Source organism: Epinephelus fuscoguttatus, linkage group LG7 (genome assembly GCF_011397635.1).
Source record: "Epinephelus fuscoguttatus linkage group LG7, E.fuscoguttatus.final_Chr_v1".
NCBI lineage: Eukaryota > Metazoa > Chordata > Actinopteri > Perciformes > Serranidae > Epinephelus > Epinephelus fuscoguttatus.
This window is the reverse complement of record NC_064758.1, coordinates 4249079-4321167: the sequence shown is the minus strand read 5'-3', so window position 1 is coordinate 4321167 and position 72089 is coordinate 4249079. Positions and strand designations below refer to the sequence as shown.

The window sequence follows — 72089 nt, the reverse complement described above, 5'->3', positions numbered from 1 at the left end:
ATGACGTCCTGATGTTAGCTTTGTTGCTGCTGTTACCTGTCCCTGTCAGCTGCAGCCTATGATGCTTTCTAGACATCGTGATTTCTCATAACTGAATAAATACCACTCATAGCAACACAAAACTGCTTTGCTAGCTCAATCATGTTGTAACTGAAATATCCGCTGGAAAACATATTTTTTTCACGGACTGTTTAATGAGTTATTACCTTTTACAGACACTGCTAACGGCTAAGAAATAGTAATGTTTGTTCAATCATTGTGTTTATAGACTTTACAAACATCGGATTAGTCTAATCGGTGATACAGTGATGTGAAAAATGTGATATATATATGTATAGCTAAAAGCTCTGCTGGTTTTCTACCCGGAAGTATTAGGTAAACAACAAGGCGATTCCCTCTATAGTCCGGCCGGATGGATGAGTCATGGCCTTATAAAAGATTATGTTTGTTTCTTTTAGTTGGCAAGAATGTGTCGCCGGCTGTTTGTGCCATTGGCTGAGCCATTTTGTACCGCTACACGTGTTTCTAGTGGGACTATGTTTACAAGCACAAGAGTTCAGTGAGCCACTGAAGGACCGCCCTGCAGATTTACTATTGGTTCTGCAACATAGTGAGTTTTTTTAAACTCTGAAATTGTATCCGCCCATCTAAACACAAAATCAGGGAGAAAGTCATCAGTCTTTGGTTGAGCAAAGCGTCTAAAGACTGACTTGTGAGTCTATACTGAAAATGACTGGATATGGAGCCATCTTGAATTTTCAATATGGTGGCCATGGCAGCAGTTTTTCAAAATGTGCTGCCAGCAATAAACATTTTCTTATGTGTGATGGATATAATTTGATATTGAGGACGCAATTTGTTAAATTTATTTACCATACTACTATGTATTTCCTTTTGCATACAAAACTTTCTCAGAGTTGACAGCAATAAGACTGAGTTGTTTGCCTTCTTTTCAGATGGTCTGCTGAAATGGTTTGTAGAGAAGGATAAACAGTTTGTTGTGACAGACCTTAGCAAGCCATCACTCCTAGATGTGTCTTTGATTGCGCCTTGTACGCATGAGGAAGCCGATAGCCACATGCTATTACTTGTTGCCCATGCAGCAAGAAATGGCCATTAGAAAATCATGATTCAGCAGCTGATACTGATAGTGTGATGCTGGCTGTTGCAGTGGCTCAGACTTTAAAGCCAAAACATGAGCTTTGGTTGGCATTTGGAACTGGAAAGAACTTTCGATACTTTGCAACCCATGAACTTGCAGCAAGGCTAGGGCCTGAGAAAGCATGTGCACTACCGATGTTCCGTGCATTGAAGGGCTGTGACACTGCATCAAGCTTTCTTGGCCATGGGAAAAAGACTGCATGGGCTGTATGGGCTGTGTTTCCAGAGCTCACACATGCCCTGTTCATTATAATACTCTATGACCGAACCAAAGTGCTGGTGTCCACACCACGACTACCTTCGCCATGTAAATGGGACTGGTCAAAGACATCTGAGGGATGTTATGAACCCTTTTGGACATGCCTACCGCATGCAGGCCAGTCCACCTTTGAACTTACAAAAGGCAATTCACAACGATATAGTAAATAAATTTAACTAATCATGTCCTCAATATCAAATTATATTCATCCCACATAAGAAAACTGTTGATGCTGGTGGCCATTTTGAAAAATGGCTGCCATGGCTGCCATATTGAAAATTCAAGATGGCTCCATATCCAATTATTTTCAGAATGCCTTTGGCTATGAGTGTAACAGATTTCATGCTTTTATCACAAATTGCACAATTCCTCCCTAATCCACTATGATACCTCATAACTGTAACTTATCTGACGTTGTGGTAACAACTGTATGTCTATCCTCTGACTGAATGGAGTTGGAAACCATGAGGTTCATGTGTTCATGTGTTTTGAAGACATCCCCATTTTCACAGGTAACTTAGCTTGTCCCCCCACCGCAGGAAATAATGGATTAATCCTGGAAAGCTGTTGATGTAGCACTTTTCTCCTTATGAAAATAACACGGTGATTATTCGACTAATGAGAATTTGGTTGGACGAGAGTATAGCAACCAAATAAATGACTAGTCGACCAGGAGACTACAGTTCTAAATATCACAAATCACAATTTGCCTCACAGGGCTTCACAGCATACGACATCCCACTGCCCTTAGGACCCTCGCAGTGGATAAGGAAAAACTCCCCCCCAAAAAAACCCTTTAATAAGTTCTTTTCTTTCCTTTTTTAATTTTTTCAATACACGGTACCTATTAAGCACAATCCTTGCTTCCTGAGTCTTCCTTTTATTATTGTCCATTAGTGTAATTTCTCCTCCCTACAGTCTGACCTAGTTACTCCTGATCTCACTAGTCCACCATATTACTATTTCACTCCAACCATTACAACAATCTACAGTAGAGGGGTGCTACATAAATTTGCCTCTGCTCAGCTTCTTCCCTGAGGCTGTTAGACTGTTGAACTCTGGTGGGGCTCTTTAGCTCTGGACCTCTGTAGCTCTGCAGCTATGGAGTTACTACAACTACCTCCTGACTATTTTGCACTGGACTATTTGCAAGATTGCACATCATATAAGGCTACCTTAGCCATGCTGCTACTACTGGTTGATGTTGTTCGTTTGCACAACTCAAATTTTTTGCCTTCTTACTTATCTTTTTAAATTTCTTACTTATCTTTTTATATTCTCATCATATTTTTATACTTATTGTATATATTTATTTTATTGTTTACATGGGCTCTACCAGGACCTGAGAATCGAAATTTCGTTCTACTGCATGTAAATGTGATGTCAATGACAATAAAAGATCCTTGATTCCTTGAATATATATGATTTTTTCCCCTGCTCTAACATCATAACAATGTCAAAGGCATGTGATAATGCAGAAGTATATATTCTGAAGCTTTTAGTAAACATAATTTGAGTACTGTAAAATATTTCTAGGTACTGTATCTCAAACACAAAAATACATATAATTTCTGTGTCACATATCTTTGCTTCTCCAGCTGCTCCCTCAGAGTAGCCCTGTACAGGTTTGTGCTGATCACTACCACCTTTTGAGATGCCACAGACTGTGTGGCCACTGAGACAGTTTGTGGAGGGTCCGTGTGGCATCCTACATCCTGGAATCTGGCTGTAGCTTCACCAGCTTCACTCAACTGCCCGATATACCCGCTGCTTCTTCCCACATTAACCTGAATAACAAACCAGGGCTCGGTGCTCTGGTTGGATCCAAATGGAGAGCCACTAGCTGGGAGGCTAGCGGAGGCTAACTGGCTGTGTTAGCAGCTGAGTGAAGTGGAGCATGAGGAGGAAGCACCTGTTAGCCCCCGCTTTCACTGCAGGCAGATTCACTCGCTACAGGGGAGAGGAAATAAAACCTAAACAGCCAACTTAGTTTAGCAGTTAGCGATGTCTTTCACTCACTCTCGGTCTCTGCTGTGTTTAGCTATTTCCCTGCTTTCCTGTTAGCGTTAGCACTACTCGGCTGCCACGCTAACGCTCCAACTCCAACTGAGCCGGGAGCCGGGCTCACGGTCTCACAGAGAAGAGTTGAAATGTTAACATGGCAGCCCATTAGTGCTAACGTCCCCACGCTTCTCCGCCAGGCTCAGTGAGTCGGAGGTGAGAAGTGTGGGGACGTTAGCGTTAGCACTAGTCGGCTGCCATGTTAATGTTCCGGGAGCCTGCTTCTCGGCTCCGGCGAGCTCTAGCGTGAGGACGTTAGCGTTAGCACTAGTTGGCTGCCATGCCAACGTTCCTGGAGCCTGCTTAAGCGTGGGGACGTTAGCGATAGCACTAGTCAGCTGCCATGCTAATGTTCCAACTCTTCTCTGTGAGAAGAGAGGAATGTTAGCAGAGTTAGCACTAGAGCTACTACGGCTACTGGAGTAGCTTGCAGCTATGGAGTGCTTCTACCAGCTCTTCTAGTCACTGAGCCTCACCTCCATTTCAGCAAATATATTACATTTATTACAGGTACCATCATCATTGAAGTAGGCAGGGGAATAGCTAAACACAGCCGCCAGGCTGCCCGCCGGGCTACATTTTACAATGCTAATTGCAAATGTTAGCTGGGCTGCCGGGCTACTCACCTAACACAACCGAAACGCCTGACCCATTGCTGGGACCAAGCCGCTAATAACTCAAGCTCCGGACATTACAGTGACCAGACTTCCCCGATTTCCGGGGACAGCCCCCGATTTGGGTGACCTGTCCCTGGTAAAAGCTGTCCTCGTACCCATCCATAGTCAACATCTAAAACACTAAACAGTGTTGTCCCCTCCCTGTAAAATCAGCAGATGAAACATACGTATTCAAACACATGTAGAGACAGACACACACAAAGTCCTTTCATCACATAAATACCTCCCCAGCTGTATAACTCAGACTAATTACAATGTTTAGTAACGATATAGTGAACGGCCTCCATGTAACAGAGCTCCAGGTAAAAAACACGTACATTTTCCATAAAACGTATGATAAACGCAGATTCACAATCAAACTCTAAGTACAGCTACACATTTTGACAAATAAATGCAGGTCTGACTGCTGCCTGTCGGCTAATCGCTTGAGCTAGCAGCAGTTAGCTGCTCAGATCAAGCATAGACATGTTTAAACTTTTGTCACCATGGATATGCTGCACAATGTTAACTCTGTTAACGTTAGATTCTCCACAATTTAATCGTTAAATTCATCTTACAGAGAGTAGCAGTGTAACTTACTGTACGCTGCATAGCAAAAGTGTTTCAAAACAATAGCGTTAGCCATTTAGCTGAGACCTACAGCTATAACGCTGTGTAAAACACAAAGCGAAAGGGAGAAAGCATAAAAGGTCCTCCTCAAAAGCAGATTCACAATCCAACTCCGAGTACAGACACACATTTTGACAGATAAATAAGGAGCGTATCTATGTTTCCCACTTAACCCTACAAAAAAAGGCTGTAAACAATCTTTCAAAACAATAGCTTTGGTTAGCCAGTTAGACGAGGTCTTTAGCTAAGCACTGGGTGTACAGCCTAACGTTAGCCCCTACAGCCACCTTTTCCACACTGTAACACTCAGTAGCAGCTTCCTAGTTTGTTTCTACTCAACAAATTAACAACTCATAAAGTACACTAACAGGTTGTGATCCCGAATCTCCAGACTTGTCCAACAAAGGGAACTGCCCCATCTTTCAGCAGTAACTGCAGTGAAAATCCAGTAAATTGTTGGCAGTTTGTGAAGCAGTCCTCAGGAAAATACAGGGAACACAATTATATGTCTGGGTTGTATTGTGGAGGAATTGTATCAAAAATAAATTCCAACCACTTCTTTGTTCCTTCATCCTTTGGCAGTCCAAATTCTGCAGCCTCCGCATAATAGGTCTCCTGTAAGGGTAGTCTACATTCATTTAAATAAAAGGAAACTCACAATTCATGTACTCAGTTCAGTGTTTCTAAACGCCAGATGAAAGCATCTCAGACCCCTCTCATCCAGCAAACCAACTTGTCCAGACCCTCCCTTCTGGTAGGCATCTCAGGTCACTTACCACAAACTCCACCCGCTTTAGAAACAGCTTTTTTTTTTTTTTTTTTACCAGGGGCGGATATCCCCGGGGGTGGGGTGGGGGGGGGGGTGATGTTTCCTCCTTCAGTAAAGCTGTCCCCCCCAGAATAATTTGAGACACAAATAATACTTTTTGAACAATGCAGTAGTATTTATTAAAAGCACAACGTAAGAGGTGCTCATTATAATCACACAATAATGCGCTATTTAAATCTTAAAAGATTTATTCCCCCCCTCCCATTCCTAGTAGTAGTATATCCCACACTCTTTCCAACGGGCGGGGCTACTTGGCAGCAGTAGCAGCATGTGGCTGGACCCGCTGTCCACATCGCGCATCGCAGGGTAAGATGTACACTCACACAGACACAGTTTAACTTACACAAGTTACAACACATCCCATTTACTGTTACAACAAGCCCCAGGCCCAGGCTGATAATATAAACTGTCTGCAACATTTCTCCTCCATTGTTCAAAAGCCAGAGTTTAGTGATAGTCAGAGAGGACAGGAGAGAAAGAAGATGGAGAGGACAGGACAAGAGCAGTCAGTGGTGGAGCGGCTCGTAGCTAATGGGTACCTGTCTGTAGGCTCTCCACCTGTCAGTGAGACAAACATGAAAGACGTGCAGTCTAACTGACAAGGAGCGGTCAATACGCGTGACTCTTACGCACGGTTGTGACGGAGCATAGCTAATGGATACCTGTCTGTAGGCTCTCCACCTGTCAGTGAGACAAACATGAAAGACGTGCAGTCTAACTGACAAGGAGCGGTCATTACACGTGACTATTACGCACGGTTGTGACGGAGCATAGCTAATGGGTATCTGTCTGTAGGCTCTCCACCTGTCAGTGAGACAAACATGAAAGACGTGCAATTTAACGGACGAGGAGCGGTCATTACGCGCGACTATTACGCACGGTTGTGAGGTGCACAGCAGCAGATCTCACAGCACACTGTTTATAAACCAGTTTACCAGTTTAATTGCAGGAAATGTTTAGTTTTAGTTTTAGTTTAGTTAGTATAGACATTCACTCTGCCTGTTAGAGAGATAGAGAGAAGATTAAAGCATCAAATTACGGTAAAAGATGCTGTATAAAAGACAGGCTACAACTTTTTTTCCTTGTCCCCCCCCTGGAATTATTCTCTAAAATGTTACTGTTTATTGTCCCCCCCAACTATGAAATGGGATTTTCGCCCCTGACCACAGCAATACGAACACTCAACTCCCTCCGTTAGCATGCATATCCCCTTCGGACCCAACGTCCATTGGAATGGACATGACATATTTCTGTCTCTAAACCAATAAATACCCTGTAATTGAATGATGTCAGTAATGCTGGTTACTGATTGGATCCTGATTATCCAATCACAATCATGTCATGACTTTGAGCACGGTCTGAGGGAGTGACAGACATCGGACAAGACAAGCATGGTGGAGCAACTGCAGAGGGGGAGGAGTAAGTGCCCATTTTCAATCAAAAATATAAATTTATGTTCATGCTGGCCAAACAAATTTGCTGTCAGCATAATTGTAACTGTAACAAGTGATAATATTTGAAGTTATTTTGAACATATATCATATCATTAATTTACAGGATTTTTTCAAAGTTCGATGTCCATTGCAATGGACATCAGGAGTTGAGCGAGTTTAGCTAACACTCACATGTTTAGTGTCAGTATATAAAGAAACAAAATACCTGTAAGCTTTCCATAGGTAAAGTATGGTGTCACAGTTTATTTATTCATGATTATAAATTTTTAAATATATATTTTTTCGTACATAATGTTCTTGTAGAGTATCGAGTCGAAGACTTCCTTGAATATCTTGTAAATGGAGAGTTATCCGAACTTGACTCCTTGAATTCAGGAGATGAGGAGGATGGGACCAGGAGTGAGATAGGTGGTAAGTTTAGAAGTTGAGTGTTTTTAGTTCTTCATATGTGGTTTTCATCAATTTAATGTCTTATATGTAAGATCTAAATGGAATGCATAACAGTTAAAGAGTGAGAATACATAAAATTAGTTAAAATGTGATTGTTTTGTTATTAGATTCAGAGAGGGACAGTGGAGAGGTTACATGCATGCCAGAAGAACTTGATGTGGCAAATGAGATTGAGATAGAGGAGACAGACAGTGCAGGGACAGAGGAGGACAGGAGGAGATGACAGTAACCAGGAAGGAAGAAATCAAGTGGCGTCACAGGCCGTTCACTACAATCATTGACACTTCCTTTGAGAATCCTCCAATTCATGAGGATCATCCCATGAGACCCTATGAATACTTCAAACGGTATATACCAGATGAGATCTTCAATTTGATGGCCGACAACACAAATGTTTATGCCTTGCAAAGTGGTACACTAAGTTTCAAGCCAACAAGTTCAGGAGAGATCAGAACCCTAATCGGTCTCCACCTTGCTATGGGAGTGATGAAAATGCCAAGAGTCTCCATGTACTGGGAAGCTGGGATGGACATTGATATTTTTCAAAACACCATGCCCCGTGACAGATTCTTCCAGCTCCGGTCACATTTGCATTTGGTCAACAATTTGGAGAAGCCAGCTGAGAATAAGGATGTGTTTTTCAAGGTACATCCTCTCTATGATGCTATACGCAGTAGATGCTTGGAGCTTCCACTAGAGGAGAACCTTTGCGTTGATGAACAAATGGTGCCATTTCGCGGAACTCTGTCTGTCAAGCAATTCGTCAAAGGCAAGCCACACCCATGGGGGGTGAAAATATACTTCCTGTGTGGGAAAAGTGGCATGGCCTACGACCTCCTGCTGCACCAAGGCACTACAATGGAGCTATCACAACAGCACAGGAAGCAGCTGGGACTTGGAGCTGGAGTGGTGTACCATCTTAGCCAGCGAATCACTGAGGCCAACCACAAGTTGTATTTTGACAACTATTTCACAACATACAATCTTCTGGAGCTGCTGGCTGAGAGGAAAATTCATACCGCTGGGACAGCAAGGGTCTCTCGCTTTGTCAGGCCTCCTCTACAGTCTGACAAAGAGATGGCCAAAAAGCCTCGAGGAAGCTGTGATGAAGTTGTAAGCCGTGACACAGACCAGTTCTCATGGCCTCCAACTTCGTTGGTGTTGGCAGAATGGATGAAGTGCAGCGGTGGGACAAAAAGAAGGCCCAGTTTGTGATGGTGTCCCGTCCAGAGGTGGTTAAGCTGTACAATGAAGCAATGGGTGGCGTTGACCTGCTTGATCAACTTGTCAGTCTGTACTGTACAGAAATTAGGTCAAAAAAGTGGACCCTGAGAATGATAACACATGCTTTTGACATGGCTGTGGTCAACAGTTGGTTGGAGTACAGGCTGGACGCCAAGACGGCCAATATTCAGTCCAAAGACATCCAGGATCTCCTCCATTTCAAGATGAATGTGGCCCAGTGTCTGGTGAGAGTCCATAAAACAGTGGCAGCAAAACGTGGAAGACCCAGCATGTCTCCAGAACCACAGCATGTCCCCCAGAGACCAGTTCGCACACCATTTCAGGATGTAAGGCCTCTACCTGAAGTGCAGTACGACATGGTTGACCACATGCCAAATTATGATGAAAAGAAAGAGGCTACCAGATGCAAGATGCCAAACTGTACAGGAAAAACATGTCTTTTGTGACAAGTGCAACATCCACCTGTGCTTTGTGCCACAACAAAACTGCTTCAAGGCTGCTCATCGAAAATGAGACTACATGAAAACATCCACAAGCTGATGTCTTCTCAAGTTCAGGTTCCAGTTCCATTCCAAGTTAGCGTGTTATCAGTTCATTATCCTACTATAAAAAGTATGGTTATAAGTTCCATGATAGTTTACTGAAGGCAAAACTGATTTCAGGTAATCTTATCTACAATCATACATCTTGTGTTCATGTGCACGTTCAGATTGCGTTATTTCCTTCTCTTCTTGCAGGCTCCGGGTTTCCTGGTGATGACCTCACTGCTGTTCCCTACCCATGCTGTGATACACCTATCAAGTTCATGTGCATGTTCAGAACTGTACACAGACTCAAACACATGCAAACATCCAGTTCCAGATGTTTAGGTTATACCTGATTGATTACTATGTGGAAAAACTCAGCTTTATTTTTCTTAAGTTTTTATGACATTTTACACCCATCGTGTTGTGGCGTCCATTGGAATGGACATGAAAAAATTCTATTAAAAACATGAGTTAGCAAAAATGTTTTTTGCACTTTGTTTTTATGTTGGAGAGGAGTCAGAATCAGTTAAAAAAATTTTTTTTGCTCAGCAGAAAAAATTGGGAGGGGATATGGACTTATTGTAGTTGTTGACTGTGTTGTACTGTTATGTTTTTTTTGTTATGTGTTTTTTTTTTTTTGGTTTCAGGTGTGTCACGTTGTGGGGATTTTGGCTACAGGGCTATTGTTTTTCCGCAATATGCTCTGTGGATGTCTATATGCACTTTATTCATGTCTTTTTTTTTGTAAGATTATTTTTTGGGGCTTTTTGATTTTAATGGGCAGGACAGATTGAAGTGGGGTGAGAGAGAGAGAGGGGGTTGACTTGCAGCAAGGGGTTGCAAGCCGGAGTCGAGCCTGCGACCGCTGCAGTGAGGTGTCGCCTCTCTACATGGGGCACCGGCACTATCCACTATGCTACCGATGCCCTGCACTTTATTCATGTCTGTATGCACTTGTTGTTCTGACTATGAAGCAGTGTCCTGTATGTGTACTGAAAGCAAATACCACCGACTCTGGTTGCATGGCAATTAACGTTCAGTTCAATTCAGTTCAGTTCAGTTCAGTTCTGTTCTGTTCTGTTGTACTCTACTCTACTAGTAGCTCAGTCCATAGGGACTTGGGTTGGGAACCAGAGGGTCGCCAGTTCAAGTCCCGGTCTGGACCAAATATGGACCGTGGACTGGTAGCTGGAGACAGGCTACGTGACTAAAAACAACAACACCACGTGTTTGTGTTTTGTTTTAGGTATTCAAGAATATTTTATTGATCACCTGGCCTCCGATGACCAGAAAAACGGCAATTACAGGTCTCTGATTGAGGGTCAAAATTACCAGAGCTCCCGATGGGTCGGGCAAATTTTACACCACCTTTTAGATGACCATCACATCATATTGAAGGCGATCAATACTGATAGCTTGCTAACGTCAGCACACGTAACGTATGCTAATGTTATATTACACAGTGTTTAATGATACAGTCTATTATCTCCCTATTACTCTAATCTTTCCTGCTTATCGTTCAAACAAATGATTATTTTCTAAATTAATATCGGTACTCATTTAAGATACCTTCATCAGTTACCGGAGGCCACTGTCTAACATCATCAATCCAGCTATTCATGATGCTGTCACTGTAGAGAGTCAGTTCACAATGACAGCATAATGAATTGATGACTGACACATGTCACCGCAGCAATGGCGGCGCCGCAAGATGGCAGCACACACAAGTTGTTTTTTTTCTCTCAAAGTTTTATTTGCAAATATGAGTTTTAACAAACACATTGAACACTGAACAGACCAGGGGTACTAGAGTTCATTGCCAGTATTTTCAAAACTCAAATTAAATGTACAGACTTTATCAGGTTGAGAGTCTTTGCAGCTTTGTTGTTGTTAACACATTCAAGTGTAGTGCCGTACTGCTGGAGTTCAACAATGAAACGACGAAAGCAGGGTTTAGAGCCAGACCATTTTGATTTGTGTATATGACACTTTCCAAGAATAATTAGAAGTTGTATAATGTAGGCATTGTTGTTCTTCATCCTACTGAAAGTAAAATATAGCATCACATCAAACACAGTAAAAATTACAGTAGTATTCATTTTTCCATTTACAAAGTCTTGCATATCATTCCAAAACTTCTTTGAATGGTGACAATGATAAAACAGATGAAATAACGTTTCTTTGTCAACATTACAGAAAGTACAACAGTAGTCTATGTTTAACTTAAATCTCTCCAAGACCTCCTTAGTGGGATAAATTCGGTGTAACACTTTGTAGGATACTTCTTTCACTTTATTACTAATGCAATATTTATTTAAAACACTACAGGCTTTTATCCACTGTAAATTGCTCATAATAGACAACCAGAAGAATTTTGCTGCAGTGGCTGCAGTATAGTTCAATGCGTTTCTAATGTGTCTGTTACCGCAAGGTTTATCCTGAACATTGATATAGCCAATAAAAATCTGTCTAGAACTAAATGAGTAGGTTTCTGTTAAGTTACAGTTCTTTAAAAATAGAAGTGAACCAGCAGGAATTGCACTGAAGATAACAGCATATTCTTTAGGTGTGATTGTTATGCTGAATTTCTGAATAAATTCTGAAAATGACATTAACACCCCATTCTTATTTAATAATTGACATACAAGCAAAATTCCATTGTCATACCATGAGCGATAAAACAGGGATTTTCTTTTGTGTAGAATATCCTTGTTATTCCAAATATAGTACCGATGAGGACTGAAGTTGTGCTTATAAACTAATAACCACGCTAAGAGAGCTTGCTTGTGAAAATTAGCTAAACTAACTGGGATTTTATCAATGGAAAAATTGCATTTTAATAAAAAATCAATGCCACCAATTGAATTAAATAAATATGATGGGAAAGCATGCCATATACTGTTGGGATTCTTTAGGAATTCAATAAGCCATTTAACTTTAAATGTATTATTTAATAAACTAAAGTCCAAGATCTCAAGACCCCCTTGTTCCCTACTACCCTTGATTGTTTATTTTTTGAGATAATGGTTTTTTTTTTTCTCCAAATGTAGTCATACAGTATCTTATCCAGTTGTTTAATAACGTTTGTTGTGATAATGATACATAGACATATCTGGATATACCTTCTGTTTTTGATAATAAGACCCTTCCAAATAAAGATATATCTCTCATTAACCATGAGTTCAATTTTGATTTTTTTTCAATAATGGGATCAAAATTGGCTTTACCTCGCTGTTCTGCATCACTGCAGATAACAACCCCTAGGTAGGTTATCTTTTCTTTAACTGGAATCCCATGATAGCTTGACAAATTACAATTTTTAATTGGAAATAAGACAGATTTATCCAAGTTCAGCTTTAAACCAGAAACATCAGAAAATTCATTTATACAAGCCACAGCTTCTGAAATTTGATTCTGGTCTTTTAGAAAAATTGCAGTATCATTTGCCAGTTGGCATAATTTGAAGTTCTTGCCTACTGCATTTATGCCCATGAAGGGTGCTTTTTTATATGAGTGGCCATTGTTTGGGTTACTAATATAAACAAAAAAGGAGATACTGGACAACCCTGTCTAATACCACGATGAATGTCAAATCGACTTGATGTACCACATTTCAGTTTTACAGAGCTGGAAGAGTTCTCATATAGAGTTTGAATTGCAGTACAGAAATATTCTCCAAAGCCAAAAAAAGAGATGGTTTTAAAAATGAACTCGTGTTCAATTGTGTCAAAGGCTTTGTAGAAATCAATAAATAAGATAAAACTTTCATCTGGTATTAAATCACGATAATCTATCATATCCAGTATCAGTTGAATATTATTGCTAATATGTCTTTTTTGTATGAAACCAGATTGCTCTGTATCTATTATTTGATCTAATCCATGTTTTAACCTCCTAGCAAAAATTAAAGCAAATAATTTTGCATCATTGTTCAGCGGATTGATAGGCCTCCAATTTCCTATGTGTAATCTGTCTTTTTTGGTTTGGGAATTAACGTGATTACTCCTTGCCTTAAAGTAGGAGGGAGCTCACCTTTTTGAATGGATTCTTTAAACATGGCTAATAGGAAAGGAGCAAGTTTAAGATTGAAAGTCTCGTAAAATTCCCCTGTCAAACCGTCATTACCAGATTTGTTTTCTTTAAGGGATTTAATACATTCACTAATTTCAGCCAATGATATCTCCTCTTCACGAGACTCTAAGATCATCATTTATTTTTCTAGAATCTGCTGAAATATTGTCTAAAAATGGTTCAATATGAGAGGGTGTAAAGGTGGCGGCATACACAAGTGGCTCACCGAATTCGTCTATAACACCGGAAGTGAACTGTACCATGACCTGGAAGTTCTTTCATTTTAGCTGAAGAACGGAGATTGTCTGCTTATTTTTTCCATGATGTCTGTCTGAAGACTAAAACCATTAAACCAATTCTAATGGCTGGCCTGAAGTGAGCCGTACCGCACACCAAGAGACTGGAAATACATCTGTCGAGCATTTATCGTGTAGTTGATCCAAACACTCAAACGGAACCGTTTCCTGCTCTGAAAGAAGCTTCGCTGTGCTGTTAAACTCTGGGAAGCTAACTTCGCGTTAGCTGCCCACCGAACTGTGACAGTGTCGGACTTATCAAGAAAATCCAAAAACACGAGGTAATGTCAAATTATTAATATTCTATACTATTTTTATTATAACATTACCTTGTTTTGATTGTCGTCTTTACTTGGCTTTATGTAAGTTAGTTTGCTAACGTTGTTGCAAACGTACAGCAACGTCAAGGCTAGCGATGAGCAGTCACAACAAACCAAGAAGCATATCAGGGGGTTTGCATCGTTATTATGTGCACATTTATGGGACCGCAACAAAGTCTGAGCAATTTAGTGGCAAAAAGCAAAACACGGAACAGCGGACAGTTCCTTGCCTTGTTGTGTAACCTCAGCGACAACACTTAAACATATTGCATGTGATGTAAATTTCCAGATAAGAATCGATAGCCTGTTAGCTCACTTCCGTCAGGCATCGAACATTAGCCAGTGGAAGAGTGTGTTTGTATGTTGTTTGTTTGGTTTATAGTATAAACGAACTTCTTTCAGTGATATGTATGTGTGGTTGTGTGTATGTGTATATATATGTGTGTATATATATATATATATATATATATATATATATATATATATAGATATATATATGTGTGTGTGTGTGTGTGTGTATCTATGTATGTATGTGTGTATATATATATATATATATATATATATATATATATATATACACATAGGTGTGTATGTATACGTATGTATGTACAGCATATAGCTTAAATGTATTTCTTGTTAATATTCTATCTCTTCTATATTTTAATGGCTGAAATGGCAGGTTAAAGCTCATCTGTCACTCCAGTCAGTGTTACTATACACTCATACACACTAGGGCTGCACGGTATTGTGGAAAATTGACATTGCGATTTATTTATTTTTTTTGCCCCCAGCGATGTATATTGCAATTTATATATATGTATTTTTAAGGATGCATTATTTTCCACCAGATGACTTAAGTAGCTCTACTTGTTGAGAATTAATCATTCTGGAATTATTAGGCTGATATTGCTTTGAATGCAACAGCATAAAATGTACTGAAAATAGGCATTTGTTGAGTGAAACCACCATCTCTTTCAGTGTTTCCCCTAGGGATGTGGATCGGGTGTCGGCCCAGATCGTGTTATTTTTACAAAATGGGAATCGGTAATAAAAGATCAGAGGTATCAAAACAACAAAAATGGCCAGGTTTTTCATCTATGTTGTGCATTGTTGCCTCCGCTTTCCAATGTATTGTAAGCGAGCGTCCTGGGTTCGCCTAACTGAGTGCAGCTAATGAGCAATAGATGGACAGCAGTCGAGACAACAGGTTCAGTGGCCACCGCTTCTCTCTTTATTCCGAGCAACACAGCCACACCTAACGGCAGAACCTCGCCCACCACAGCCCTACGGCAACTCTGGAGGGACAATTTGTTTACAATTCACAGTTTGTTTACATTTTGTGCTGCTGAACCACCAATAAGCTTTTTGGATACTATTTAAATAAAAAATAACTTGGTTTAACTTGGTTTCAAAATAAAGGACTCGGTATCGGATTGGATGCAAAGGCCGAATAATAGCGGCGTGTTTTTATAACGCAATCAAACAGCGTGCGGTGACGGATGGAGTGAAATGTCGGCAGTGTGGCGATATTTTACTCCGTCCGTCACCGCACTCGCATTTGCGACTAAAAATAGTTTTGTGCGGGCAAAATAAATCATTCATCACGCTGTGTGAGTAATGTTACAGATTTTAACCAGCAGCAGCAACGAAACGGCGAATCCCACTGGTTGTGGGTTGAACAGGGGTCACAGACACAGACACAGACAGGAATACATATTCCTGTCAAATACGGCGGCGCATGATAACGGCTTACCGGCGACGGAGAAGTCGGGCTCCAGGTGAATAACTTGTTGTCGTAACTGCCCAAAAATACCTGAACAGCCAAGCCATGGCGGCACACAGTATGTGGCGTATCAGAGGAGAAACGAGCCGTTCACATTACTCTTTGTGGCAGGTAATGGCCTACAAACCTCACCGCACTTTAGGGACTGTTCTTTACTTATGAAGGGACTTGTCAGGGGAGGAGGGTGGCTGGTTGATTTTTATTTCATTTATTTATTTTATTTTGATCTCCCCTATGTTAATCACTTATTGATGCTGTTATTGAAGTATGAGTAAGTCAGTAAGTAATTTATTCCATTGAAATATCATTGATGTATTATAGAAAAGTGATTTATCTTTCTATAAATGACAAAAGGCACATCTGCCTCATTTTTGCTGTGGTATCCTGATACTACTCAGAACTAGGGTTGGGAATGATTAAGTGATACGACCGGATATCCGGTTTGACAAGCGAGAGATACGGCTACGTTGGTAGCAGCCCTCTCAATCGATACGAATCAGCCATGAATCCTTAGATGAATCGATTCTAGAGTCATGGATCGGGTATCGCGAGACTAGCAATCGGTTGACTGGCTTTAACAGTTTGCATCTCGAAAACAACCCGAGAGCCGGCGGCATGCTCCGTAACAGGCATTACTGACAACGATAATGGATGTAAACATCAGCGCCAGCTTGACCGGTGGAGCTGAGGAACAGAAGCTAATGCTGGTTGGATAAACCAGGGAGCAGCTAAGCCGCAGCAGAAACTAAAGGCGAATCCTTCCGGTTGTGATTTGAACGGGGGGTCACAGACACAGACAGAAATACGTATTCCTGTCAAATACGGCGGCCATAGTGCTCCGCGGCGCAAGATAACGGCTTACCGGCAACCGAGAAGCCCGGCTCCAGGTCCAAGAAGTCTTCCTTGGTGTCATGACTGCCCAAAAATACCTGAACCAGCGCACAGGTATGTGACGTGTCAGAGGAGAAACAAGCCGTTCACATTTCCACAAACCTCACCGCACTTAAGGGACTGTTCTTTACTTGTCAGAGGAGGAGGGAGGCTGGTTGATTTATATTTCATTTATTTATTTTGCTTTGATCCCCCCTATGTTAATCACTTATTGATGCTGTTTTTGAAGTATGAACAAGTCAATAAGTAATTTATTCCATTGAAATATCATTGATGTATTATAGAAAAGTGATTTATCTTTTTATAAATGACAAACACAGAGTGTAGCAAACACAGAGAAACAGTCTGACATGCTGTCAGTGATATGCTGCTAGTCATCACAGTCCATGATATCAACTTATAACAGGAGATGTCAGATTCTGCCCCTACATTGCATGTTATTATTTAATTCTGCTTTATGTTTATATTGTACAGCGTTATGATAAACTTTATTCCAGACTCAAGTCCATATAAGATACATACAAAAACACAGACAATGTGTGATTTTGTTGTTGTTTGTCTTTTTATTTTATTTTGGTCAGTGCCATACAGAAACAATGCTTGGGGATGTGGTCTTTTACAAATTTGAAAATACTGTAAGAATGTCACTTTTATAGAATTGGCTTCTTTATTTTATAATATATGATTAATGTCTACATCAACAAATGTTAACCATAGAATCGTATCAAATCATATCGAATCGTAACGTTTCTACACTGTATCGAATCGTGTCAAATTGTTCTGTATTAAAATATCTTTTTTGAATTGTATCGTAACCCGTGTATCTAGATACGTATTGAATCGTCTATCACAGAGAGATTCCCAACCCTACTCAGAACCGTGATACTTTCACTGGTATCGTACTGTGGGTCCCAGTTTTGGTACCGTGACAACACTTATCTGGAGGGGGTTCATCTGCAAAAACTAATGAAAAAAAAAGGCATTTGGTATTTGGTACTCGGTATTCGGCCAAGCGTTTAATATTATTCGGCTTCGGCTTTGGCCACAAATTTTCATTTCGGTTTATCCCTACAAAAGTTATATTATTGTGCGCGACAGGCGCTTCATATAATAACATAACATTATACTATTTATCATGTTATACGGTGACATGTTTCACCTTATACTTACTACTTATATTGTTTACACAACAGCATGTCATCTCTGTCTGTCTGTCTCTCTGTACTAGGGCCTGACCGATATGGATTTTTTGGGGCCGATGCCAATTCCGATATTATGAAATAAAAACATCCAATAACTGATATATCGGCCGATTAAATTTTTACATTTTTCAATTTAAATCCCCCCCAAAATACCTGCTTTTGATGGCTTAAATATAGTTCAAACGCTCGTTACAAAGATATAAATTGATGGAAGAACATTTTACTGTTTTCAAACACTTTTATTATCAGAAATTGTGTGGAACAAGCAGCATATGAACAATTTGAACACAAAATAAATTAAAACTATGATGTGCAAAAAGGCAGTAAACCTCTAGGAAATAAATCATGCAAAGTCTATATGAATTAAGACATTCACATGTATGTTCGCAGTACCAGAGTTCTTCTTATTATTGCCAATTTAACAGAGGTAGGTTACAGTGCAAAAAATAACACAAGGACATCATTTCTAAGTAAAACATTCTGCATTTTATTAGTGATGAAAATATAAGTGTTAACATCGGCGTCAATTGGCCGATTGCCGATTATTCTCTAATGGCTATAATGGGCTGATTAAATCGACCGGCCGATAAATCGGTTAGGCCGTAGTCTCTACATGGTCACGCCTTTACAATTCTCCTCTGCTCTCTGTATTGCACACGGGAGGGCTGCCCAATTATGGAAAAAATCATGAGCACGATTATTTTGGTCAAAATTGAAATCACGCACGTGATGACTTAAATTGTTTACATGGCAGCATGTCATTTCTGTCTCTATGTGGTAGCACGTTTACAATTCTCCTCTGCTCTCTGCGTCGCGCACAGCGGAGTTCGGCCCCGATGCGCGCGCGCACACACACACACACACACACACACACACGGACCAACCTTGCTCTCCCTCTGCCATTTTCCATGCGCTGTTTTTGAAATCTTCCACGATCACCTGCCCGTCACATTATTTGTAGTTCACCTACTTGACTGGCTCGTGGAGTGAATAGAAGAGAGGAGGGGACTGTATTGCGCACACGCAGCTTCCATGGAAGTCAAAATAACATCTCCAGGCGATTTCATTAATTTTGAAATCGTCTGACCTCAAAACCGTAATCGTGATCACCAGATGATTAATTGCACAGCCTTAGTGCATGGCGGAGTTAGGCCCCGATGTGCACACATGTGCTCACACACACAAACATGTGTGCACACACAGACACAGGTGAGCAGACTAGAGTGCGGCTCGAGCCGCATTTTCCCGAGTCCAAGACATTTATAACCGAGCCAGGCCTGAACCTGCAGCATGGCACTGTGCACACAGTCAATGGAGCGGAGTCTGTGTTGCGTTCAGGCGTTGTCACGTAAATAACATTCCAGCACTTGAATAGCCCATTTATTCTTTATTCCAACAAATTAGACACATTTTCTTGGTCAGTCATTAAAATGGAAGCGAGTTTTACGTGCATCACTCAGCAATTTAAACGTGCATGCTTAATTTAATTAGGGCAAGCCACATCGCAAGCCCCGCAATGTAAATATTGCACACGTGTGCATCGCGATGGCGATGGTTTAAAGATATATCTTTCAGGCCTAATACACACTTACTAGGTACACCTTGCAGTGTTTCCTCTAGGAAGAAACAATTTTTTCAGCAGCGGGGGTGGTGGTGAGAGACCCTATTCTTCAAGACAACAGACTCTGACCTGGTGTTCCAGTGATGATGTCACTTTCAAGATCCCGCGAATAACGTTAATTCCAATAGGAGTAGGGATGCACCGAAATGAAAATTTGTGGCCGAAGCCGAATAATATTAAATGCTTGACCGAGTGCCGTTTTTTAGTTTTTCATTAGTTTTTGCAGATGAACCCCCTCCAGATTAGTGTTGTCACGGTACCAAAACTGGGACTCACAGTATGATACCAGTGAAAGTATCACGGTTATGAGTAGTATCAGGATACCACAGCGAAAATGAGGCAGATGTGCCTTTTGTCATTTATAAAAAGATAAATCACTTTTCTATAATACATCAATGATATTTCAATGGAATAAATTACTTACTGACTTATTCATACTTCAAAAACAGCATCAATCAGTGATGAACATAGGGGGGATCAAAATAAAATAAATAAAGAAAATAAGAATAAACCAGCCACCCTCCTCCCCTGGCAAGTCCCTTCATAAGTAAAGAACAGTCCCTAAAGTGCGAACGGCTCGTTTCTCCTCTGATGCGGCACATACTGTGTGCCGCAATGGCTCAGCTGTTCAGGTGCTTTTGGGCAGTCATGACAACAAGTTATTCACCTGGAGCCCGACTTCTCCGTCACCGTTAAGCCGTTATAATGCGCCGCCGTATTTGACAGGAATACGTATACCCCCACTGCTGCTCTCCTCACTACACTGGCTGCTGCGCTGTGCCAGTGCACAGATGTCGGTGGTGGTGCATTTGCAAAATAAATGTTTTGAAGGAGCAGCAGCGGCGGCAGTAATTTAGCAGCAGCGTGCCGCTTCTGCTAAATGAATATAGCGGAAACACTGCCTTGCTAGTAGTAGGTTGGACCACCTTCTGCCTTCAGACCTGCCTTAACTCTTGGTGGCATAGATTCAACAAGGTGCTGGAAACATCATTCAGAGATTTAGGTCCATATTGACATGATATCATCACCCTAACCCTATATCCATGATGCAAATCTCCCATTCCACCACATTCTAAGGTTGCTCTATGGGATTGAGATCTGGTGATATGGAGGCCATTGGAGTACAGTGAACTCATTGCCATGTTCAAGAAACCAGTTTGAGATGATTTGGCTTTGTGACATGGCGCATTATCCTGCTGGAAATAGTTATCAGAGAATGGGTACACTGTGGTCATATAGGGATGGACATGGTCAGCAACAATACTCAGGTAGGCTGTGACATTTAAACAATGCTCATTTGGCACTAAGGGGTCCAAAGTGTGCCAAGAAAATATCCCCCCACACCATTACACCACCACCACTAGAGAGTCTGTCGGGTTCAGGCCAGGCTCGGTCAAAATTGTCTTGGACTCGGGTCGGGTTCATTCAGGAAAATGCGCCCGAGCTGCACTCTTGTGTGCTCACCTGTGTGTGTGTGAGCACGTGTCTGTGTGTGGCTCCTCCCACCCCCCCTTGAAGGGCAAATAAATTTTATTTAATGTTATTTTCTATATAGGGCCAGATCACAACATAAGTCCTTTAAGGTTACCTTTCCCATAGAACAGGGTCCATATTCACAAAGATTCTCAGAGTCCTCTCAGAGAGCTCCTAACTTAGTCTAAAAATTCTTAGCAAGGAATCTTAGCTTAAGAGTGATTCAGGAAGTTTCTGAGAGCAACTCTGAGCAAGGAGGGGACAGAAACTTTTATCTTAGTAAGGAGGTGTGGTTGACCCCGTTGCTAGGTATGACGCAGTTTTCTAAAAGCTGTGATTGGTTGTTACAAAAAAAATGCGCTCCTAGTAATGAATGGACAGTGAAATCAGCCGATCATAGAACTTAGACTGTAAGCTATTAAGAAATGTGTAATCGTGAAAATAATTTTATGTCATGATGATGAAACTCAGCAAAATTAAATTAATTGTTACACAGCTTCAAAATGTTTAAACGTACCTCATTCACATGCCGATTAGCATATTGATTTGCTTATTGCTATGTTTACTCGCCATGCTGGTAATTTTACTACTTAATCTATTTGATATTAATGGTGGACGCAGACTCAGCTGTCAGCAATTACTGTGATTGCTGGCCTCCTTGTAAAAAGCGGTTTGATTTGGCAGAATGACCAAAACAACGAACGAAATGGAGGAAAAAAAGAATGACAAAGCCGAACTGGACAGAAGAGCAGTGCCTGCTGTTGGCACAGCTCGTGGAGGAGAACAAAGGAGTTTTAAGAGGGAAATTCGGTCCCGGGATCACGGCACAAGGGAAGAGGTAGACTTGGGAGCGTATTGCCCAACAAATCATTGCGTCGTTCCCTCTCCTTTCACGCACAAGCAATGAGTGTGAGAAGTGCCGGTACGTGCTGCAATCCAAAGTGGGCGTTATTGCGTTACTACGCTGGGTGGGAAAAGTAAGCTAATCCCTGATAAGGTCAACCACAAACATTATCCCTGCACTATCAAGCCAGTAGCATCTTATTAAATCACTGTCGTTCAATATACGGAGAATATCTCTCCTTCCTCTCTGTCTTTCCGTCATCTTCTCTGTTTAAGACATTCTTAGGCTTCTTAAAAGTCCTCCTCCCTCCTCTTAATAGTTTTTCACCTTAGGAGCTCTCTTAAGGCCTGAGATGCTTTGTGAATAACTTTTATCTTACCAAGGGAAAATTCTAAGAAAAATCTTAGAATTCTAAGATTTTTCTTCGAATGACGTCACTAAGAGCTACTTTTAGTCTTAGGATTCTTTGTGAATATGGGCCCAGGTCTATACCTTGTCCTTTTATTAAATAAACTAAATAACCTTATGTTATTTATTTTATTTACACCATGGCACGTCATTTCTGTCTACACATGGTCGCACATTTACAATTCTCCTCTGCTCTCTGTGTCCTGCATGGAGGAGTTCTGCCTGATGCGCACACACACACACACACACACACACACACACACACAGGTGAGCAAACTAGAACGGGCTCGGGCCGCATTTTCCTGACCGAACCCGACATGAGTCCGAGACAATTACACCCGAACCCGCAGCACGGCATTTACACACACTCAGTTGGAGTGGAGCCTGTGTTGCGTTGAGGCGTTGTCACGTAAATAACAAATTCCATCACTTGAATAGTAGACTTGCACTGATAAATCGGCAGTGCTCGGAATCGGGACGGTTTTCACGTGATTGGCCATGGCCTGTGACCGGCCAGTCAGTCTAAAATATGCTGATTTAAAACGCCGGTCAAATTCCCGGCGTGCAGCATGATTGACATCGTGTAACATCAGCAGCGCATGCACACGCACATGTGCAACTCACGGCTTGGGCGATGTGAGCAAGTGAAACATGGGCGGCTTCTCACCTTAAGCATTCACGCACACATATCAAAAAGAGAAGGAGAAAGTTGTTATTCAATTCAATTCAATTTTATTTATAAAGCCCAATATCACAAATCACAATTTGCCTCACAGGGCTTTACAGCATACGACATCCCTCTGTCCTTATGACCCTCACAGCGGATAAGGAAAAACTCCCCAAAAAAACCCCTTTAACGGGGAAAAAAAACGTTAGAAACCTCAGGAAGAGCAACTGAGGAGGGATCCCTCTTCCAGGACGGACAGACGTGCAATAGATGTCGTACAGAACAGATCAGCATAACAAATTAACAGTAATCCACATGACACAATGAGACAGAGAAAGAGAGAGAGAGAGAGATGCAGGTAATGACAGTAGCTTACAACAACATTATTGAAAGTAATAATATTATAGTTATAGTTCTGGCTACTGCGGTACAATATGTTGAAAGTATGTATTAATATCTGGCAGTATACAAGTGTGACAATAGTCATATGTGTATAATAATAGTAGAAGTATGACTAATGACTAATGATGGCAGCAGCAGCAGGAGGCATCTGGCAGGACCACGACAGCAGCACAACCACACACGTCACACTGTCCAGGCACTGCTGCGATATGAGTTAATCTGAGAGACAGTGGAGCACAAAGGCTCCGGAGAAGAAGCCGAGTTAGTGACATCCAGAATGGCTGAGTTAGTGACATCCAGAATGGCTGAGTTAGCAAGATGCAGTAATAGAATACGAGAGAGAGAGAGAGAGAGAGAGAGAGAGAGAGAGAGAGAGAGAAGGTGAAAAGGTGCCCGGTGTATTATAGGGGGTCCTCCGGCAGACTAGGCCTAAGTCAGCCTAACTAGGGGCTGGTACAGGGCAAGCCTGAGCCAGCCCTAACTATAAGCTTTATCAAAGAGGAAAGTCTTAAGTCTAGTCTTAAATGTGAAGACGGTGTCTGCCTCCCGGACCGTAACAGGAAGATGATTCCACAGGAGAGGAGCCTGATAGCAAAAGGCTCTGGCTCCTGATCTACTTTTGGAGACTTTAGGGACCACGAGTAACCCTGCGTTCTCAGAGCGTAGAGTTCTGGTGGAATAATATGGCACTATGAGCTCTCTAAGATATGACGGAGCTTGACCATTTAGAGCTTTATAAGTTAACAGTAGGATTTTAAATTCAGTTCTGGATTTTACAGGGAGCCAGTGCGGAGAAGCTAAAACAGGAGAAATATGATCTCGTTTCTTAGTTCCTGTTAGTACACATGCTGCTGCATTCTGAATTAGCTGGAGAGTTTTTAAGGACTTACTAGAGCTACCTGATAATAGAGAGTTACAGTAATCCAGCCTTGAGGTAACAAAAGCGTGGACCAATTTTTCTGCATCTTTTCAGGTCAGGATAGGCCTAATTTTCGCAATATTACGCAGATGAAAAAATGCAGTCCGTGAGCAATGCCATCTAGAGAAACTATGTCATCAGATAAAGAGTCTCTGAGTTGTTTGGGGCCAAGAACAATAACTTCAGTTTTGTCTGAATTTAACATCAGGAAATTGGTGCTCATCCAAGTTTTTATGTCTTTAAGGCAGTTATGGAGTTTAGTTAATTGATTACTTTCTTCTGGCTTCATCGATAAATACAACTGTGTATCATCTGCATAACAATGGAAATTTATAGTGAGATTTCTACTGCAGACCTGCCAACCTGTACGCATTTTGCGTACCAGGCACGCATTTTGACATCAAAGTACGCTGGTACGATTTGATGCTCTAAAAGTACGCATATCATTCGATCGCGCATTTCGCCGGTTTCAGTGTATTTGTCTATGCAAGATGTCACTCAAGTTGATACCCGGTGAATATAGGTGCGTAGGCGGAACGAAAAGATTTCGGCCAATCAGATTGCTGCATATTGCCCCCCCGCCCTCCCATCCACGGCTGACTAAGAAAGATGCGCTTGATTCATTTCCATCCAGTTAGACAGTACACTGTCGCCCTCACCGTCAAGATAGATGAACCCTCTTCGCCCACACCTCTGGGTAGTCCTCAGTGATGACTCTATCAATTCAAACAACGCTGACAGGTAAAATGACGTAAGAAATGCAAAAATTGAGAGCTTTGAGAGCTTCTGTCTGTAAGCAGTTAGCTTCTGTCTGTAAACAGTTAACTTTAGCTTCTGTCTATTAGAGCTAGCTTCTATCTTAGCAGTTAGCTTCTGTCTGTAAACAGTTAACTACAGTCTCATAGCAGTTAGCTTCTGTCTGTTAGCAGTTAGCTCTTATTAGCTCCTCACCGTCAGCTCAGACCGGAGTTACCATGTGTTCAGTTCGGTAGACGCTATCACCTTCTCACGCTCGTTTAAGAAATCTCACTCCACCACCGAGTCCTTTTTTATTTATTTTTTTACGCCCTCTAGTGTGTTCACTCGTGTGTGTGTGTGTGTGTGTGTGTGTGTGTGTGTGCGCGGTTCTATAGGAAAGGTTACCTTAAGTGACTTCTTTGTGATCTGGCACTATATAGAAAGTAAAATTAAATAAAATTAACTTGACCTTCAAGGGGGGGCAGGGCGAGGTGCCCCCCTAATAAAATGGTAGGGCAAACACTGAAGTAAATAGTGTCAAAGTCGCCTGTCGTCGATACATTGCTGGTGAGAATTGTACCAAGGTAAGCAAATTGCAGACAAATTTACATTCAACTGTGTTATGAAACCATGTGCCCTGCCTGAATAACTATAACACACTTATGATAAAAAGACGTTTTGTTTGATGAGTCTGCTGAATTTCTATAAGAAAAAAACAAGGCAATAAGAAAAGAGTAGTTCTAATAAGTGTCGTACTACACAAGAACATGATGAGGAATGCTGATGTAATGCACTTGTCTATGATCTATTCTCTATTTCTGTATGAAATTGCATGAAAATAGGATTTCGCCATGTGATGTTTCAAAATTTTCTCGGGGGAGAGCCCCCTGAATCCCACTTGAAATCTTTCTTTTTGTCACAACAGGACATATTACTGTATTTTTTAAGCAGATGATCAATGCTACCATCAGATTGATGAAATTGACCTTGATCTGTGCCATAAAACAAATATTGGGCATCTATGGACGTATGTGGGGCTTAGGCCTATAGATATGAATATGTAAACATACGCTCGTTTTTTCTGTTTGCCACATGTGCATATTGACTTTTATGGTAAAAAAAACAAAACAAAAAAGTGCCGCCGTGTCCGCATATTTTCATGACCACGCACAAGTGTCTGGTAAGGTGGTACTCATAACCTTTCTTCAAGGTTGGCAGGTCTGCTAATGATGTTACCTAAAGGAAGCATATATAGAGTAAATAGGATTGGTCCGAGCACAGAACCTTGCAGAACTCCAAAACAAACTTTGGTACATAAGGACGATTCATTATGAACATGAACAAACTGAAAACGATCAGATAAATAAGATTTAAACCAGCTCAGTGCAGAACCTTTTAGGCCAATTAATTGATCCAGTCTCTGCAGTAGAATTTGATGGTCAATTGTGTCAAACGCCGCACTAAGATCTAATAAAACAAGTACAGAGACGAGTCCTTTGTCTGAAGCAATCAGAAGGTCGTTTGTAATTTTAACTAGTGCTGTCTCAGTGCTATGATGCACTCTAAATCCTGACTGAAATTCCTCAAATAGATTATTATCATGGAGAAAATCACACAGCTGGTCTGCAACTACTTTCTCAAGGATCTTTGACATAAAGGGAAGATTAGATATTGGTCTATAGTTGGCTAACACCTCTGGATCCAGGGTGGGCTTTTTTAGTAGAGGTTTAATTACAGCTACCTTAAAAGACTGTGGTACATAGCCTGTTAATAAGGATATATTGATCATATCTAATATATGAGTGTTAACTAAAGGAAAGACCTCCTTAAGTAGCCTAGTTGGGATGGGGTCTAAGAGACACGTTGATGATTTAGATGAAGAAATCAATGCGGTCAATTCTTGAAGAGAAATTGGGGAGAAGCAATCTAAATATATATTAGGTTTTACAGCTGTGTTTGAGGTTAGATAGGTACTATCTGAGGACAGGAGGTCATGAATTTTGCCTGTAATAGTTAGAATTTTGTCATTAAAAAAGCTCATAAAATCATTACTGCTAAGGGCTAAAGGAATACAAGGCTCAATAGAGCTCTGACTCTCAGTCAGCCTGGCTACAGTGCTGAAAAGAACTGGGGTTGTTCTTATTGTCTTCTATTAATGCTGAGTAATAGTTTGCTCTGGCATTGCGGAGGCCCCTCTTATAAGTTTTGAGACTGTCTGTCCAGATTAAATGAGATTCTTCCAGTTTGGTTAATCGCCAATTCCTTTCAAATTTTCGCGATATTTGTTTTAACTTATGGGTTTGAGAGTTATACCAAGGAGCGAACTTTCTTTGCTTTTTTAACTTCTTTTTAAGAGGAGCTACAGAGTCAAGTGTTGTTCGCAGCGAGCCTACAGCGCTATCGACAAAATGATCAAAGTCGGTACAGGAAACCTCTGTTACTGAGGGACTTGGTATTGAATTTAATGACGGAGTAATCTTTTCCTTAAATTTTGCGACAGCACTATCTGATAAACATCTAGTATAGTAACTGTTGCTGAGTGCCGTGTAATCGAGTAAAAAGAAATCAAAAGTAATCAGATAATGATCCAATAGCGAGGGATTCTGTGGAAAGACTTTTAGATTATCAATTTCAATTCCATACGTCAGAACTAGATCGAGGGTATGGTTAAAACAGTGAGTGGGTTCATGTACACCCTGACTGAGTCTAATAATGAGATAAACGCGGTAGCCAGGGAGTCATTATCAACGTTGACATGAATGTTAAAATCGCCTACAATAATAACTTTATCTGATTTAAGAACTAAACTGGATAAAAACTCTGAGAATTCAGATACAAATTCAGAATACGGGCCAGGAGCACGGTACACTATAACAAATAAAAGTGGCTGCGAGGTTTTCCAGGTCGGATGTAAAAGACTAAGAACGAGGCTTTCAAATGAATTATAATCTAGTTTAGGTTTAGGGCTGATTAACAGGCTAGAGTTAAAAATGGCTGCAACTCCCCCTCCTCGGCCACTGCCTCGAGGAATGTGGGTATTATTATGACTGGGAGGAGTGGATTCATTTAGACTTACATATTCATCTGGACACAGCCAGGTTTCAGATATCAGATAGAGACCTGATATTTAACAGGCATTTAATTCTCCTGTTTTGTCTTTCTGTCACAGAAGAGGTTTTAATTTTTATGAGGTTGTTATGCACAACTCCTCTTTGTTTAATTTCAGATTTAAATAATTTAGGTGGTCGGGGGACAGACACCGTTTGTATAAAACTATGAAAACTATGGCTGGGTAACTGAACTAGAAGCTCAGAGAGGCGTATAGGACTGCGACTCTGAGTCCTGGTCTCAACTCTGGGTTGTCAGGGATTTAAATTACTATTTAAGTTTGCCAGGTTCCTAGAAATGAGAGCAGCTCCATCCAAAGTGGGATGAATGCCGTCTCTCCTAATAAGACCAGGTTTTCCCCAAAAAGTTTGCCAATTATTAACGAAACCCACATCGTTTGCTGGACACCACCTGGACAGCCAGCGATTAAATGATGCGGCTAAACATGTCATCACTGGTCAGATTTGGGAGGGGTCCAGAGAAAACTACGGAGTCCGACATCGTTTTTGCATATTCACACACCGAGGCAATATTAATTTTAGTGACCTCCGATTGGCGTAACCGGGTGTCATTGACACCGATGTGAATAACAATCTTACTGAATCTACGTTTAGCTTTAGCCAGCAGTTTTAAATTAGATTCAATGTCGCCCGCTCTGGCCCCAGGGATACATTTGACTATGGCCGCTGGTGTTGCTAACTTCACATTTCTCAGAATAGAGCTGCCAATAACCAGAGTTTTATCCTCAGAGGGTGTGTCGCTGAGTGGGGAAAAGCGGTTGGAAACGTGAACAGGCTGGTGGTGAGCCGTGGGCTTCGGCTTGGAGCTGTACTTCTGGCGAATCGTAACCCAACCTCCCGGCTGAACAGGAGTTACCGGAGGACAGTTAGCAGAGGCTAAGGCTATGCTATGTGGCTCCGCACCGGCTACAAGGGGCTGGCTAACTACCGTAGCTACTGAATGGTTTTCCATGGTGCGGAGCCGCGCTTCTAATTCACTAAGCCTCGCCTCCAACGCAGCAAATAAGCTACACTTGTTACAATTACCACTGTCGCTAAAGGAGGCAGAGGCATAACTGAACATTTGGCACACCGAGCAAGAAAGAGCAGAGGGAGAAGCCATCGCTAACTTTAAAGCTAATGTAGCTACCAAGGCTAGTAACGTGCAAACAACAGCTAAGAGATTAGCGAGAAAGTCGTAGAAAGGAGGAGAGCTATAAGTGCTTAAACAGAACTAGTGTGGGTTAAGACTTGAAGTAGACGTTAAAGCAACTGAAGTGAGAAAACAGGCTACTAGAATTCACCAGAGCAGTACAGAGACGCTGTCACAGAAACACCGGAAATGACACAACTCGCTTATCGCAATACGTCAGCACGTCAGGCACGTCCCAAATATAATCGTGTGCTATAAAGTGGTTTGAAAAAAATGAAATCGGAATCGGCCAAAATCGGAATCGGCCATCTAAACACTGCAAATTGGAAATTGGTATTGGCCCAAAAAATTGTAATCGGTGCAAGTCTATTGAACAGGCCATAGCACAACACAGCAGCATGTCAAGTGGGCCAAACCCGAGCAAAATTTTTGATTTGTTATCCGAATATGGAATTGGCCAACATGCTTTTTCTTGTTTATGCACAATGAATTAATATTATATACATTGAAAAGCATTGTATTTCGTATCTCCATCTGCTGGGGGGCCATCACGATAAGCGTATCCATGCATAATATGATGATAACTCCACTACAGAAGAGACTTGATGATCACTAAAATTACGTGGGGAAAAAGTAAAGTTGTAGTATATCGGCATATCTGATATCGGCAAAAATCCAATATTGTGCATCCCTAGTTGTCAGTTTGTTTTTCTCTGCGTGAGAACATGTGAAAAGTATTAATTGCGTGAAACACACAGTCAATGCATGAAAGTTGGCAGCTCTGCAAGAAGTGGAGACATAGGGACAGGCCATCCAAAATGGAGTCTGTTCCCGGAAATCAGAGATGTCTTTTCACCCTAGTTTACATAAATTTTGCTTTAGTTAGCTAAATTAGTCTTTGCTGGTGTTATGGTGTAGTGTAAGTGTAGTCCAAATGGCCATATGATAATAATGTTGAGTTATTGTGTTCATAATTGCATATTTGCTCTCTGAGAACTTTATGAACAACGTAAATGAGTATATTTAATTTGGCAATAGAATGCTGATAATGACTTCTCTGCATTTTAAGACCTGACTGACCATTTCTGCCATGCCTTGTTATTCTTGTGGTGCTCGTCCAGCTTTGTGTGACAGAATTCTCAGTGTTTCTCAATCTTTTTAAATCATTATTCATTTTGTTTCTCAGATGGTTGTGTTTGATTGTTCAGTTGTTGAACAGTGCCTCAACCAAACTGATAATTTTTTAGCACAGGCCAGAAAGTTTGTAGCACAAATATAAAATGTCCATTACCGCCTGTACAAATCACAAGTAATGCGGTTCATCATTTAAACACACTGGCAAAGGATATCAATTAGGGGTGGGCGATATATATCGTTAACGATAATATCGTCATTGTTGTTTTAACAATGTGCAAATTTACGTTATCGAGTATGCAAATGACTTCACAAAAACAACTGAAAACACGCGCTGAAACCAGGTTGAAACCCCACACATTCGCCGAACAAGAGTTACGTAACTTGTGTGCAGTAGCACGCTGCAGTACACCTAGGTGGTCCCATATCTCTCACTGGCACCTTCCCGGCAGGTAAGCCTGCTGCTAAACAAACATTAGAGAGACAACATGGCAACACCGCCCACGGATGCTCCAGCAGCTTTGGAAGACGTGGGTCAACTGTAGTGATATGTCCCAGCCTGTAAGGTGGGAACTCATGCTGTATTGTGTTGCAGGGGAACAATTAACGGGTTGCTCAAGTACCTGAAGCCTGCGTGGTTCATGAGTGGTTTGTTGGTGGTTTGGTTTATACCAATAAAAAACTGAACATGGTGTCAGAAGTAGTCAGATGCGAGCGACAGTACTAGTGACTTAGTCTGCATATAGCAACACACGAAAGTGTCTAGTTGTAGGTGGGGAAAGTTCGCAGTACCGGAAGACCATCTACGGAGCTACCTAGCCTAGCCACAGTTAGCTAAACGAAGCAGCAACATGGCACAATTTCAAGTCTCCCCTCCGGAAAGGATCACCTTGAAGGCTGAAGACTGGCCTAAATGGATTAAACGCTTCGACAGATTCTGCATTGCTTCTGGATTGGAGACGCAAGCAGAAGAGAATCGCAGGAATGTGATCTTTGAGAGAGCAAAGTTTAATCAGCGGCATTAAGAAATGGGCGAGATGGCAGACAGTTTCATTACGGCGCTGCACTGCGGTTACAGGGCTCTACATGATGAGATGGTGAGGGACAGGCTTGTGGTGAGTCTGCGGGACAAACAGCTATCTGAACAGTTGCAAATGGATCCGGAATTGACGCTACAAAAGGCCGTCACCAGAGTCAAACAGAGCGAGCAGGTAAAAAAGCAGCAGGAAATGTTAAGAACATTTTTCCTTTACAACATTGTGTCCATTAATATCATCCATGAGAAACAATTAATGAGCTATAACTCAGGCTGTTAAAAACACATATTTAAAAGAATGTTGTCTGATTATCGTTATCGTCAAAATCCCCCAAAATATCTAGATATTATTTTTTGTCCATATTGCACACCCCTAATATCAATGCATACAATGCACACAATAAATATAACATTTTATAAATGATAAGAACTTGAAATGTTTTCAGAAAAACATTTTTATAAAAACGTTTTCAGTTTAGACAAGTATCTTATTTTCACAAACAATACAATGATGCAATACAGTAATACAATAAAAACATTCGCTCATTTGGTATCATAGGATGAACAGTTAATCATAAAACATCGTTTTTGTCGGTATATCTTTATTTTGCGGAATTGGCACATCTTTCTCTTCAAGTATGTCTTTTTCTCTTTCGGTCTCTTTTTGTTTGGGGTTTTTGTCGAGGGGCTGAAAATACCTCTTCATTTTCACCGCTGCTTTGCTGAAGTGAAGGAACGATGGGAGAGGCTAGAGGTAACGGCACAGGAATTGTGGGAATTGTAGTTAGATATACAGGATACTACGAATGGTCATTATCCCAGTAGTTTTTTTTGGTAGGATAACGATGAGCCATCGCTCATGTCATGTGTCAGATTTCACCAGAAAAATACAGACCACCAGTGTTGGGAACGTTACTTTAAAAAAAGTAATTAGTTATAATTACTAGTTACTTTCCCCAAAAAGTTACTGAGTTAGTAACTGAGCATTGCACTATCAACGTAGCTAATTACCTGGAAAGGTAACCAAGGTTACTTTTTTATAAAATGCTCAAATATGTCAAATTGCTTGGACACCCCCCCTTAATGGAACTGTATGTAATGAAACTCAACATTGAATATGTTAAATGAATGAAATTGACACATAATAAAATAAATCATGATAAAACATTGTAGCCAATGCTTATCTATACCACACAGCACTCTTGACCACTATGTAAATGTCCCACGGTATTTGCTAAATAAATTTGCAAATATTTGTTAAATATTTGAAGTTAATTATTGAAGAATAAATCACCTGGAAAGCTGGCGCTGCTCCACATAATTTAAAAGGTAACTAAGCTTACACAGAGCGGTGGAAATGTCCATGCAGCTGCAGACAGGTGTGGCTGGATGATTGATGCGTACATGCTGATTCGGGTGCTATCAGAGCGTATGGAGTGTATGTCGCTGACAGAAAGAAAGAAAAATAAAAAAAAGATAGAAAAGCAGCGTACAACTCACATATTTATTTCTCACAGTTGCGCACACGTTGGCATGCAGAAGCACCGTCTGTGTGTCGAGGGTGTGAGCCGCAGCTTCAGCTGCTCAGGTAGAGAGGCTGTGTAGCCCGGTGTGATTATTATTTTTTTTTTTTATTTATTTTTTTTTTAAGATATTTTTTTGGCCATTATTTGCCTTCAATGGACAGGGCAGTTAAGTGTGAAAGGGGGGGAGAGAGAGAGAGAGAGAGGGGATGACATGCAGCAAAGGGCCACAGGCTTGTTTCTTATCTGTGAAATACAAGTAAATACAAGCTCAAGGTGTCAGTATACAGCGACAGACATGAGGTCTGCGTCACCGCAACGCAAAGCTCCAGTTCTAGGGAGGTGCATGTCAGGCTATGGCATAGGTTACAGCATAGGTTCCACGTCAACGTTCAACGCAGAACTACAAAATGCGTGTTAGTTTTAGCTTGGCTAGTTGTATTACTAGTATATACAAAAAGTTGTATTTAAATTTGCATGTATTTGCAAAAACTAATGTATGCAGTAAAAAATGAACACTTGGCGTCCGTGTGTTGATACAATACGGCCATACAAAATATTGCGATACAATGCTGTATAGTTTTTTTCCTTCCACCCCTGCCATGTATAGTAGCCTTGGCCATCAGTGTGACTGTGTGTGTGAATGGGTGAATGTGACTCATAAGAACTTTGAGTGGTTGGAAGACTAGAAAAGTTCTATATAAGTGAAGTCAATTTACCATTTTACTCTAGTCCACACAGTTTTCTCCTTTATCAAATAAGTGGCCTTGGCTTGATTAGGTCATGCTGAGGTGTCGCTGTGTGTCTCTGAATGTCTTGAAAATAATAATGATTTATGACATCAGATGAGGTGGTTCACCTCCACACTAATAAGTTGTGTGAAACCCTGCATGTGTTTGCAGTTACATCATGTCAAAGATGATGGCCACTGATAAGATTGGTATAAAATGATCGTACAATTAATGAATGGTTGTATGCTCTTTGTACATAGCTCATCAGTTGGAGCAGACAAAGACAGCACGAACTGCAGGGATTTGAGCATCCCCTACCATCAACGGGCCCTGAGATGACATCACAGCAGCCTCACCTTCCCAATGCTGTTATTCCTCCCCAGCTTGCCCAGAACTCCTCTGCTCAGCAGGCCCGGCATCACATTCAGGCTAATCAGCTGGACTCAAGTCAGAGCAGTGCAACTGCTGGGCGTCTGGATCACAGAGCTCTGACAGGCAGGCCGGGCTGCTCCGGGGTGGCAGCAGCCAGCGGAGAGCTGGCCAATAGGAACAATTCTGCATCCTGCACCAACTCCAGCTTGTCCAGAAGAGATGTGGGCTTTGAGCCGTGGCCTGAGGAAGCAGTGGACAATTCCCATGGGCTGTACTCACTTCACCGCATGTTTGACATAGTTGGAGCCCAGCTAACCCATCGTGATGTCAGGGTACTGTCATTCCTTTTTGTTGACGTGATTGACGAGTATGAGCGCGGTGGCATCAAGAGTGGAAGGGATTTCCTGCTGGCCCTAGAGCGCCAGGGTCGCTGTGATGAGACCAACTTCCGACATGTTCTCCAGCTTCTAAGGATTATTACCCGACATGACCTATTGCCTTATGTCACACTCAGGAAACGGCAGGCTGGTGAGTAATGCAGTTTCATCACTATGTTGACACCAGGCTTTAAATGCATGTTGAATAATTGACAGTATGATTTAAAGGTCTTACTATTATTAAAGGGACAGTTCACCCCAGAATCAAAACTATATATTTTCCTCTTACCTGTAGTGCTTTCTATAAATCTATATTGTCTAGATGTGAGCTGCTGAGTGTTGGAGATGTCAGCCGTGGAGATGTCTCTATGGTTTGAAATTGCTTCTCCCTTCAGTGGAGTTTGACACACAAACACACATGCATGCACACTTCATGTACTTTTACTTGTGTGTCAACTGTGCCACGAGCTGATTGTCTTAAGCGCTCTGAGTTTTGCGGCACTGTTGCTGCTGGTCTGCTGCTTGCTCCTGTGATGCTAATGTGTAGCCTATGGTTATGAGTTGTGTCCATGAAGGTAATAAAATTATAACATGCATAAAATATGATTTCAGTTAAATGTAATAACTGTCAGTTCTGTCAATATAATGCAGTTAATTCAAATAAACACAAGAAGTTTGTGCTCCAGAGAAAGGAACAGCACTCAGTGAATAACCTCCTAAGCCCTATGATAAGCTATTATGGCAAGGCTTAACTATACAGACCAGTGAGCAGTGATAACTAACATGTCTTTGGGGTCATCAGGTGGGAACCTCCTTTCACCAGTGTTTCATCTAGTTGGTCCCACGACACCTCCAGGAGGCTAGACAGTGATCTCTGGCGTCCCAGAGACACTCCCCTAATGCCAGGTCTCACTGCTCCCCGCACCAACCCAACAACCTCCTTTACTTTACACATGGCTTTCTCAGCCCAAACAGCACTGTCACATTCAACAAACCCAGGCTCCGTACATGCGAGCTCCAGGTAGAAGCAGTGCTGATACTACCTTTCCTAGCACATTCACCATACTCTGTTTCACACGCTACATAGCATAACTCCAATATAAGCTAAAGTTAAGGAGATAGATAAACACACAGGATCAGCAAACACACTCACCTTGCAGCATTGTCTCAAACAAAAGGGATTCAAATAGGCTACTCCCACACTTAAATATACTTCCTCTTCCTGGATTTTCTTCTGAGAGGACTGATTGGTGGATCTCTCCACCTGATCTCAAGGAGTTATGTACCCTGCTTAGTAGTTCCCCCTGCTGGCCCCCAACTGACATTATTTCTTCGCTTCAAGATCCATTGGCTACATCTAACTGCTTCATCTGACATTTCCTTCACTGTCTTCCTCAAACTCTGTCCCCGCACTCCGAGTTCCCCCAGGAGCGAGACAGCTGATCTTGCTATGAATCCCCTACACCCCACTTCCACTGGACAAATCCTAGTTTTCCATCCTCGCTGCTCAGCTTCTGCTCCTAAGTCTGCATATCTAAGCTTTTTTCTTTCATAGGCTTCTTCCACTGAGTCTTCCCAAGGAACTGTCAGCTCAATGAAATAAACTATTCATTGACTCACTGACCACAACACTATGTCAGGCCTCTGCCTGGTACAAACTATTTCCTGGGGAACAACGAGCTTTCCCCCTAAATCTACTTGCATTTCCCAATCACAAGCACCTTCTAGGCGGCCACACCCTTGCCTCCTTACTGACTTATCCCTTCTGTATTTCTCTCTCTCACGGACAAACTGAATTGCTAAACTCCTATCCTTAACACCTTCTGAATTCACCTGTCTTCGTTTCCCTTCGATGCCTGCAGCTAAACATTTCAACACCTGGTTATGTCGCCATGTATATCGGCCTTGTGACAAGCTAACTTTACAGCCTGACACAATATGCTTTAAAGTTGCGGTACCTGAACACAATGGGCATGATGGGTCCCCATTTACCCACAGTTTTAGGTTCTAGGGGGTTGGTAACACATCATATGTAGCCCCTACCAGTAATCTAATACGATTCTCCTCTATATTCCACAGGTCCCTCCAACTAAGCTTCCTCTTCTCTACACTTTCCCACTTCAACCACTGTCCCTGTTTAGCCTGGGCCACTGCCTTTGCACCCTTTAATATCTCCTCCTGTCTATGTATCTGTTCCACAACCGGCTTTCTTTTATCTTTGAGACCTGCTTTATTCCATACTGGTTTGCCTGAGCCAAGCCCCAGGCCGCCCCGGCCACACTGAACATTACCTACAATCTCTGCATGCCTAAGAGCTGCCTCTGCCTCCTGAACTGCCGATCTTGGCTTCCATTTCAAGTGAAGGGTAAGGGAAACGCTTAGTATGCTGTTCACAGAGATAGCACTGGCGATCTGAACCGGTCAGTGGCGAAAAAAGCACTTCTAATGCGTAAACTTATACGGGACGCATTTGCCCCCATATCTACCTCGCAGCTGCCGGTTGCATCCGCCTCCCTCAATACTGAACCAATTTTAAAACGAGTTGTACCTATGAATCATACGCACACATACACATGGGGAAATAGGGCCCAGGTTGAAAAATACCGAAGTTGTTCTTTAATTATACATTCATATTGTTTTTTTTGTGCAGTCTTGTAATTCTGCATGTGCCCACCACTAGAGTAAATCTAAAAAAAAATCAGAGCATTTTGAAGCTCATTTTTCCACCAAAAAAAACAATTGAGGATCATAACCTCGGGACCCCCTAGCAGGTTCCGGGTCTCGTATCCTTCTCACCTTTTTTACCCCTGACCCATTTTCATGCCTGATATAAATCAAGGGTAACACACAATACACGTTAAGTAAACCTACCTTGATTTCAAGTTGTTATAGACAACATTCTTGAGGTCCTTTATCACTCTGGGGTCTTGCGGGGCACCGCTCATCTCCTCCAACAGATGCAGAGGCACAATGGCGGACAGAGTTGGGGACTTCTCTTCAGACATTACAAGTGTGGCTGCCGTCAGTGGCTTTAGAGCTTTTACCACATCTTCTGCAACTGTTATATCTTCCTCTGTCAGAGTTCAGAGATCGCTTTCATTCCTGCATACTTCAGGTGACAGCAGAGCTTAGCTTCCACTCTTTTATCACCTCGGACAACAGTTCAGCTAGGTTACTTGCCGTGTGGCTGGTTTCAATTGACCTATGCTGTTTCTGAAATTGCATATTTCTGTACTTATACTTTATATTTGTGCATAAGTGCGTTCACACTGAGAAGTATGGAAAAATGCAGTGCACTATGAGTACCCGGATAGTGCACTCAAAATGGTTAAGAAGTTGAGTATGGAACTATGGACACTTCTCACCCTCAGTGGTCGCTATCTTGGCTACGTAGCGGAAGGGGAGGGACCATTTTTCAAACTGGAAATTGTGGCCGAGGTGCACTAAGCACTAGGGATGTCCCGATCACATTTTTTTTTGCATCCGATCCGAGTCCTTTATTTTGAAACCGAGTCTGATACCAAGTCCGATCCAATACTTTGCAAAGCATCAAGAAAGAAAAAAAAAAAGAATGCATCCAAGTTGTCCCATAAGGTTTGTTTTTTATTTAAATAGTATCCAAAAAGCTTATTGGTGGTTCAGCAGCACAAAATGTAAACAAATTCAGTATCTTCTTCTTGTCTTTAACAAACAAAATAGGCCTATATCTTTTGTAGTGGTTTGACACATGAACCAAATATTTTTCTTTTACTCAGTCAAACGCCACAAAGAAACCATAAAACCCATAAAACAGGTCCCTTAACACCAAAATTAAATTGTTTTTACCTGGTTTCTGCAGAACAAAAGAATTATACTCAATTTTCAAAAATACAAATACAACTGTAATCAGTTTCAAGAAAGTATATATTTTTTTAGCCAAAGAAAAGAAATGTTCTGTTCTGTTCAGTCAGTTCAATCCAGTTCAAACAAAAAACTCCACTTCAGGATTTCCAAATAACATATCACAGTTCAATTCAGTTCAGTCCACACAGTTCACTAAACAAAAGAAAACTCCACCCCAGGTTTTCTCGTAAACAAGGAAGTAAAGAAAATCCACTGTTTGCTCTGACTCGGTTCAGTTTCAAAACAATAAATCAAACCCGGCCCGAAGGTTCCAAATAAGGAATAATGCAACAAAAAGTAACCCCTGGCTTTTGCCAACTCACGGGACCGTGGGTGAATGCCGTAACACTCTGGCATTGTTTCGGGCGTGGAGGCTTCGTAGTATCCCTTGATATCTGTGGCGGGGAATCTGAAGTGAGGCCGGTGACCGGATGGATGATATTCCACAGGGAAGCGTATCTTTTTCGTGGACTTTGAGCAGTGTAAAATGCTGTGGTAGGCTAAATATGCAGAGGACTTCTGGCTCATTTCTCACTTGCCGGCATCTCTCGCCATACTGCCAGGAGCGACATAATGTAGGGGCTGGTCTACCTGGGCTCAGCTGATCGAGCCATCCCACTGGCCAATAGCACTGGTGGGTGTGTCTGGAGGTGAGCAAGCCATCAGCTGATAACCACTGTCTTATAAAAAAAAAATATATTTATAAATATATAGGATCGCCACACTTTATACATTGGAAAACAGAGGCAACAATGAACAACATATTTGAAAAACCTGGCCATTTTTGTTGTTTTGATTCTTCCAATCTTTTATTACCAATTCCAATTTTGTAAAAATAACGTGATCAGCGCCAATACCCGATCCAAGGATCGGATCAAGACATCCCTACTAAGCACCGTCATGGGAGAGTGTGTAACGCTGCCATACTTGTATATGTATTAATACAAGGAAACATAACTACTTGTAGGTATTTTTATTTCCACATAACCGTCTTTGAAAACATTTACATACCTACACATTAAAACACATAAAACAATTATCTATTGCATTACGTTATAAACGACCGCGGACCTCTCGCTACCCCCCCACCCCCCCGACCCGTGGCCACACCGCCCGCAGAAGCGCTGCGAATAGCCTCGAATCGCCGAGAAGCAAAGCCAGTTTCCTTTTGGCGCCCATGTTAACCGATTGTGTCATCCACACCGCCCGCGGAAGCGCTGCGAATAGCCGCGAAGCACCGGACCATGACCGGCTCGTGCCCTGCAATGATTGTTTCGGCGTCTGGTCTATTTTCTGCGTGAGCCGCGAGCGAATGTGTCAAGCCGGGTGACGGAGACAACAGCTGGGAACAGAACCGCTTGTCGACCAGCGTGGAGAAATGCACGTCTGATGCCAACGCCCACTTGGAAAGAGGACAGCTGCGGTGGTGTTTTTTTTCTCCCTCCACAATCGAATGTCAATTTTCACATTTGAAGGTCCATTTTTTTTTTTTCAAATTCGAAGTTAAATTCGAATTTAGAATATTCGTTGACAGCCCTACTGCAGACTGCTCTGTTTTGTTCTGAAAATGTCAGTGTGTAACCCCATTCTGTGGACAATAAACGAGGTGCAGACTTTCCTCTGTGTCACCGGTGATAAGGAAATACAAAATACAGCAAGAGCTGGATTGAGAAGTGAGTGACAATAACCCCGTCCACATTTAAAAGTACTGTTTGCGGTGCAACACTAAACGGACCTAGGGTCTGGGTACCATGTCTGAAGGGTTTTTGGTTCCCAAAGTATTATACCAAAAGCATTTACTAGAAATGGGCTTTTCCGGTCATTACTCAACACCGTATCTCTTGAACAGAAGGAGAGACATTTGGTCAGATAGTGAATGGGTGACACTCATTTTGAAACTGTTCTGATTGTATAGATCTTCTGTGCTGCTGGGTTGAAGATGTGTGTAAAGTAGGGCTGGGCGATATGGATTAAAACTCATATCCCGGTAACATTAGGCCATATGGCGGTATATGGTATGGTACCGGTATTTCATACAGAGTGAGAAAAGTGATTCATTTTTACTCAAAACCGTAAGTATATCAAAACCTGTTTTATTTAAAGACTTAAATCACATTCAAAACCTTACAGGTTTTTCTTTATCTGCTCAAGAAAGCACAGCTGTGAAAACAAATGTAAACATATCTTTCCTGATGGAAAGAGATGCACAGTTATGTAAAAACAAATGAAATCTATGACAATAGCCTACATTTTAAACCAAGAAGCATAATTCTGCTTGTACAGAGCTTGAGAGCTGAGCAAATAACAAAACAGTAAAGTACATTCAAGTGACAACAGGCCAACCCTGGATGAGAACATAGGCCTTATGTTTCACATGAAAACAGATTTAAATAAAGATACCAGTTAGTATCTTTCGTTAGCAGTTACTGGTCTGCCCCTGGGTGAAGCTTGTCTGGTAGCTATGGCACTGGTTACCCAGGAGCCTGTTATAAGTCAGACAGTTTGTCATGTAGAGTGAGTTGATTGTGAATTAATTAATAAACGGCACGCCATTGCATTGTCAGAGAGAGAAGAGTGTTTCAGCGCTTTTCTACATTGGTGACCCCAACTCTGCTGGACGTTTCCAGAGACAAGCGTGACGCGAAACGCAGTTTTGCTGAAATTACCAAAGTTTTGGGAGTCTGCTGCGCCGCCTTGGTTCGCCTAAGCCAAAGCAGTTTGTGTTACGAGAGATAACGGCAGACAACCATGTACTACTGTGTAGCAGCCCTCAACAGTTCAACGGCTAGCAGGGTAGTTAGCATCCTCGAAAATCCCCAGAACAAGACAAATATGAAATGCTGAAAGGCCAACTGTTAAAGACATTTGGGCTCTCTGAAGCGAACAAGCACATCAGCTTCTCACACTGCAAGGACTCGGTGACAGCAAGCTATCTGAGCTAATGGACAAGATGCTAGCTTTGCTGGGAAAGAACAAGCCGGATTTCTTGTTTCGCCACCTCTTCCTACACCAGCTGCCAACTGAGGTACGAGCTGCTTTGGCAAACACCACTATCACTGACTGTCGGGCTCTGGCCGAGGAAGCTGATAAAATCTTCCTGGTTGGATTTCAACACTGTGTGGCTGCACAGGCTCCAGCCCAAGCTGCCCCATCAAAGCCGGAGAGTTTAATGAATATCGCCGCAGTGACAACAACGGCCCAACGGCAATGGCCCAACGGCTGGTGTTACTACCACACCGGTTCGGACCCAATGCCAAGAGATGCCATTCCCATGCACTTTCAGGGGATGGAAAGCGGAGCTAGCGCTCAGTAGGTGCCATGAGCGTCGGCCACACAGGCAGATTGCTGTTTATCCAAGACACCATATCTGGGCGGCGATTTCTGTGTGACACGGGAGCACAGACAAGCATCCTGCTGGCATCACGAGTGGACATGCTAGGAGGAGAATATGGACCTTCCCTGACCGCCGCTAACGGCACTCCCATCCGCACTTATGGTACACGGAATGTGGAACTGTATTTTGGGGGGCAGCGCTTCAACTGGAAGTTTATCACAGCTAAAGTGACTTTTCCCATTCTCGGCACTGATTTCCTATGCGCCTATGGACTGTTGGTGGATGTTAAAGGACAACTTCGGTATTTTTCAACCTGGGCCCTATTTCCCCAGTATTGAGGGAGGCGGATGCAACTGGGAGCCGCGAAACGAGCTAAAACGGTAACGGGGCAAATGCGTCCCATATAAGTTTGCGCATTAAAAGTGTTTTTTTCGCCACTGACCGGTTCAGATCGCCAGTGCTATCTCTGTAAATAGCATACTAGCCTTTCCCTTACCTCTGGGCTGTGTGATGTCACGAGCTTTGCTCCACTGTGTCTGTAGCTCTCTACTCGTGGACAGCCGTTTTCTTGAGGAAGAGGTGTTTTAGAATTGATGTCTTCTCTTCTTCGGCTGGCAGTAGTCATCTTGGGAGAAGTGAGCACTGCAGACCCGATGGTCTGCAAAGCGCAGTGTCTGGAGAGGAATGTTAGCATCTCACTGTCCGACAAAGGCAGCCTATGAAAGCTGTACGGGGTGTTGTGCGACATCCTGTTCTTGCGTTTGGGAAAAAGGCCCTCCCCCTCTCTGCTCCAACACTGACTGACAGCTGACTCCACTCATACCACACTCACCACTGCCCCAGGGCCGCTATAATATGCTATCTACAGAGATAGCACTGGTGATCTGAACTGGTCAGTGGCGGAAAAAAAGCACTTTTAATGCGCAAACTTATACGGGATGCATTTGCAAGATTTTTCCGCCCACCTGGCTGGGTGTGTCATTTTTTCTAAAGTGGACCTCATCCGCGCACCAAGTGCTGGTTCACCCACAGGACATTCCAAAGACTGCAGTGATCACCCCATTCGGCCTGTTCGAGTTCCTGAGGATGCCTTTTGGCCTCAAAAACACAAAAAAATGCCAGCTAAATGCCAGTTCGGGCAGGACACCATTGACTTCCTCGGACACCGCATCACCAGAGACGGGGCAGTTCCCCTCCCACCAAAGGTAGAAGCCGTGGTGAGTTTTAGTTGCCCCACCACAGTGAACTCTTTACAGGAGTTTTTGGGTATGGTGAAATTTTACCACCGTTTCATCCCCCAAGCTGCACAACTGATGCAACCTCTTTATGAGGCCCTGAAAGGCAAGTCCGCCAGACACGCCGTGGACTGGACCGCAGAGAGGGACAAGGCATTTGAGGACACTAAAGCAGCCCTGGCAAGCGCAGTAATGCTGCCGCACCCTTCACCTGATGCTCAGATCACCATTACTACAGACGCTTCGGACTATGCGGTCGGTGCAGTTCATGAGCAGTGGGAAAATGGGGCCTGGCAGCCGAGCCATGGTCTGCCCGTCAACAGGGCAAACTCTCTGTCATTTCGGAGTTTACTACAGACATAAAACATGTGGTGGGTAAAAACATCCTTGTTGCAGACTGCCTTTCCCGGGCCATCATGGGAACCATCCACTTGGGGCTTGACTACACGCATGGCGGCTGACCAAACTTCTGACCAGGAGGTCCAGGGGCTCAGGTCGGCCACGACAGGTCTGCAGTTGGAAGTTGTCGCCTTCGACAGTCCTCATCTTAAGTCCTCATCTGCTGAACTGGAAGCGGACCTGGACAGGCCGATTGAACTTGGTCAGCCGTCACGGCTGGGCCGACCTCCCTATTTGCCCCCACCCTGCCCTAAAACCCCTAAATAACCCGCTGCAGGGACCTCAACCCCTACTCCAGTTGTGCGGAGCCAGGTGGGTAGACTGATAAGACCTCCAGTTCGTTGATGTTCATTTTCCCTTTGTGCTTCCAAATTTTGGTGAATTCTGGGGGGACATGTGTAGTGACTCTTAATGTTTGTTTATGGTTATAATTCACCAAATACCTTTGGGACATACACAGAACTATAGTGTGTCACTGGTGCTTGCCTCCCCGGATCACAGCGCATGACAGAAACACTGTTCCGCTCTGTGTATCAGACGTCTTCTAAAGTGACTAAAAAGGACTCTCGTTTTTCAAATTAATGTTTAAAGATCTTTATTTTAAATGCGCGTGCAAAAACACCAGCTACAGGGTTTCTGTAAGGTTTATTTTGTTCACTTTTACCAAGGAGGCTACAGACTCCTACCCACTTCCAGCAATTGCGCTAAGCTAAGTCGCAAGGCTTACAGCTGGAGGCCAGCCACTGCACGTACAGACACAAAAAAGGTACTGTTGATGTTGTCTCACTTTGAAAATGATAGGAAAGGGCTTGAGTCCCAAATCGTCGGAGTATTCCTTTAAGCCCAATCATCTTCTACCATTTACTTAAACATGAAAAACTACTCAAACTACACACTAAAACATACATAAGCGTATATAAAATTTAAGTCAAAAAGCAGCTATCATTGCTAATTGAATTACAGTAATGAGGCCAATGATGCTAGGAAAACTTCCTGAATAGAGAACTATTAAATCAAACTAGAACTTGTGTGATTTTTACAGTACCTGCCTGTTTAAACACAAATCAGAACTGAAAACTGCTTTTGGCAATAGGCATACAAGCCACTGCTGTTCTTCAACAACAAAACCTGTCAACAACTACTCCAGCTCATCTCTCAAGGCCTGTAACTTAGGTTTGAGCCGCTTCCTCCCATCATCAAGATCCAAGGGACAACCTGGATGAACTCAAAGAAGCTGCTTAGCTTCTCGGGGTAGCTCAAATGAAGAGCATACATCAGTCCAAACAAAATCACCAGTGAATCAGCCCATGATCTCTGAGACATTACAACCTGATCCTCGAGGATGATTGAGACATGGTGGGTTTCAAAGGGAACTCCAGAAGGTTCCTCCTCCTCATTGACCGATGCCACCAAAGCTACTGCTCCCTCCTGAGCTGCCTCCAACTCATCCTGAAAAGGGAGTGCAAGTGTACATATACAAATCATCAGGTTTTAGGCTAATGGCTAATTATGAAAACAATGAAAAAGAAAGCATTACTACATCAGTCTTCTAGATTTGCAAATCAAATGCAAATCAAAGCTTTATAAAAAACAAAGAACAAATGTTTGTATCTGGCTAAAATAGGTTTTAGCTGAACCATCTCAGATCCCGTTCAGAGCAGTGTGGTGATGAGCTGCTGTTTGCATCTCTACAGTGGAGATACACTGATATTATATGCATTAGTGCTTCATAACAACCCCACTTCAAAAAGCTGAACTATCCCTTTAAGGTTCCTTTCAGAGTTTGAAAGAGCACAAACAAAATATATGACTATCCAATCAGCTATAAAGACAAATTGAAAGATACACGAGTATGTAATCTATGACGCTCAGTTATTTTATTAACTTATAATTTGTGCTCCAAAATTGGAATCAAATAATCTAGTCTTCATGTATATGAGGAGAGCTGATTTTTAAGCACATTTTAAAAATGTATATAACCTGAACCTCAAGCGCTGGAATGTTAACTTAATGGAAAACAGAGAACACAGGAATACCTTGCAAATTTTGAAGACATCTAATGGATCCTCCTTTAAGTACAGCGGTAGGCCGGCCAGGGCTGCTGTTCTAGCTGCACTGATGTTGTTCTTGTCCTGTTGCACAAGGAAGACAAGGAATGCATAGGGAGATGTTAGGAACCGCTGTTCACATTCAACTTCATTGTAATACATTAAATAAAATAAAATTAAAGTTACCTGTTCCTCATACGCCATCAACACTGCCTGCATCTTCTCACCAAAACTACCAGTCTTCCACTTTTTGTAGAGCTTCAGCAGTTGGTGTATCAGCAGGTGTGTATTTGTCAAGGGCAGCAAAGAAGGTAAATGGCAGATTTTGATTGGTGATCCTGTGGAATTCACTGAGCTGCATGGAAAATAGAAGTAATGCAAGATTGTAATAAAATTGTTGTTCTCAAAGACAAATAGGCATATCATATTAAACTAATGTATTCTAATAATTACTTTGATATTGAGGGTCATTAAGTGCCATTTTTAAGTTTTTACTCACTTGGGCTTCATTAAAGAGCGCAGGCCATCTGTCTGTTAGTTCGACAACGGCAGGAGCTGTAGTCACACTTTCTTCTCGCCGGAGTGCAAAGGTGTGTTGCATATGTTGATGGATGAGAACCATGTCTCTTTCTGTCGATGACCTCTTGAACTGCTCCATCATCTCAAGCCTCTGGCTCTCCAGTGTGTCTTTACTTTCTCCATGAGGGTAATTAGGAAGGAAGTTGACTTCCCCTCTTCTGGGTCTTTTGATACTGCTCCTGGATGCTGCACCCTTTGGATAGGTCCTGCTTTCCTGCATTCACAGCCACATCCTTTATGCCAGCCCTGCTCAGTTTGTGCCTATAGTTGCCCATCTTGAAGTTCAGGCTGTTCTGCCAATCCTCATAGCCCTGAGATCTTTCACTTTTATCTTTCAGACAGGGGTGTTTCCTCACCAGAGTATCTGCAGCCACGCCAACCTGTTGTGCGCTAGGATATGCTTTATGCTTGTACATTTCAGCAGCCATTACCTCCAGTATGTTGTGTTTTTGATCCTTGGTCAACTTGAGCATTTTCCCCTCTCTCTCTCAAATGCAGAGTTACCTTCTCTTAGAGTATACTCCATCTTGTATGAGAAGTTTGGAACAACAAAGATGGCTGGCCATCTCTGCCGCTCTGGTGAATCTATGTCATCAGATAGTAACACAGTGTCACCTGCGCTGGTTGAACTCCGATCTGACTCAACTAATCTAACTAACTTAATGGCTGCCTTGGATGGTGGTAGGTCCTCCATGTTAACTAAATTGCATAGGGCATTGTCAAACTCAGGGTCTTCAAACTGGACCTCAAATATGAGGGCATCTACAGTGTCAGGACGAGAGGGCAAAGTAAGCCTGTCAGCACTGTCATCACCAAGGATGACCCTTAGTTTCAGAACATCAGTCACATCCATTTCCACTGAGTTACACATATCAGTATATCTACTGTTTCTTTATTATTGGAACTAAACCTTACAACTTAGTCTGAACACATTTTTAGAGCTGACTATTTTAATTATTGATTTATTGTTTCCAGTCATTTCTTCACAGAAAAAAATGTCCAAACTGTGATTTCAGCTTGTCGGATATGAATATTTTCTTGTTTTTCTATGACAGTTAACTGAATCTCAAAACAAGACATTGTCCAGGAAAAAATACGGGTTAGGGTTAACATTTAGAGGGGAAAACAAGCAGAAATAGAATCACAAATATACAAGAAAAAACCTTGTATATCCTTTGAGATTTAGGTTATAAATTAGTGAGAGAGAAAAACAACTAACAATCTCAGAGAATTTTCTTGTAAATTTGTAAGTTTAATGTCAGAAAGTTACAAAGTAACGCGTTAGAGTACTTTGATTACTTTTTGCAGTAACGAATAACCTAACGTGTTAGTTTGCTGTTTGAGTAATCAAATACTAAATACATTTTCAAACAAGACATCAGTTACTTCCGTTACTTTTAGAACGCTGGTCCTTCAGCGTTGAAACAGCAACGGCTGTCGTTTGGTTCTAATAATGGAGATAACGTTAAACCTATCAGTCTGAAAGAAGCCACGGAGCTTGTGGCTCGCTACGTGGTCGGAGAAATGCTGCCGTTGTCTACGGTGGAGTCTAAATAGGTGGAGTAGGACTCACTGACAGACATATTTCAGACTCAGCACTTGCATTATGCCTGGTACACACTACACGCTGGTACTCACCAATTATCCCCAGTCGTCTTTCACGGCGTGTGTGATGTCATCGGGTTATTCTTGTCCTATTTTTAATTTTACTATTTTTTGAGTCACTGTGTCTGTTCGTGCCAGCCGACATATTGTTGTAGTCACCTAAAAGCATCAGCAGATGGCAGGAGCTCCATTTTAATTTGAAACAAGTGTTGAGTTTGAAATGACGGTGTGATATGTTAACTTTACAAAGACAACGGGGCGGATAAAAGTAAATATATAAACACAGAGGAATTAATGAATAATGGACCGTCTATAATGTAGTTTGTTTCAAATGAAGCTGGTGGCCTCTGCAGTTGTGGTGAGTAAAAGCTCTGCCGCTATTTGTTAATGTTATTACTTTATGTCCGACCATGAGGATGTAACATTGTTTACTAACTTGATGCTAATGACAGTAACGTTAACTCAGCAGGTTGACAAAGTGCCTCTGCTGTTTCACACCATCATTTCCCCCTTTTACTCTGTGTGGTAACATCCCTAGAGGAAATATTAAAAATGCTGGGTTGTTGTTGTCATACAGGTGTCTACGGCAGCAGATCGTTCTGTGTTTCTACTGGTCAAAGTGATGGCTGTGATGGGAGAACTGGATCTCAGTGAAGGTCCATAACTTTAATTTTGGAGACAAAAAATGTAGGCTTAGCGCCCTGTGGTTCATTGCCCAATAGGAAATGTAAAATACTCAAAAGTACTTTAAAAGTGCTTGAGTTACTTTTCTCAGGGAGTAACGTTGGAAGTACTTTTAAAGTAATTGAGTTACTTTACTCAGGGAGTAACACAGTAAAGTAACTGGTTACTTTTTTAGAAAGTAACGCAGTAATGTACTTTGATTACTTTTAAAGTAACCTTTACCCAACACTGCTAATGAAGAGTATGATAGACAGATTAATCAATAATTAAAGGAATCTTTAGTTGCAGAGCTACACATTTTGGTTTCTTACTGGTGTGCAGCATCATAACATGTAATCCAGCTCATAATTTTCCGGACTTTTTAAGATGCACACAAAGCACATGAACCTATATCATATGAGTCATAGTAAAAAAAAAAAAAAAATAGACCAAAGCGTTCTGTGCTTGTTCATAACAAAATATTGGCAGTGGTGGATGAGAGACTGTGGACAGAGCAGATTGAAATATCACTTTTTTAAAAACATTTTTACATGTTGCAAAACAGCTGTATTGGCTTTTCCTTGAGTAGGTTTTATTGCACTCAGTAACGAGCGTAGTTGTCATCAGCTCACGTTTTCTTCACCTCTCTGTCTCCACCGTGGCATCTCTACTCCGTGTTTGTGTGTGTCTGTGTATGTGCATGAAAGTGGTGCAGCAGCCAGGATGCACAGACAGCAGGAGCAGATGCTGAAGCACAATAATAAATTACACCCAAATGTAAAAAAGTAATCTAACGGTTACAGGTAAAAGAGCAGGTAACATTGGAGCTTCTCAATACTACAGTTGTTCATAACTTAGCGCCACGGCTCGTTTACTACCGGTGAGATTAATGGGTTTAAAGCTTCACACATCTGTGGGGAAAAAGTGTATATTAAAAAATTGATCTCAGATTTTACCAGTCGATATCGGGTCGTTCCAGTGAAGATCGATTTGAATCAGATGAATCGATTATTTTAACCCAGCCCTATTGTCAGCCATCATGGCTACATATGAGTTTGGCCATGCATGGATGTAAACTAACTGCAGTGTGACTGCTTCAAGGAGGCATACAACCGTTAGGTGGTAATTCTTGGTTTTTGAATGCAGATGGGGAAAAAAATACCCTAGACACAGACAGACTTGATAAACGTCGGGCACACTGGCAAGACCAATGAAAATGTTAAATTGCAACTGAGAGATTTTTGGTTGCACATGGTCACTCGGAGCCTGGAAATCCAGACACAAATCTAGAAAGATTTAGGGTCTGGCCATGAGTAATGAAAATGGCCCAACTCGAGGGGCGGCACCAAGCATGCATTTGTTAATATGACTGCACGCAATTGGATAACACTACAACCAATCAGAACAACACACGGGGTGATGTATACGCTTAGCTACCAGTGGAGCTAACTGGTAGATTAGACTCTTGCCGTATCCGGTCAGCAAACAGCAAAAACGTCCTTCTTGCAAAGGAAAGACTCGAGCGCCGTCTTCTGTTCCTCTTTTAGAGAAAAAGCCAAGTCTAACTCATTCATTGTAGCGGCCAAAGCCGTTTCAAACAACTGGTGTTCATCCGTAGCCATCTTGCAATGTTTACTGACTGATTCCGGACTTCGTCGTCGCAGGGCTGTCGTCATCTGTTTAGCTCGCCTCTGGCCTGCCTATATCAGATACAATGATGTGATTGATGCAGCCTGGTTTCATGGGCATAGGTAATGAGCATCATTACTGATTGCCAGAGTGACTCGCTGAGCAAATTCAAATTGTGCTCTTGCGAGAACTCTGGATTTCCAGGGTAGGTCACCCTGGAGCCCTGAAATGTACTTTTTGCACACTTGATAGTTACATTTTCACTTTCGAGTAAACCATTATTTTCTGTCAAAAACAGTACTGATAAACATTTCATAACATGATTAACATGTTGTTAAGTACTCAGGCAACTCTTAAGGAATTACGGATAGGGGGACAAAATAATCTAAATGTGGTCCCCCATCCACACCCACTCCTGCAACACCAGTAGTGCAGAGATCTTTGCCTTGCCTCCTCTCAGGTCCTGGCCTGGGTTCATCTCTACTGATTGATCCCCCTGTCAGCGGGCTTGTGTGCCCTTGACTAAGGTGATGGTTCATGTATCGACCGTAGCAGTGCAGAAAACTGTTGACATGGTCTTCCTTCTTTGTAATGTATTCCACTGACATGAATGTGATGATTAGCACTGCAGTTAAAAATAACACCAGAAATCAACTTTTGTTTTCAGTGTGCCCAGACCCTGTTGACAAGTACCTGGAAGAGACATCAGTGCGCTACATTTCACCAAGGGGAGCAGTACAGAGCAAGGACACTGCGCCTCACAGTAGAACAGGTGGGTGTTTGTGTGTGCGTTCAGGTTATTTTTTACACTTGTTATTTATTCAGTCTGCAGGATCAGAGTATGACTAATGCAGGCAAAAGAATGTCTTTAGAAGGCATTGTGTGCTGTGACACAAGAGCTTGATTAATGTTAAAACTGTTGTCATTTTCTAGGTCCTCAGCCAGTCATCTGCTGTTCTCCGTCAGGACCTCATGTGGGCCCCCCGCGAACAAAGCCAACTCCCCCTGTCCCAAACCGCAAACGGAGGAGAAGTCATTCCTCAGCTGACTGCAGAGAGAAGCAAACATGTGGTAAAAGGAAACGCGTGTAGAGAGAGATCATTGATTTTGTTGGGTCTGAAAGAGCTTATAGGGGGGAAAAAAAAGTCCAGTTACATTGGTTTAGACAGGCCTGTCACCAGACTATTCATTCAAATAAACACAAGAAGTTTGTGCTCTAGAGAAAGGATCAGCACTCAGTGAATAACCTCCTAAGCCCTATGATAAACTATTATGGCAAGGCTTAACTATACAGACCAGTGAGCAGTGATAACTAACATGTCTTTGGGGTCATCGGGTGAGAACCTCCTTTCACCAGTGTTTCGTCTAGTTGGTACCAAGACACCTCCAGGAGGCTAGACAGTGATCTCTGGCCCCAGAGACACTCCCCTAATGCCAGGTCTCACTGTTCCCCGCACCAACCCAATAACCTCCTTTACCTTACATTACACATGGCTTTCTCAGCCCAAACAGCACCGCCACCTTCAACCAAACCCAGGCTCCGTACATGCAAGCTCCAGGTAGAAGCAGTGCTGATACTACCTTTCCTAGCACATTCACCGTACTCTATTTCACATGCTACATAGCATAACTACAGTATAAGCTAAAGTTAAAGGAGATAAATAAACTTACAGAATCAGCAAACACACTCACCTTGCAGCATGGTCTCAAACAAAAGGGATTCAAATAGGCAACTCCCACACTTAAATATACTTCCTCTTCCTGGATTTCCTCCTGAGTGGAAGTGGATCTCTCCACCTGATCTCAAGGAGTTATGTACCCTGCTTAGTAGTTCCCCCTGCTGGCCCCCAACTGACATTATTTCTTCGCTTCAAGATCCATTGGCTACATCTAACTGCTTCATCTGACATTTCCTTCACTGTCTTCCTCAAACTCTGTCCCCGCACTCCGAGTTCCCCCAGGAGCGAGACAGCTGATCTTGCTATGAATCCCCTACACCCCACTTCTAGTTTTTCATCCTCGCTGCTCAGCTTCTGCTCCCAAGTCTGCATATCTAAGCTTTTTTCTTTCATAGGCTTCTTCCACTGAGTCTTCCCAAGGAACTGTCAGCTCAATGAAATAAAATATCCGTTGACTCACTGACCACAACACTATGTCAGGCCTATGCCTGGTAAAAACTATTTCATGGGAACAACAAGCTTTCCCCTAAATCTACTTGCATTTCCCAATCACAAGCACCTTCTAGGCGGCCACACCCTTGCCTCCTTACTGACTTATCCCTTCTGTATTTCTCTCCTCACGGACAAACTGAATTGCTAAACTCCTATCCTTAACACCTTCTGAATTCACCTGTCTTCGCTTTGATGCCTGCAGCTAAACATTTCAACACCTGGTTATGTCGCCATGTATATCGGCCTTGTGACAAGCTAACTTTACAGCCTGACAAAATATGCTTTAAGGTTGCGGTACCTGAACACAATGGGCATGAAGGGTCCTCATTTACCCACAGTTTTAGGTTCTGGGGGGTTGGTAGTACATCGTATGTAGCCCCTACCAGGAATCTAATACGATTCTCCTCCATACTCCACAGGTCCCTCCAACTAAGCTTCCTCTTTTCTACACTTTCCCACTTCAACCACTGTCCTTGTTTAGCCTGGGCCACTACCTTTGCACCCCTAAATAGCTCCTCCTGTCTATGTATCTCTTCCATGACCAGCTTTCTTTTATCTTTGAGACCTGCTTTATTCCATACCGGTTTGCCTGAGCCAAGCCCCAGGCCTCCCCGGCCACACTGAACATTACCTACAATCTCTGCATGCCTAAGAGCTGCCTCTGCCTCCTGAACTGCCGATCTTGGGTTCCACTTCCTCCCCTTGGTTGGATTTGGAACCACACTCCTAACTACCGCGTCCTTATTCCCAGATAACAAGAGCTCTGTCCTGACCTTGGTACATTTATATTCCTCTGTTAAACTAGATACTGGTAGCTGAAGTATCCCTTTTCCATACAATGCAACACTACTTACGCACCTGGGAGCGCCCACCCACTTCCTAATATAGGAGCTAACCAACCTTTCAATTCTCTCCACAACGGAAATTGGAATTTCATAAATTGACAGTGGCCACATTAACCTAGGATATAGCCCAAATTGCAAACACCACAACTTCAACTTTCCTGGAAGTTCTGATTTATCTATTCTATCCAATCCTTCTGCCACAACTTTTCTAAATTTCACCACCTGTTCCTCATCATTCAACTCTACATTGTACCACCTACCTAAGCTCTTTACTGACTTTTCCTAATTGTTGGGATTTCCTCATCATCTGTGACAAACTTCCTGTCACTTAACTTCCCTCTATGTATCAAGATGCTTCTAGACTTACTAGGCTTGATCTTCATGCTGGCCCACTTGAGGTTCTTATTTACCTTCTCTAGTAGCCTCTTTGTACATGGCATTGTTGTGGTCACCAATGTCATGTCATCCATGTAAGCCCTAACTGGTGGAAGATGTAACCCATTCTGTCTCTCTCCACCTACCACCCACTTAGAAGCCCTGATGATTATTTCCATCGCCATAGTAAATGCTAATGGAGAAATTGTACACCCTGCCATGATTTCTAGCCTCTGCCAACCTGTTGAAACCTACCATACTTAGACACAACCTAATATACTGAAAGTATGCTTGCACTAAGTTGACAACTACCTGTGGCACTCTGAAATAGTCAAACACACTCCAAATGAGGCTATGCAGTATTGAACCAAACATATTTGCAAGATCTAAAAATATTACATGCAGGTCCCTTTTGTTAATCTTCGCTGCCTGAATCTGGTGCCAGATCATGCTAGTGTGCTCTAAACACCCTGAAAAACCTGGTATTCCTGCCTTCTGCACCATGGTATCTATTAAGCTATTCCTTTCTAAGTACCTAGCTAATCTCTGCACAACTACACTAAAGAAAATCTTCCCCTCCACATTCAAGAGAGAAATCATCCGGAACTGGCTAAGGTCCACAGACTCCTTCTCCTTAGGAATGAAGACACCCCCTGCCCTACGCCATGCTCTTGGTATAATTTGTTTCTCCCAAACTATTCTTAGCTGTTTCCACAAAAATTTAAGGGTATCAGGCGCACTTTTATAAACCCAGTAGGGGACTCCATTAGGCCCTGGGGCCGAAGAAGCCTTTGCATGCCTAACCACCTCCTGAACTTCCTTCCACCTAGGTCGCCCTGACATCCATCTCATGCTCTATCCCTTCTAATGGAGGGATATCGGGTGGGAAACCTACTATCCTATTCTTCTCTAAATCTGAATATATATTTCTCAAATATTCTTCAACCTCTAGCCTTTCTGCTTTGAGCTGCCCTCCCTTTTCCTGGCTGAACCATCCTTTAACAAACTTAAAAGGGTCCCTGAAAAAACCTGTCCTTACATGTTCCTTCTTCCTCCTCTTTTCCCTGAGATGTTCTGCCCTTCTAAGAACTGCTAGCCTGCTTCTCAGCTCCTCTTGCAACACCTTAATTCCCTTCCTTTCTTCTTCTGTAGCCTTTTTCCACTGCTTTCTTAACTGTCTCCTTTCCTTGACTAACTTCTCTATTTCTCTTTGCCGCCTAGACTTACCTGACTGTACCCCCTCACTCCTCTTTCTCTCATGCACCCCAAACCTCTCTACATCATATGAGTAAATTATATCTCCCATCTTTTCTAACCTTTCTATTGCATTTCCTCTAAGCCTACTTAAGATTACTGACAAATCTCTATTAACTATCTCCCGTTTTTTACTGTCATTTGCCCTAGGCCATCTAACTCTAACCTTTTGCCCCATGGTTCTCTCTCTGACTGGCATACTGCCCTCAGTGTCACCTGCATCCTCTCTTACTACCCCCTCCTCCTCCTTCTCAGTGGCAGTGTTACTGATATCCTGCGAACTGTGGTTTTCTACCTGCTGCTGGACTGACTGACTCGACTGACTTCTTAGGAAGTACTGATCAATGCGGCTACTTTGCCCTTTCTTTGCCACACACTTCTTTCCCTGATGAGTTCTGAGGCCAGCCACACGGACAAACCTGAAGCATCTTGTTCTCAACTGTGCTACTTTTATCCTCTACAGATGCGCTCGCCTTGCCCTGAGTGCTGCTAATTCTAGCCCTGGTGGATAGGTCCGTGCCCCTATCCTTCACTGAGTCACGGAGCCAATGCATAGTCGTGTCTGTTCCAATGTCTGTTACCGTGTAATCCACCTGTGAGTCATCTTCCACCCCTGCTCTCGCTGACTCTTGGGGTATTTTCCCTATGTTGGCTGTAGCTAATTTTGGTTGTAATAAGGCTGCTAGGCCTCACCACTGCTACCATGGGTTACTAGCCCATGCCAGCACCTTTGGGGTCTTTTCCTCCTGTCCGCTATCTTTGGCATTGTTTGGCAAAATGTTGGCATTGTACATTTCTGCAAACCCCGGATATGCTACATTTGTGTGTTTCGCATGTATCATACCATTTCTGATGTGATGTAGTTCAGATTACACGTACATTAGCTGAATTTTTTCTTCAGGAGGAAGAGGGGATGGTGGATAGAGTGCAGCTCGGGACAGGTATTGCTGTCTGAACCCCCAAGAGAGTTGTAACTGAGCCTGTCACTTGGTATTCGGATTTTTAATATCTGAAACTTAGACTCTGTTGGTCCTGTCATGCATGTGTGTGCACTCTGCAGTGGCAGTCTTTGAAAAACGGTCCCAAATGTTGCAGATGGGAAAAATGAAAATTACCTTAAAAACTCTTAAATTTCACTTTGAGAACCCTGGGGGTACCCTGCATTGACCAAACGTGCAGAAGTATGAAAATATGCAAGATTCCTCTTTTCATTATTGAAACATTTAAGGCATTTTTTTTGTCTGTCCTTACTGTGGAGAAAACATGATGAAGTGTCCTCTAGATTGTCCTTTCAGTCTTGAAAACATGTTCTAATTTGTTAACATCCTATTCTGGTATTCAGAGTAGGGCTCTCAGTTGATAATTTTGACTGTAACCTTGTTCTCTCCCTTTCAGATATCCGCCTCCGGGTTCGTGCTGAATACTGCCAGCATGAGTCTGCGCTTCAGGGCAATGTCTTCTCCAACAAGCAAGAGGCGGTGGAGCGACAATTTGAGCGCTTCAACCAGGCAAACACTATTCTCAAATCCCGAGACTTGGGCTCCATCATCTGTGACATCAAGTTCTCTGAGCTCACCTACTTGGATGCCTTCTGGAGGGACTACATCAATGGATCGTTGCTAGAGGCCCTTAAAGGGGTCTTTATCACAGATTCCTTAAAACAGGCTGTGGGCCACGAAGCTATAAAACTCTTGGTCAATGTTGACGAGGAGGACTACCAGGCTGGTCGACGCAAACTGCTCCGTAATTTGGTCACAAGTGGAGGGTGCCCACCAGGAGCTAGCAAAGACTTTGTATCTTAGACCCACTCTCCAGGCGGTAGCATACAGGAGGAATGCAGCTCCGCCTCCCCCACAGGGAATAGAGTGAGATGTGGTTGTGTCGTCTGAGCTGCCTGAAGTGTGTGCCTACAAGGAACTGAAGGACTCCTATCCACCACATTGATTCCTTCAGCGCTAAGGTCAGGATATCTACTTGGCACCCCTGAGAGTAGCATGCGGGGTGATTGATTGGAACTATGTTAGCAAAAAGAAGTAGGAGCATACAGGTTGACATTATTTTGAATGTTAGACTGGTCATTTTCTTCAAGGAGGAGAATGCTGATTCGTGTGTGCATTAACTTTAACTGGTATGTTAGCTCATTGAAACACATCTGTTAACTGATAATACTCTTCACCACCTTTCAGTTCAAAATCCAGTTCTTTTCAATACAGTAAACATGCGTAACACTGACATATTACTCCCAGTGGGAGTTGTACTTTATTGTCAAACTGGTTCATCTTTTTTCCAGGTTTTTCAGGTATATTACAGATTGATTGGATTAACCAATAAGTAAGTGTTCTGTACAGTGTGTTAAAGAAAGGCACAGACCATGGTTGACTTAATTATAATTTGTTTTTCTATTTCTTCCAGCTTATTATCCTGCTTTCCCAAAACTTTGCAGAGTTTCTTGTCTGTTGAGATGAACACTTGCAGAGCCTGTTTTTTTTTACTGGCTCGTATTTGGCCATCGTGAACGTCATTTTGTCTCAGATTTGTTTTCACAATTTTTCTTTGTTTTACAACAGGGCTCGTTACCAGCAATTGTGATTCTGGCCTTATGTAAAATTTAAATTTTTCAGTCACTGCCAATATTTCAAACTTTGTGGATTGTTCAGATGTGTCGAATCATATCCAGTGAGTCATTCTCTGGTGTTTTAAATTAGTTTGGATTTTCAAATCAGTGCCAGTTTCACTGTCAGCCTGTACCTCTGCTCATTCACCATCTCACTCATGAAATAACACTGAACTTAATCGACAGCAGATGAAAATCACAGCCATTGTATGTAGAGTCATCTAAGTTGTGCAGGTAGTAAGATGCCAGAACAAATTAAAATAATTGACAGTGCCTGTTTTTAAGATGTTAAAGATATTTTAGCCAGCTGTAGTTGAACTCAAGCTTGCTAAATCCTCAGCAGTCTTCTCTGGGGATAAGTCATGCTTCCTGGTGGATGAATATGTAGTTGAGTCCGCATATTCAAAAGGTGGTATGAGAAAGTGTTGCAATCACTTCTTCATCCACTCGCTTGACAACCTGTTGGATGTTTTGGAGAAGCAGCTACAGGTGTTCTGAGCTACATCCCCTTCTTTTAGGAAGTGAGGCATCTACACAGGCATTCACAAAGTGATTGGGGATTTTTTTAATAAGGTTTGGACAAAGAAAAACTAGCACTATGCGGACCAGCATAATAGTGAGGTATTTAGCATGTTAATCCTCTACAGTTTAGAACTGATCTTATACAATAATGTGCTTTTAGTGGCATAACACCATTTTTACAGTGTAGTCTGAAATGCAGATTAACCAACATGTGGATTTATATTCATTTATTTTTGGTATCCATGGAATGAGGTGGATTAACAGAAGACATTAGGTTTGACAGTATTACTGATGTTAATTTTATGCAGTAAAATACACTCAGTGGCCACTTTATGAAGCATACCCCTCTAGTTCTGGAAAGGCTCCCTGAACAAGTTGAAATATTCACAGCATGGATTCATTGAGGTGTGGGAGACTAGATTCTGAGATTCTGCATCATATTTACAGGATAGCCCCACACAATTGCTGCAGATTTTGTGGCTGCACATTCATGCTGCAGATCTCCCATCTCACTTCAAACTATAGGAGCTGCACTGTCGGCTGGAGATGTTTTTGTATTTCTGCAGGCTGCAAGATTTCAACCAGGCTGGTGATACAATACTCAGCTTATCTGAAATAATGTTTAGCTGTAATAAAGTTTTCAGGATATCAGTAGCTTATATGGACCAGTACACATTCATCCCGTACAGCTTGTTATTTTTGAGTAACTTCACCCTTTCAGTTTTTAAGCATTGAAGTGTCAGCAAGCTGCAGAAATTGTGCACATTAAAAGTTCCTGATATACCCAGCCAAGAGTCCGCTGTTGTGTGTCTTTGAGCCCAGTGTGGCCAACAGTTGCCTGTAGTTTTCGTGGTGTGTCCCCATGTCGACCCTTATTAACAGCTAATTAATCATGTGTTATTAGTGGGGATGTAACGATATATTGAATTTCATGATATCACGAGAAAAATGTTGTGATATCACGAAATTCAGTATATCGTGATATCATGATAAAAATGTCTCGATACCATTGTGGGATTGTAATAAAATTCACCACAATATGACATGGTTATTTTGCTAGTACAGCTGCGTTCCTCTGTTTCTCCTTTTTGGTTTATCAACACTAACGTTTGCCTGAGGCAAGTAAACTCTGTGTTCAGGCAAGTAAACTCTGTGTTCAGGCAAGTGAATGCCTCATGCAGTTGTAAAATTAGGCAAGTGAAAATAAATGTGATGTATGTAACGTTATCTGAAAATAAACTGTATCACTGAAGCGGAGCTTTTCCCGCTGTGTCTTTCTCACCACCAAGCTTTGAACAGGACTGATAAGAAAAATCTGACATTCTGGACATTGTAGAAGGTAACTCTGAAGTTGATGATGTCATCCAGGACATAGTGACACTAACGTTAAACATCTCTGGAAGGCTGCATGTGAGAAACTCGCTTACAGTGCATCCGGAAAGTATTCACAGCGCTTCACTTTTTCCACATTTTGTTATGTTTCAGCCTTATTCCAAAATGGATTATATTCATTTTTTTCCTCAAAATTCTACACACAACACACCCTGTTTTTTGAGTTTTTTGCAAAGTTATTAAAAATAAAAAAAGCTAAGAAATCACACGTACATAAGTATTCACAGCCTTTGCCATGAAGCTCAAAATTGAGCTCAGGTGCATCCTTTTCCACTGATCATCCTTGAGATGTTTCTACAGCTTAACTGGAGTCCACCTGTGGTAAATTCAGTTGATTGGACATGATTTGGAAAGGCACACGCCTGTCTATATAAGGTCCCACAGTTAGACAGTGCATGTCAGAGCACAAACCAAGCATGAAGTCAAAGGAATTGTCTGTAGTCCTCCGAGACAGGATTGTCTGGAGGCACAAATCTGGGGAAGGGTACAGAAAAAATTCTGCTGCTTTGAAGGTCCCAATGAGCACAGTGGCATCCATCATCCGTAAATCCGTAAACCACCAGGACTCTTCCTGGAGCTGGCCGGCCGTATAAACTGAGCAATCAGGGGAGAAGGGCCTTAGTCAGGGAGGTGACCAAGAACCCGATGGTCACTCTATCAGAGCTCCAGCGTTCATCTGTGGAGAGGAGAACCTTCCTTAAGGTCAACCATCTCTGCAGCAATCCACTAATCAGGCCTGTATGGTAGAGTGGCCAGACAGAAGCCACTCCTTAGTAAAAGGCATATGGCAGCCCGCCTGGAGTTTGCCAAAATGTGCCTGAAGGACTCTCAGACCATGAGAAACAAAATTCTCTGGTCTGATGAGACAAAGATTGAACTCTTTGGTGTGAATGCCAGGCGTCATGTTTGGAGGAAACCAGGCACCGCTCATCACCAGGCCAATACCATCCTTACAGTGACGCATGGTGGTGGCAGCATCATGCTGTGGGGATGTTTTTCAGCGGCAGGAACTGGGACACTAGTCAGGATAGAGGGAAAGATGAATGCAGCAATGTACAGAGACATCCTGGATGAAAACCTGCTCCAGAGTGCTCTTGACCTCAGACTGGGGCGATGGTTCATCTTTCAGCAGGACAACGACCCTAAGCATAGCCAAGATACCAAAGGAGTGGCTTCAGGGGGAGTCGGTGGCTTAGTGGTAGAGCAGGCGCCCCATGTACAAGGCTGTTTCTGCAGTGGCCCAGGTTCGACTCCAGCCTGTGGCCCTTTGCTGCATGTCACTCCCTCTCTCTCTCTCTCCCCCTTTCACACTTGTCTGTCCTGTCCATTAAAGGCTAAAAATGGCCAAAAAAAATCTTAAAAAAAAAAAAAAAAAAAAAGGAGTGGCTTCAGGACAGCTCTGTGAATGTCCTTGAGTGGCCCAGCCAGAGCCCAACTTGGATCTGATTGAACATCTCTGGAGAGATCTGAAAACGGCTGTGCACCGACGCTTCCCCTCCAACCTGATGGAGGTTGAGAGGTGCTGCAGAGAGGAATGTGCGAAACTGCCCAAAGATAGGTGTGCCAAGGTTGTGGCATCATATTCAAAAGACTTGAGGCTGTAATTGCTGCCAAAGGTGCATCAACAAAGTATTGAGCAAAGGCTGTGAATACTTAAGTACATGTGATTTCTTAGTTTTTTTTATTTTTAATAAATTTGCAAACATTTCAAAAAAACTTTTTTCACATGGTTATTATGGTGTGTTGTGTGTAGAATTTTGAGGAAAAAAATGAATTTGATCCATTTTGGAATAAGGCTGTAACATAACAAAATGTGGAAAAAGTGAACGCTGTGAATACTTCCTGGATGCACTGTATCTTGCCCAGAAGCTCACCTTCTCTGGTGTGATCATATCCCCTTCAGAAGCTTTGTAATCCAGCCTTGAACTGCGGAGTGTTTTTGGACACTTTGTAAAAATAAATGTAGAATGATTAATCCCACACTGAATGTCTTCTGTGATTATCATTTTCCTGTGTTGAAACAGTTACTGTTGTTATAAGCTGTCCGTGATGCCTGTTGAGTCTGTTGACCAGTCAGAGACTGTGTTCCTGACGTATCGACCAATCAGAGGTTGTGTTCCTGACAGTGTAGCAACTCAAATCTCACACGCACTGGATACACAATGCAATAATGAGCAACCGTTTTGTTTTTGGCTTAAAATGTTCCTTAAACCACCTAAAACTGGCCAAGTAAAACAGGCAATATAACAATGTTTGAGGTAGAACCATCCCATCCATGTAATTGTTACCTGTTGATATTATGTTTTGTACATTAATAAATTATAATTATACAAATCCCTGTTAAATTATTTGGAGCGTAATGCCGAGCCCTGATTGTACTGTTTTTGTTTGAACAGCAGAGGGGGCAATCGTACTAGTCACTTCAGTTGAAGGCTTGTTAAAATAAATATTTTGAGCATATGAGGGTTTTTGGCTATTCTGCATATTTGTGGTAATTTTTTCTTTTTTTTTTCCTTCGAATGAACGCTCAAGCAGATACTGAAAGTTTGTATACTTTGATCTTTTAAACACTACTTCTAGAACTTTCAAGGCCAAATAATCATGTCTTGAACATGAATCAAACATTTTCTGTAATAACTCACGCTATGAAAAATGTGACTCACATCCATGGCTGAAACTAAGATCATGACACAAAAGTCAGATTGTGACATGTTTGTCTAAGTGGTGTAGCCATAGGTAGCTGTGCAAGATGGCGGACCTTTTTGTACATGTGCGACTCACATTGACGCGCGACTCATGGTGTATTGATAGGGCTCAGTTCCGATGAGAAAATGGCAACATATAATCAGATTCATTCTTCAATAAAGGACATTATTTCAAGTCATCATTTTTCTCTATCAATTAATATCATTAAGAATATTAAATCGTGGACTTTTTATCGTGGTTATATTGTACCATGAGTTTTTGGTATCATTACATCCCTAATTATTTGATGACGATAATACATGATGCTGATGAGAGCACTGTCCTACTGGCAGCTCAGTTTACTCAATTACTGACTTCACCTATTTTGAGCATTTATCCATAGTTTATACCTCTGGCTTTAATTTTCTTCCTGCAGAGGCAAAACATTGCAGGCCGACCATGCCAATGCGAAGCAAAACTTCTAGCTTCCAGCTGAAATTTTTAATCAAAATTCTATTCAGGGAATACGGCAAAAGTGTTGAACTGGATTGACAGTATAAAAATTGTAGGCTTGTTTGTAATGTTAATCTTTGTGTGATACTTTGTAGTTTAAGATTACAGACTACTACAGATGGGCTATTTCTTCTCATGCAGGTGCAGAACTTAGATGCATGTTGGCAGCCAACTGGCTGTCAGCTGTAGACTTTGTTCTGTGTTCTTGTGTAACTTCACAAAAATCGTGAGTCAATCGTTTATCACCAGACTTAAGTGTCAGTATTAGGTAATCCTGCAAAATCCTAGATTATATGCAGTGATAACATGTTTTAATTTCTTGTTTTTTACAGTATCTGAGCATGACAACAAGTATACTATAGTTAGACAACCACTATGGTCACATTTGATAAATAGCAAATGTCACTTATGGGTCTGTGATAGAAGGGAATTTCCAGTATCCTTTATCAAAGTCACACACACCCACCCATCCATCAGCCTGAACTCCACCTCTTTCAATAAAGTACATACTACTTCTTGCATTGGCACTAAAGGTTGGCATTAAATCAAGAGATATGTAATCAACCAATATGGACACAATTTCTAGAATTACTGAACTGGTGTCAAGGGCTCACTATAGTCCTAAATGTTACCCTTCAAATTGTGGTTTTAAAAAACGGAAATAATTTGACATGTTGAAATGCAATTACTGGTGTATAAGGACTGTTTATGACTTGCTGCAAACTCAAAGTACCTTTGTTTGAAAAGGTTCAATATCAGACAGTGACAAATTAGAAGTATACTGCTGAGCGCTAAGATTATTTTGATTTTTTAGACAGGGATAGATAAGAGCCTGAATGCCATTTTTGTAAGAACTATGAAATGCCAGTCTCTAATGCTAATATTTGTTTTTCAGTGAAGAATGCCAGATGGTTGACATCTGCATATGTTTTTACCAAATATATTCTTCATACTAAAAATGCCCAATCTTATCTCCACTATCATACCATCCATGGTTGCATATCAAAACACTCATGTCATGATTGACAGGCCACTATTACTGTGAATTACATAGAGTAGGCCCATATTTTATACATTTTTACTCCTAAAGGTTGCCAGTTAGTGTCTGTTATATAGGTTGGTGTATGTCATATTGATTGTATATTTTGTTAGTTGTCAAATGCAGCTGTCTCTTATGCAAAATTGCATGTAACCTGTTCTCTCCAGAAATGTCATAGAAACTCACAGTGCTTATATTTTGTAAATAACTAACTAATGTCACAGCTTTTTTTTGTTAAATTTTGCATTTCTTTCAGAAAACAGACAAATAGGATTGTTAATAAATGAAATGGATGGGTTTTGTTGAAGTCTTAGTCCCAAAAATTATTATTATTATCATTATTATTATTATTATTATTGTTGTTATCATTAATATTTTGTCACGACATAGAACAAACATCATTTTAGAAATCTGGCCTAAACCTGCTTTGACACACAATCCCTGTGTATGATGCTGAATGTTTGAATACATGTTTAAACTGTGTATGACAATTTACATTAGACTAGTCCTGGGTGCATCTTATTTCTCTTAGACATGTGTCCTTATTCCCGTCAATCAACTCTTGCTCCTCAGCTCATCACACTCAATGTGAAAAAGACATAAAGGAAGGAGAAGTCAAGGCAACACAATTTGTCTGACAAATAAGCAAACCAAGTTTACTTGGACCATGGTTGTTCTTGCAGAGACTTGAATGTAATGTATGTCAGTGTGAACCATACTCTACCAGTGGGATGGTATTGTTTTCAACACATACACTAAATGAAATGATAAAATATTTGGTGGGTAGTCCTGTCAAATTGTTGACCAATAAAAGTACTTTGCTGTGTTTCTATATGCCATGGATACCATGCGATCAGTTTATTTATTATGAGTCAGAGCTTTGACAAACCACTGCAACAGCTGGTCTGCAGCACCATCTAACTTTACACATAATAGATTGTGTGTGTGTGTGTATACATATACAGTACATACATAAAAAGGTCCATCAGGTGTTGGGGAACCGGGGCAGCCTGAGAGAAATGGGCTGCTGGAACAAAACATAGAAAGACGAGAGCAGAAATTATGGGACTGTTATCAAATTCTGCTACAGAGACTGGAACACTTAATTGGCCTTAAAGCTTCTGCACTAAGCTGGTTTAAATCTTATTTATCTGATCATTTTCAGTTTGTTCATGTTCATGATGAATCATCCTTACGTACTAAACACTAACGTGTTTTGGAGTTCCGCAAAGTTCTGTGCTCGGACCAATCCTATTTACTCTATATATGCTTCCTTTAGGTAACATCATTAGAAATCACTCTATAAATTTCCATTGTTATGCGGATGATACACAGTTGTATTTATCGATGAAGCCAGAAGAAACTAATCAATTAACTAAACTTCATAACCGCCTTAAAGACATAAAAACTTGGATGAGCACCAATTTCCTGATGTTAAATTCAGACAAAACTGAAGTTATTGTTCTTGGCCCCAAACAACTCAGAGACTCTTTATCTGATGACATAGTTTCTCTAGATGGCATTGCTCTGGCCTCTAGCACTACCGTAAGAAACCTTGGAGTAATATTTGATCAAGATTTGTCTTTTAATTCTCATTTAAAACAAACCTCACGGACTGAAAAGATGCAGAAAAATTGGTCCACGCTTTTGTTACCTCTAGACTGGATTACTGTAACTCCCTATTATCAGGTAGCTCTAGTAAGTCCTTAAAAACTCTCCAGCTCATTCAGAATGCAGCGGCATGTGTACTAACAGGAACTAAGAAACAAGATCATATTTCTCCTGTTTTAGCTTCTCTGCACTGGCTCCCTGTAAAATCCAGAACTGAATTTAACTTATAAAGATCTAAATGGACAGGCTCCGTCATATCTTAGAGAGCTCATAGTGCCATATTATCTCACCAGAACATTGCGCTCTGAGAATGCAGGGTTTCTTGTGGTCCCTAAAGTCTCCAAAAGTAGATCAGGAGCCAGAGCCTTCAGCTATCAGGCTCCTCTCCCGTGGAATCATCTTCCTGTTATGGTCCGGGAGGCAGACACCGTCTCCACATTTAAGACTAGACTTAAGACTTTCCTCTTTGATAAAGCTTATAGTTAGGGCCGACTCAGGCTTGCCTTGTACCAGCCCCTAGTTAGGCTGACTTAGGCCTAGTCTGCTGGGGGACCTCCTATAATACACCGGGCACCTTCCCTCCTTCTCTGTCTCTCTCGTGTCCTGTTACTGCATGTCACTAACTCGGCTTCTTCTCTGGAGCCTTTGTGCTCCACTGTCTCTCAGGTTAACTTGTATTTCAGCGGTGCCTGATAGTGTGACGTGTGTGTTTGTGCTGCTGCCGTGGTCCTGCCAGATGCCTCCTGCTGCTGCTGTTATCATTAGTCATACTTCTACTGTTATTATACACATATGATTATTGATCACATACATATACTATCAGATATTAATATTTACTTTCAACATATTGTTCCACAATAGCCAGAATCATAATTATTACTTTCATTAATGTTGTTGTAAGTTACTGTCATTACCGTCTGTCCTGCATCTCTCTCTGTCTCTGTCTCTCTCTCTGTTTCTCTTTCTGTCTCATTGTGTCATATGGATTACTGTTAATTTATTATTTTGATCTGTTCTGTATGACATCTATTGCACGTCTGTCCGTCCTGGAAGAGGGATCCCTCCCCAGTTGCTCTTCCTGAGGTTTCTACCATTTTTTTTCTCCATTAAAGGGTTTTTTTGGGGGGAGTTATTCCATATCCGCTGTGAGGGTCCAAAGGACAGAGGGATGTCGTATGCTGTAAAGCCCTGTGAGGTAAATTGTGATTTGTGATATTGGGCTTTATAAATAAAATTGATTGATTGATTGATTGATTGATTAGAATGCTGTTATATAACTAACCCCATTAAGAGGGGTTACATGCAGAGGATGTGGGACATATGGATGTTTCGAAACCCAACATCTTAGCTGACAAAGAAACAACTCCTAGCCCAGTGTTCCAACATCCACAAATGGTGACTGCTGTCACAACTAGAGATTGATGAGGTACAACAGAAATGCCACAGCAAGGGGGAGCCAGGCACTAAGAGCCTTCATTAAGAACTCAGTGGGGATTGCAGCAAAAAAAACATCAACAATATTTCTCTATTGTCAAGGGTTCCTTTGGTGTGAAAGAGGTCAAAAATTGTAATCAAGTGGTTCCAGTTCATATTCCACCAATGGACTCCTTCACTCACCTTTGAAGTGCTGCACCTGCAGCATCAAAGGTTTTCCCCTGGTAACAGTGGTGGGGTAATCAAAACAAAGCTCCATTTTGTATACAAAAATGCAGTGTAGAGTTGATGTAGGTGAGTATAGAGCTAATTTTTTCCCAAGACAATCAGAGAGAAAAAAGAAGTGACTGACCGTCATTGAATCCAGAGGCATGATTTTGGAGGTCCTGGATTCAGACAAACTTCCATCTGATGCAAGAGGCAGAGAAGAACCTTGGACTGTGTGAGTGAAAGCAATTGGGCAAATACATGCATTGCTTATTGCAAGACAAGACAAACTATAACGGTATAAAAAAGAGGAAAGGGTTATTTATGATTTACTTTGTCTTGTTGTTGTTACTTTATATGATGTATGGTATGTAGTAGTATAACAATTGCAACTTATAATTGTAATGGCTTGGTGAATAGTTCAAAAAGAAATGAAGTTTTTACCTGACTGCAAGTTATATGTGTGCAAGAAACACACTCAAATGCTGAAAATGAGTTAAAATGGAAATCAGAATGGGGTGGGTCTATATATTTTAGTCATGGTCTTAGTAATAGTAGGGGTGTTATGATTTTGTTTAAGAAGGAGCAGCAACATACAGTTCATTCAGCAAACAAAAACCTGGAATCTTCTTTATTGCTGACTTTGAAAAGGCCTTTGATAAAATAAAATGGGATTTTATCCAAAAATCTGTACAGTTTTTCAATTTTCGAGAAACTCTTTTTAAATGGGTGAAGATCATATACAATCAACCCAACAGTAAAATAGTAAACAACGGACACTTATCTACTGTAATAGTTTGACTCCATCTAGAGGCATAAGTCAAGGGTGTCCGCTGTCTCCATACCTGTTCTTGTTATGTATTGAAATTCTTGCTATTAAAATCAGAAGTAACTCATGTATTACAGGATTAAAACCAAATGGTATAGAAACAAAGTTGACATTATATGCAGCAACTTATTGCAACTTTTTTTCTGCAGCCTGAAAAATCTTCATTAGATGACCTCATACTCGATGTAAACCTTTTTTCAAAATTGTGGACTAATGCCGAATTTTGGTAAATGCACTATTATAAGAATAGGATCATTGAGAGGTACAGATTTTGGTTTACAGTGCCAAGCTCCAGTTAAATGGTATAATGGTTCAGTAGATGTTTTGGGAGTTCATATTCCAGATAATCCAAAAGATTTAGTTAAGATAAATTATGATAGAAAGTTGGAGAAAATTGAAAAAGCTTTACAACCTTGGAAAGGAAGGATTTTGACCTTGCAAGGAAAGGTTACATTGATTAACACTCTTGTAATTCCTCAGTTCATTTATCTCCTAATGGCACTTCCTTCACCAGAGGCTTCCGTCTTCAAAAACCTTTGAACAAAAAATATTCAAGTTCCTCTGGAATAATAAGCCGGATAAGATTAAAAGACAATACATTTATAATTCATATGAAAATGGTGGCTTGAATCTAAAAAATATTGCAGTAATGAACTTATCCCTAAAAGCATCCTGGACTGATAAAATTTTCCATAACAGATCCTGGAGAACAAGTCAAAAGCTATTGTCAGTGTATTTTTTCTTTGACTGTAAATTGTTTCCGTTTTTCCAATTAAAATCTTACCATCTGGATTTCTAAATTTTGCAGGTTGTATGGACAAATATGTAATATGTTTAACTTCAATCAGTTAATTTCAGCCATCCCAATTAATTGGAAACGGGAGTTAAAATGTAGTGGATACAAACTGCAGGTCTGCGCACCTATTACAAGATGTCAGAAATGGTTATCGAGGACAAAAATGAACAAAAAAAAAAAAAATTTATAATTTTATTTTACAGCACAGAGGCCTTACCACTTTTCCACACTCAGTCTCAGAACAATTTATAAAACAACAATTTTTTTTTTATAAAATTACTGCTACTAAAAAGCAACTTATTATGTTTAATATTGTAGAGTCATCATTATGTAGATTTTGTAATGAAGAAGAGGAAGACCAGATGCATTTATTTTTTTATTGTCCCTATCTTGCAAGTTGGTGGACCAATATCCAAAACTGGCTAAGGACATTGGATATCTGTCTTAAATTCATACCTTTAAATATTATGTTGGGAGATTTGGATGAAAATTGTCACCAGATAACAAATACAATTATTTTGTTAGGTAAAATATTTATATTAAAAGGTCAATCAAGAACGAGCCTAGATATGAGTTTGTTCAAAAATATATTCCAAAGCCAATTTCTTTTGGAAAAAATAATCACTACAAATAACTGTAAAGTAGTACTACATAATATGAAACGGGAAAAAAATCTCCTCTATTGAAGAGTGGGATTATATACAATTATAAACATACTCTTTCATATGTTTATCTTGTATGTGTTAATGTGATGCTACTGAAAATGTATCTCTTGAATATTTGCAGGGATCCTTTATATTTTATTTTGTCCTGTCTTATTCTTTTGTTTTCATTTGTGTTTCTGTGTTTGATGTTATGTTATTATATTGTTGAGTGTGATATGTTTGTATGTATGCTCGCTTGTATTAAATTAATTAAAAAAACAACAACAAAAAAACCTTCCATCTGAGACAGACAGTGACTCAGAGGGGGAGGAGGAGAAGGAGGAGGTGAACTACCAGCCTGTGGACTCTCATTTTCCCTTTATTTCTCAGGCACACCTCTTTCACAACAGCGAAACCACTGACAATAGAGAAATCATGTGCTTTTGTGCCATTAACAATTGGATCAAAATGTGTGGTTTTTTGGTATTTTTTATAATGGTAGTCAGTGGGAGGGAGGTGAGAGGGGTGCTGGGAGTATGATTATATCATCCAAACTAGACTTATTGGGGGTCATTGACACACCTAACCTTGTGATTACCACCCAAGACATCTATTGCAAAAGCATTTCTGGAACATCAATAAACATCATCTGGAGTATCAATACTCATATTGGTATCAAACTGACAAAATGCAAAATACAAGGACAATCAAATAGCAAAGAGGTGAAAGAATATTCTTTGTAGATCTAATTAGTACATCTAACCCAGTTGAAGAGAGACCGTAGTCTCACCTTTCCAAATACATTATAACAGGTGACCACTTTTCAAGATACAAATCCGTCTGGAGTCGAAGGTTTGCCGTTATGTGTTCCATGCAATTTACTTCCTTAAGCCTTTGAGACCACTGGTCCAGTGTGGGTGGATGGGGCTTAAGCCAATTTACTGTGATCATTTTATGTGCAATCAATAAAAGAACCCTGAGCATGAACACACTATTTTTCCCTAAATCCGTTAATGATATAGTACCCAAAATTAGTTGCTGTGGTTCAATTGGTCTATTTAAATTCAAAATCTCACATATTTGTCGCTTCACATTCTCCCAGAATTTTTGTAATTTAGGGCAATCCCAGAAGATGTGGGAAAAGTCCCTATTATACAAACCCCTCCAACACAGTGGGGAACAATTATTATCATAACTAGCTATTCCCAAAGGAGTTTTGAAATATCTTACTCTCAACTTCCAACCAAATTCCCTCCAAACTGGGCTGCTTAAACATTTCTGCCAGGGCACCCAAGAACTCTCCCACTCCTCGTCAGCAATTATGGCATTAGCTTCCAATTCCCATTTAGCTTTCACATCAAGTGTATCCACTGATGTATCCATACGGATCCTGCCATATATACATGATATTGTGTTTTTAGTGTTCATCTTATTCTCAGCTATCTCAATCCAATATTGTTCAAAATTAGATGGAACTTTTTTAATTTTGTCCCACTCTTTGTGTGTCATCAGGTAATGCCGAATTTGAAAATATCTAAATAAATCCTTAGAATCAATGCCCCACTTTGCTTGAAGTTGTGAGAAAGCCCTGAGAGTCATTCCTTCGAATAATTGATTTATTGTGATGAGGCCCTTCCCCGCCCATCTAATGAAACCACTGTCCATTTTTGCTGGCAGGAAGTCACCAGCAATAGTTATTTTTGCTGCCCTTGATAAAGATAGAGGTAAATTCAACAATTGTCTTGTCTTCTCCCAAACCCTTAATGGCAAAAGCATTTCTGTGTCCTCTGCCTCCCTTTTGTGTTTTTGCCTCCAAAAACAGCATCACCATGTGTTCAAACTGGCCTGGAAGGGGTTAAACTCTTGGAACCCATCTCAAAAGTGATTTCCATGTTTAGTCAACCTAGGCCCATATAGTTCACCACAAATATTTTGGGAATAATTGCTTAAAACAAATGGCTAAATGACACCACTTATAGGTGGACATCATGGATATCATAAAAATACATTTTTGTATTATTTGTACTATTTTAAAACTTTTTTGCATTTATGTTTCCTTTCTAGGTCTTAGCTAAACTTGAAAATCACTTTTGCCACAAGTTTCAAGATTTTGACCCTTTCAGGCCAGTTTGACAATAGAGAAAAAACGCGTTAACAGAAATAACAATTGGCCTGGAAGGGGTTAAATCTTGAAACCCATATTAAAAGTGAGTTCCATGTTGAGTCAAGACCTAGCCCCATATGAGTCACAAATATTTTGGGAATAATTGCTTAAAACAAATGGCTAAATGACAGCACCCCTGTCGGTGGACATTTTTGTCCTCTACGAAGGATCGTGGATGTTGTATGTCACTAAGGGTCATCCAAGGGGAGATTGCCCAAATAAGAAACAAATGCAAAAAGTAGGCCTCTAGGGGCAGTGCTAAGCTTCCACCCGAGAGACAGACCACGGACGTATCAACATATGGAGCAGATGAGTGAGTGAGAAGGAAAAGTTATGTTTGGAGGAAAGTTGGAGTTGGGAGAGGCTATATAAAAAGGTACGTGTTCTTTCTTTCTTTTTCTTTCTTTCTTTCTTTCTTTCTTTCTTTCTTTCTTTCGTTAGCATGACTTTGAGTTCTACAAGAGTAGTGTATCTGTAGTAGTAATGTTAGCTAATGTTACTGTAACTAACTTACTTTCTGGGACACCCCAGGGATGTGATTACATTTAACATTAGTTTATTTTCGACCTCGTCTCTACATATGATTGGTTACTTTATTGATCAGAGGAAGGTGGAGAGAGGTGCTGAGGAGGGAGAGAACAAAGTAAAACAAGACAGGGTATATATCCATATACGGAAGAGTAGCATAAATTAAACACACACACACACACACACACACACACACACACACAATGTCATATTCCTCTAATGTAATCTTTCTTTAGTGATGATCGCTATTTATGTGATCTATGATTGAGTTTACTACATGGTTTCACCATATCAATGTCTGTCTTTCCAGGCTGCCATGCTTTGCCCTTTGAGAAATTTCCTGTCCTCTGGGCCATCAAAGATTCTTTGCGTTCTCAGGCAGTTCATTAGGAGGGTCAGGAACTCATGCTTGGGACCACCAGTGTCCAGTACATCCTCAGCTCGCCCCTCATCATCTGTGAATTTCACTTTCTCATGAGACGTGTCAATTAAAGAATGCTTGAAGCCACGGAGAGCTCCCACACATTGGCCCTATTAATATTTAACCTGCTGTAAGATGTTTTTGTGATGTTTGCTGAGTGTTCTGAAACAATGTCTGCAGCCATCAAGTCCTCTTTGCTGTGAAAGACGATGAGGTGCACTGTCACTTAAAATAATAAAAGCACAAATAATATTAGGATAAATACTAATTAGTAGTTATTCTTACCTTTCCTTTGCAGTGTGTTCCATGTGTTCTTCTGGCTCAGACTCGC

The 72089-nt window shown here is 41.4% G+C and overlaps 1 protein-coding gene across 1 annotated transcript; it reads left to right on the top strand.

The window, feature by feature from the left end:
- Positions 1-13620: 13620 nt before the first annotated feature.
- dedd (death effector domain containing) lies at positions 13621-58747 on the top strand. The gene is made up of 5 exons (XM_049581742.1): positions 13621-13920; positions 33852-34491; positions 50382-50486; positions 50648-50785; positions 55755-58747. The coding sequence occupies exons 2-5, from the start codon at positions 33927-33929 to the stop codon at positions 56159-56161; spliced, it is 1215 nt and encodes a 404-aa protein (XP_049437699.1). The 5' UTR covers positions 13621-13920; positions 33852-33926; the 3' UTR covers positions 56162-58747.
- Positions 58748-72089: the final 13342 nt, after the last annotated feature.

Excerpts from the sequence above, each read along its gene's own strand:
- dedd (XM_049581742.1), top strand. The coding sequence starts at position 33,927 with ATGACATCACAGCAGCCTCACCTTCCCAATGCTGTTATTCCTCCCCAG. Across the intron at positions 50,487-50,647 it reads TGCGCCTCACAGTAGAACAG|GTCCTCAGCCAGTCATCTGC; the intron begins GTGGGTGTTTGT and ends GTCATTTTCTAG. Across the intron at positions 50,786-55,754 it reads CAGAGAGAAGCAAACATGTG|ATATCCGCCTCCGGGTTCGT; the intron begins GTAAAAGGAAAC and ends TCTCCCTTTCAG.